Genomic DNA, 64,089 nt, shown 5'->3' with positions numbered 1-64,089 from the left:
ATATCTTTGTGGAATCCTTAAATACAGGTGAGGTGCTGGAGGATTGGAGGGTAACTTATGTTGTCCCCCTGTACAAGAAGGGTAGTAGGAATATTCTGGGTAACCAAAGACGCGTGTGCATGATGTCAGTGGTGGGAAAGTTGCTGGAGAAGGTACTGAGGGATAGGATCTACTTATATTTAGAAAAGAATGGGTTTACAGTGATAGGCAAAATGGTTTTGTGCAGGGGAGATCGTGCCTTACCAACTTAATTGAGCTTTTTGAGGAAGTGAGCAATTTGCTAGATAAAAGAAGGGCTGTACATGTCATATACATGGACTTTAATAAGGCGTTTGATAAGATTCCCCATGGTAGACTAATGGAGAAATTGAAGTCATATGGTGTGCAGGGTATTCTAGCTAGGTGGATAAAGAACTGGTTGAGAAACCGGAGATAGAGAGGACTACTTCAAGGGAGTTTCTCGAAATGGTGAAAGGTGACCAGTGGTGATCCACAGGGGTCAGTGTTGGGGCAACTGTTGTTTGTAATATAAATAAATGATCTGGAAGAGGACACTGTTGGTATGATAAGCAAGATTGCAGATGACACGAAGATTGTTGGAGTAGCAGAAAGCATAAGGGACTGTCAGAGAATGCAGGAGGATATAGAGGGACTGGAGATTTGGGCGGAAAGTGGCAGATGGTTTTCAATGCAGACAAATGTGAGGTAATGCATGTAGGCAAGACTAATTCTAGAGCGAATTATACAATGAACGGAAGAGCCTTGAGAAAAGTTGTTGGGCAGAGAGATCTGGGAGTGCAGGTCCATTGTACCCTGAAGGTTGCTGCACAGGTGGATAGAGTAGTCAAGAAGGCATATGGTTTGCTTGCCTTCATTGGATGGCGTATTGAGTATGCGAGCTGGCAAGTCATGTTAACATTGTACAAGACATTGGTTCAGCCGCATTTTGAATTCTGTATACAGTTCTGGTCGCCACATTATCAAAAGGATATGGACGCCTTTTGGAGGGTGCAAAGAAGGTTTACGAGGATGGAAGGTGCTAGCTATGAAGAAAGGTTGAGTAGATTAGGTTTATTTTCATTAATAAAAAGGAGATTGAGTGGGGACCTGATTGAGGTTTACAAAATCGTGAAGGGTATAGACAGGGTGGATAGAGACAAGCTTTTTCCCAGGGTGAAGGATTCAATAACGAGAGGTCACGCTTTCAAGGTGAGAGGTGGAAAGATTAAGGGGGATACACGCGGCAAGTACTTCACACAGAGGGTGGTGGGCGTTTGGAAGGCGTTGCCAGCAGAGGTGGTAGAGGCAGGCACGGTAGATTCATTTAAGATGCTTGTGACCAGATGTGGTAGATGGAGAGCAGAGGGATACAGATGCTTAGGAATTGACCGACAGGTTTAGACAGTACATTTGGATCGGCTCAGACTTGGAGGCCAAAGGGCCTGTTCCTGGGCTGTAAATTTCCTTTGTTCTTTTTAGTTAACTTATACATTCCTTTTCATGTTGTATTTATTAGAAGGTGAGAGATTGGGAAGTGCTTTTGCCAAAAAAGGACCCGAATGTCCTTGGTCACACATCACGAACAGAATTCATGCAGGGCATCCATTAACCAGGACAGGAAATGAAACGTCAGCCTTCATTACAAAATGAAGCATGTGTAGGAGTTGTGGAGTGTTGTTGAGGCAGTATTTCGGCTATTGTGGACAGACTTTCTGACCTTTATAAATCAATGGTCTCCTTGTCACAGCGGCAGTGCAAAGCTGTTTTATCAGAATGATCTCTGGGGTGATGGTAAAATGAAGAGAGTGTGAAGGAATGGACTTCCATATGAAAAGAGTGTGTTTGTGGCTGTCCATATGATAGTGACCGGTGTTGCCCTCGCTCTAACTCCATCCTTGATAGTGTAGGGCTTGGTATCCTCACCTTGCACGCGGGAGTTGAGGGTGCAATTCTCTGCGGCAGAAAACCATAGAGTTTTGGAGCAGAAAGATGTGAAGCTCCGGTCCTTGGAGTTGTTGTTGGAATTTTCAGCGGAGCTGTGAAGAAGGTTTCCAGCCTTTTCCTCCCCTTTGTCGATGACATTCTCAGCGCTGCTGAAGCTCATGTGAAACGCTGCGGTCCTCTGAGTGTTATGAATTGAATTAGTTTGAATCAATTGTTTCCGCTTCCGATTGTTGAGGTTTGAGGACACAAAACCCAAGACCCATCAAGTGCAGGACAAAGTATTTGACGAGATTCCACCAAGGGACTGCACGAAACAATATATAGGAGAAAGGGGCTGACAACGTGCGAGCTGCATTCATAAAGTTCATCTAGTCCGTAAATGCCACGGACAGCTGTTCCTCATGTCGATATGCAGGACACTGAGTATCTCTGATCCCGGGAGTTGGAACTGGGATTATATGACCGTCTGCAGCACTGGTTACTTCCTTGTCTGAAGTACCTCCTGATGGAACACATGTAAAAGTATATTGCTCATTGAGAAATACATACAAAATAGTAGCCCAGAGCAGTATTTCTGTTGTGTTTCTGGTGCTGCTCTTGACATGCCCTACAACTATGTACTTATTCTGTGCTTCCTGAAGATTAAGTGAGTGCTTCTATGATCGTATTGTGGGCAGTATCTGCGTTTTAACTTCAATAATGCGCCTGTGAAGCCCAGGTCCACCAATGTCTTTTTTGTCTTTCTCTTATCATGTGCAATTACAACACAGTAAATAATCAATTAATATTGCAAGATGACTTTCAGAGGCGTGCGAAATGCCGAGATTTTAGTGATATTTATGCAATGATTAGAGATTGCCTTGATTCAGGAAATAAGGATGTAAAATGTGTTTTGTGTCGAGATAAGGAACAGTGAGAAAAGAAGTCAGCAGCAGGTGTAGTTGACAAGCCCACTCGCAGTAACCAGAGTGAGAAATAAGACGTGCAAGAAAAAGTACTGTGTGTGAGTGCTAAAAGATGGCAGTAATCATGGGTGATCTTAATTTCCCCTCTCCCACTCCCGGTTCTATTGTAAAGAATGTTTGGAGAACAATAATCAATAAAATACGTATGGCCCATAGACCAAGACAAGCCATATCTTGGTCATCGATTACTTTACAGGCGACTTAGTTTCCGTCTTTTCTTGGAAACCATCTGAACCACACTTTTATTGGGTTTGTTTCCATATTAATATTAGTCTGTCTTTTGATTATTCCCAACAAAGTGCATGACCTCACACTCACAACATGAAACTGCAAGTTTTCTCCACTCACTCATACTATCATTATCTTTTTGCAGTTTTGCACGTCCTCATCAAAATAAGCCCGCTCACTGATTGCGTATCGGCAGCAGAACTGGACACATTTCACTCTGCCACTTCCTTCAAGTCATTAAGACAGATAAATCATTGAAGCCCGATGACTGACCATTCTGGATTTCACTAATTATATGTTTTCAACTTGAAAACTGTTCAATAAACCCGATTCGGTGACTTCTTGTGAGTAGACAGTGGGCAGTTAATGCTGATGTATTACCCAACACCATGAACTCTCTCAGTGTGCAATGATCTATTATATGGCTCCTAATTGAGTGTTTGACAGAAATTCGAAAGGACTGTACCGAACAGCTCCCTTGATCAGCTCCGCTAGTCATGTTAGCAAAGAAATCTGGCAAATTGGCAAGTGTGACTTTCCTTTCAATAAATAATGTTGACTCAGTTTGAGTGCAAACATCTCTTCCTCACGTTGTGTTTTTACTCATTTTAAATGGTGTCTCGCATTTTCCAAATGACAGCAAAGACATTAGAGCAGATAGTAGCAATTTAGCCCATCAAGTCAGCTACAGCTTTCAAAGATATCTCGGCTTATTTGTATAATCCTCAACTTTACTTTTCAGCCTTATCTCCGTGGCCCTTGATTGCGGACTGACTAAATAACTGTCTATCTCAGCCTTGAATGTACCCATTCTTGACAGACCTCTGTTGGATGCATTTCCACAGACTTGCTATCCTCCGATAGAGAGAATATTTTCCTCACGTCAGTCTTACATGTTTGACCCCATCCGCTGTGATAAGGCCCACTGGTCCCACATCTTCCCAGGTGTAAATCAGAGCAGAATAAACACCCGAAGGTCGGTCTTAACTCTGCAGAGCCAGCTGTGAGTATTGGAAACATTCTCATATCTTGACATCAGATGACACAAACAGACATGAATTGCACATTAGATTTGCCAAAAGCGAATCTTCTTCAAGATCACATAGAATCATAGAGTCATAGAGATGCACAGCATGGAAACAGACACTTCGATCCAGGCTGTCCATGCTGACCAGATATCCCAACCCAATCTAGTCACACCTGCCCGCACCCGGCCCATTTCCCTCCAAACCCCTTCCATTCATTTGCCCATCAAAATGCCTCTTAAATGTTGCAATTGGACCGGCCTCCACCACATCCTCTTGCAGCGTATTCCATACACGTACCACCCTCTGCGTGAAAGCACTGCTCCATAGGTCTCTTTTATATCTTTCACCTCTAACCCTAAACCTATGCCCTCGAGTTCTGGACTCCCCGACCCCAGGAAAAAGACTTTGTCTGTTAATCCTATCCATGCCCCTCATAATTTTGTAAACCTCGAGAAGGTCACCCCTCAGACTCCGACGCAGCAGGAAAAATAGCCCCAGCCTGATCAGTCTCTCCCTGCAGCTCAGATCCTCCAATCCTGGTAACATCCTTGTAAATCTATTCTGAACTCTTTCAATATTCACAACATCTTTCAGAAAGGAAGGTCAACAAAATTGCAAGGAATATTCCAACATTGGCTGAAACAATGTCCTTTACAGCCGCAACATGACTCCCAACACCTGTACTCAGGACTCTGAGCAATAAAGGAAAGCATACCAAACGCCTTGTTCACTATTCTACCTACCTGCGACTCAACTTTCAAGGATCTACGAACCTGCATTCGAAGGTCTCCTTGTTCAGCAACACTCCCTGGGATCTTACCATTAATGGCATAAGTCCTGCTAAGATTTGCTTTCCCAAAATGCAGCACCTCACATTTATCTCAATTAACTTCCTGCTGCCACTTCTCAGCCCACTGACCCATCTGGTACAGATCCTGTTGTAATCTGAGGTAACCCTCTATAACTCAGCTGGCGATGAAAGCACTGGACCAATACAACAACGTTTTTATTTTCTCGATCCATTGCTATGTTTATTAATCTCTCTGCACATGAAAATGGATCCTTCCCATCCATTTTAATGGATTAAATTCCCTCCAGTGTGGCCCCCTTCGGCCCTACCAGTCCACACTGACCCTCTGAAGATTAACACACCCAGACTCCTTTCCCTGTGAGTAATGTACCAAACACTATGGGCAATTTACCACGGCAAATTCACCTGACGAACACATGTTTGGACTGTGGAAGAAAGCCCACGCAGACAGGGGGAGAATGTGCAAACATCACACAGACAGTGGCCCGACGTTGGAAGCAAACTTGGGACCATGGTGATGCGAGGCAGCAGTGCTAGTTGCTGAGCCACAATTATCTCTCATCAACGCATGTAATTCAACTTGATCTCCCAGCATCCTACTCCGTTCTGAACCAAGAGAGGGGGACAACGAATACTGGGGTCAGGCTGCGGACAGGGCAAGCCAAATCCTCGTATTTCAGGTTGGAAACATTCATTTCATAAGATGAATTAAGCACGGGAGTTAAATCTGTAGTCGTGTCTGAGTGGGAAAGGTGATGGTTTAGATATCCATTGGGAATCCGCACGCAGTTTCGAATTCGTTTTCACTGATTTCCGAAAGGACGATTTCGCGCTCAAACCTGAAAAAAGAACATTCTCAATAAACCATGCCAGTTGTTCGATTTGATTTTGTAACCTCGAGTTCTTATTCAGAACTGTATCACTGTCAAAACCTTGACCGTTTCTCTTCCCACGGATACTGCTGGACACATCGAGTTTCTGCAGTATTCTCTGAATGTACGAAGCAAAAGTGCAACATTACATTCGAATCCGTTAATCACAGTCCTCTATGTACTGACCCTGGTCGGTGGCAAGTTTTCTTCCTATTCGTCAAAGCGCCCATCCCCACCGCTCCCTCCCACATCATTATAAACAGCCGCAGGAAATCTCAGGTTCACCTTCTTCGCTCCAAAGTGAAACTTACCAGCCTCTTGACTCTCTCCTCATAAAGGGAATTCTCATCCCCAGATATTAGGCGCAAGACAGAGGATAGTGAAGAGATTTTGGGAAAATATTGACATTTGAGAGCGGAACAATGTTAAGGAGGCAAAACATGGAAACCAGTCTCCAGCTTTGTGGATCTTCAGAAACTTTTTGGGAAGTGGAATCGGAGGCCAATGAGCAAGGGTGAACTGTCGGACTGAGCAGAAACTGTCAGGACAGCTTCCCCCTCTTTAAGGGGACGGGACATTAACTCTGATGTTCTCGGGACACGAACTGATCTGAGACATTGAAAGATTTCTCGTTTTTGTATATGAGGACTCCAGGACATTGAAAAAGCTCGGGCCAGACAAATACTGAGAGGCTCGAACTCAGACTGTCAGGGTGTGAGAGAGAGTCTTCCCAATGACATGCGTTCGCCTGCAGTGAGTGAGATCAGACTGTTCCTATGTCTCCATAATGAGCGTCCCAGGCTTTATTTTGGAAAAATTACATCTGATAGAGGACAGTTGTCATTCTGGGAAGGGCAGACTGAAGTTGAGATTCAGTAACCGCCTACTTTGGAGGATCGTGCGATGTGCTGGATTGCACGTGACAGCGCATTAGTCTGTTGAATGAAAGATAGCTGATTCAAGAGCCCCCAGGGCGACAGCGATTACTGCCCTTAATGCATCTGTTTGCTTTGCTGCACTGTTTCGATTTCTAATGAGGTTAACAGGTATTCTCCAAATGGAAACAATATCGTGTGAATACCCACAATGACATTTCCCATTGCTGTCAAGATTAATGTCAAGAACTGTGACTTGTGGGAATCTGAAACCAAAAAGAAACTGCTGCAGAAACGAACCAATTTGGAAGTACCTGTGGGAGAAAACACAGCGCTGATGACGTTCTGAAACATTGCCTGTTAATGTCTCTCCAGAAATGCTGCTAGACCTGCTGAGGTTCTCTTGCAAGTTCTGTTTTTATTTTAACTGAATGCTCATTTCATCCATCAGGATGATGCAGCCAGCCTCACCACGCACCGACATTTTACACGTTTGGAAGCTGCGAAATGATGGATTCAAACAAACCCAATAATTATTTGCTCTTCCTCAGCTCCACAAGGAAAGAGACCTGTGAAGTGAATTGCACAGTATCATCCTTTCGTCCTGGATGAGTGGTTAAGGCAATGGAATTGAAATTCATATGGCTTTAATCATGCAGCCTCGAATCCTACTGATGGTGATGGAGAAATGCCAATAATTGTGAAGGGAAATTGCTCCCTGACTTCGACTGGAAGAGTCAGCTTAAAAACAAAAACGGGCAAATTGGGCATGGTGGGAATCTGCAACCCACTGCCTGTCAGGGTGCAGCAAGCAGAAATTTCTAGAGAAATTTGAGACGCATTGAGGTGTACACTTCTACCACCAACTGCGTTTGAAGCTGTGAGCCAACTGTTGGAAAATGAGACGAGAACAGTCAGGGACTTGTGTTCGACTGGTGCAAACCTGTTCAGCTGAAGTGCATTTTCTCTGCTGCAGAAATCTTTGACATGCTGCGGTGAGGTGGTCGGAGAAACTGGCGGATGAGAAGCACGTTAAACTGGTCTCATCCTGACTTCTCTCCTGCTCTCGGGGGATTTGTCTGTCTGTCCACCTGTGTGGATGAAAATGAGGATGATTTCCTCAGGGCGATTACCATACAGTGTGACCACGTCAAAGTTCAGTCCTATGATTGTGTCATTTAAAGCACAGGGAGTATCTCATTGAAATTTACCCTGGAAACATCAGAACATGTAAGATTAAGTGCCTCATGCCGGAAACTGCGACTAGAGTAGATGAATATCCGGTCTCCCGCACTGCAGATAGGCGGAAAGGCCTTTCCCACGCTGAAAGAAATGGAAGAAAGAAGGAAATTGATGGGCAACTAAAATGATCACAAATGAAAAAATAAAAGGGGATTCATTAAGAAAACATACAGCACCATATTTCAATTTCCCTGCAAGTCTAGTGGTAAGGATTCAGTACTCTGACTGCTGTGGCAATGGGAGATTTCCTCTGACCGGTTATCTTGTTGACAGCCTTCCCAAAGCAGGGAATGTTGTATGGTGCTGGCAATTGATGGAGTTTTGTCACAAACAGAATTCAGACTGGCGTAAAACAAATAAGTGTGAATCCTGGAAATCTGAATCAACAACAGGAATTGACAGACAAATTCAGCCGGCCTGACAGCACCCGTGGAGACAAAGAGATTTAATGTTTCATATCGACAGAATCAGGTTACTTGTGCATTTTATTGTTTTAATTCCTGGGTAATTGCCAGTTTCACTTCACGAATCAGCATACATATCAGAATCTCTCATTAGCTGACAAACGTCATCTGTAAAATGAAAAATGTCATATCGGCTGTAATGCTGTTGCTGTTCTCCTGAGTTGGTGAAAGGCTGGCCTTACTGGGCGGCACGGTGACACAGTGGTTAGCACTGCTGCCTCGCAGCGCCAGAGACCCGGGTTCAATTCCCGCCTCAGGCGACTGACTGTGTGGAGTTTACACGTTCTCCCCGTGTCTGCGTGGGTTTGCTCCGGTTTCCTCCCACAGTCCAAAGATGTGCAGGTCAGGTGAATTGGCCATGCTAAATTGCCCGTAGTGTTAGGTAAGGGGTAAATGTAGGGGTATGGGTGGGTTACGCTTCGGCGTGTCGTTGTGGACATGATGGGCCGAAGGGCCTGTTTCCACACTGTAAAGTCATCTCATCTAATCTACTCATTACCTTTATCTTCTCCTTTCTGTCCATGAGCAACAACGTTGAATGGAGAGCTTCTGTTTTCAGTGTCTACCTTCGTATGCTTATGTATTTGTCTCCCTTTATCTCTCTGTACCATCTCACTCTCTTCTACATTTTCCCACTCTCTGTCTGTTAATATCCCTCAATTTCTATTCCTACTCTTGGAAAAGTCTGAAATTCAGTGACAGTATGAGAGTATACCTGTTTTGTGGCTTTCTCCCACTCCCGCCGAACTCGCCTCACCCCCCACCGCCCCGGCCAGAGTGTGTAGAACTGGGCTCACAGTCTCCAGGTAATATCTCTGGCACTGAGGTCTGAGGTCAGGTGACATTTCTTCACTCAAAATATGAGCATTTATAATTGTAATTAGAATTCCTAACCGACCAGAAGAAAAGCAGTTTCTCTCCAATTATAGGATTTCAATGACGTCATTGCAGTTTGCCTAAAATTAATGAATGGTGACAGCAAACAATGAGAGCTGTCATCTCGCAATGGATGCGTTATTACCACAACATTTCCTGGCAAGTCTGCTGTGTCTCCTGCCTCACTTCATTATTTAAAAAAAGACTTGCTGTGACAGCAAGAGACTAAAAGTAGAAGCGATTGAGAAATCATTGTTGAACAGTGTACAGAATCTCGGCGTTGGACTCATGGGTCCACAGCAGACGGCAGGGCTTGGTCTCATCAAATAACAACGGGCTGAGCTCAAACACAAGAAGCATGCTGAGCCCTCACTGTCGCGATATTGGATCAACAACACGGTTTTTACAATAAGTTTATGCAATGTACTTTCAATGTACGGAACATTTCAGAGCATTTGACACCATTCCCGCCTGGTTATTACCAGATGCTTTAACTGACAAAGCCACATACGGTGTTCTTCAAATCCATCGGTGCATTTAATTAACTATTTGATCACAGTAACTCGGACTTACTTGCAGTAATAAAGCTGCTCGATGAGAATATATATCAACCTGCGCTTATGCAGGAAAGAACAGGTCACAGCTGGTCTTCCTTCACGGAAAATGCACCGAAAGGGGCAGTCTCTTCTTGCTTTGCTTTCAAACTATTGCCTTCACCTCTGTAATCTGACAGGATAAAGAGGATGCGTTCATCCTCTCGGGGCCGACAAAACGCGTGAATATGCACAGAGGGAATCTCATACCAAAAGATCAGGGTAATTGTGGTGAATTTACCAGGAGTGGTGTGTGAGTCGGTGTTAACAGTGGGTAGTAAGGGCTAACCCATTAGCACTGACATTGAGCCTTGCACCAACAGCACCTGACTCACTTCTTGCCTCACGTCTCCCAGTCATCATTGACTTTCAGTGTATCCTACTCCCCCTTCGAACCTTCTCACTTGTTCCCGAATACTTTCGGGTTTCCACTTCGAAATTGCAGCCGTTTGAAACGAATTTCTGGAGTATGCACGTCACTCTTTGGGCCCAGCTTCACTGCCCATCCATAATTACTCCAGAGCTTGCGATAGTAATTTACTTTACAGAATCATGGGAGTACTCAGCACAGAGATGCATGCCTGATGTCGCTAGGGAATTCCAAGAATTAAAACAAACGACATTGAAGGAACAGTGAGATGTTTCAGCTGAGAAAGGCGAGATTCTTAGAGGCGATTTGCAATGACAGGTGTCTCGTGTATCTGCCGCAATGATCCTTCCAGTTGGAGGCAATCAATCACTGGATTGATTCTGGCAGGTCCGCGTCTGTGCTCTGTGTGGAAGCAGGAAATAGTTTTCATTCAGATAAACCAAAAGAAGATAAATAAATCTTTATTTCCTGAATGCTAATTGGATCCAGGTCTGTGCAATTCAAACTCAGACTCTGAAGCAGGGATTCCACTGATGCTGACAATAACCCTTGACCTAACATGTCCACACGTTTGTGCCTATTTTCTTTCTCCCCACATTTTGGAGCACCAGACCTTGCCGTGAGTGGTTAAGGAGCTAACTACTCCCTCGCAGAAACACAACTGCGGCCAGAGACCCATATATTTGTCCCGCAGCGGGTATTTGCTTTGCTCCAAACAGACCGGGTTTGCTGTGTGGGACTGAAACTGTGTTCGATCACACACAGACACGGTGTATCAGCTGCCAGCAGATGTGGAGAAGGTTGGGGCGGATTCAGACACATTCTGGGAAATAGACTGGATCCGGAATTCAGGGGAGCTTAGTGTCACAGACAGAAGGCTGGAGAATTGGATTGGATTGGGAAAGATATCAGCCATGATCGAATTTTCGGGAAGACTGGTCCCTGGCCATCCGGAACCTAAGGAAATAGAAACAGAGTTTTTTTTTCAGTTCGAAGTCCTCCGGTCATAACTGGGTGAGGTGAGAGATGGAGGACGTCTGATGTAAGTTTAGAGACTGGGAAAATGTTTGGAGAATAAGTAATAAAAGAGGATCTGAGTATGAAGTTGGAAGTCAGGAGATATTCAATAAAAAGGAAGGGTGCGTAAGGCAGAGGGAGATGGACATGGAGAAAGAAATGTCACTGGTCTTGATGTCTTAACTCTATTTTCCTTTCCAAGCTTCTACCAGACCTGCTGAGATTTTCCAGCAATTTCTTTTGTTTGTACTGAAACAGAAGATGGGAGTGAGTTCCTGGATCAACCAGCTCTCTCTGTTCTGTGGGCGTTTGAATTCCCCGTTCGACCAGATCACATCTCAGCCACACGAAAACCTCACTATCCTGCCCCACCCTACCCCTGTTACTGACAATAAACTGTTCATTACGTAAACCTATGTGCATGCAACAGCATCATTTTCCGTGTGAATTGGGAAAAAGTTTAGGGAGAGTTTCATTCGGTTTCATTCAGAGCATTCTAAATCAGTTACTTTTATTTCAGCACTATTTGATATGGAGCCGTCACTCTCAATCCCCAGAGCATGTGGCCATTTGCATTCCACGTCTCTGGATATTTTGGTTGGTGCATGGTTGGAATGGAACCTCACGTTTTGAGAGGGACAATGTTTATCGTATATTCGGCTCAACTGATAAACTTGTCTCTGGCACCTCCGGTACAGTGGAAACAATTTTCACTCAGAAACCAACACATGATCAAAAACAGTGGTAAAAATATGTCAACAAAATCTGCAACAGCGAGTGAATGCGCTCTTGTGTGGGGTTGCAACATTGCAAATTGAATGGAGAGCTGTGAACCTATTAACAGATAAAAGTGTCGCTACATGAAACTGCATCTGCCAAGACTTCTCCACTCACTCACACTATCGATATCTGTTTGTAAAATTCCACGTCGTTATCACAATATGCTCACAATATATTGTGTATCGCTGCATTTCACTCTGCAACTTCCTCCAAGTCATTCGGTCAGATAAAACATTAAATCCGATGACTGAACAATCTGGATTTCACTAAATATATCTTTCCAACTTGAAAACTGCTCATTAATCTCGATTCGGTGATTTCTCTTAAATAGACAACGGACAGACAATGCTGCTTTATTACCCAACACCAAGAACTCCTTTTCTTGTGCAATGGACTTTTACATAGCCCCTTATTGATTGCTTGCTAAAATTCAAATGAACTTTACTGAGCATCGTCCTTCACCAAGTCTGCAGGTCATGCTACCAAAGAAATCTGTCAGATTGTCATCGTGTGATTTTCCTTTTAAAAATGATGTTGACTCAGTTTGACTGTACTCATCTCTTCTAAACTTTCTGCTTTTCTTAATTTGCAATGGTGGTTCACATTTTCGAAATGACAACAACGACATTAGAGCAGATGGAAGCAATTTAACCCATCAAGTCAGCGACAAGTTTCAATGAGATCACGGCTGATTTGGTTCATCCTCAAATCCCTTTTCGGCCTCATTTCTATGGCCCTAGATTCCCGAAGTGACCAAATGTCTATCTTTCTCAGCCTTGCATGCATGCAGCCTTGACAACCCTCTGTTGCAAAAAAACTTCACAGATTTGCTCCCCTCTGCAAGAGGAAATATCCTCCACACCTAAGTCTTACATAATTGACCCCTTCCGTTGTGAGGAGGTCTTCTGGTGCCACATTATCCCAGGTGTATATCAGAGCAGAAAAAATACCCTCAAGCTCGGTCTGCACTGTCCAGTGCCATCTCTGAGTGTTTGCAGCATTGTCTTTTTTGACTTTTGAATGAACAAATAGACCTGAATCTTCTTCAAAAACACTTCTTTGGCTGTAATTTCGCTGGCAGTATGGTGCGCTAGAAAGTCGAGTGCTTGATCACAAATATATCACTCTCAAAATGTTATCTCTGTTTCTCTGCCAAATTTACCGCTAGATCCGTCGGTTTTCTGCAGTATTCTGTAAATTTATTGTGCACAAGTGCTGCATTTTATTAAATTCCTTCAATCACAGTCCTCTGGACACTGATCCTGTTCAGTGACAATATTTCCTCCTGCTCGTCAATGTACCAATCCCCACCGCTCCCTCCCCTATCAAGATAAACAGCTGCAGAACATCTTCAGTTAACTCTCTTGGCTCCAATGAAAACCTCGGGAATCTCTCCAAATGCCAGGAAATCTCGACCCTGGACATGGTGCAAGGCAGAGGAGGGTTAAAGAGATTTTGGGAAAATATTATCAATTGGCAGGTGGAAAAAATGTTCATGAGGCAAACCATATAACCCAGTCTCCAGCATTGTGAATCCTCAGAAACTCCGTAAGAAGTGAAATCCAAGGAGAATGAAGAAGTGTGAACTGCCCGAATGAGTAGAGACAGTCTAGACAGATTCCCCTTCTTTAAGAGGACAGACCATTAACTTTGATGTTCTCGGGACATGAACTGATCTGAGACATTGAAATAATTCTCGTTCCCCTACATGACAAATACAAACCTCATCTAGACTCCGGGACAACGAAATATCTCGGGACCACACAAGGGACTAGGAGGCTTGAAGGGAGGTGGTCCCAGTTGGAGGAGAGCTGGTGCTCAGTGACATGGGTGTGTCTGTCGTGGATGGGATAAGACTGTTCCCATGCCTCCATAATGAGTGCTCCAGACGTTATTCTGGAAAAATTAAAATGATAAGAGGACACTTCTCGGTCTGGGAAGGACAGACTGAAGTCCGGTCAAGGTTTTAAGTTGGAAGTTTCAGCGCATTAGACCGTTAAATGAAAGGCTAGTGGTTCAAGACCTTCAAAGGCGACAGCGATCGTTGTTGTTAAAGCATCTGTTTTCTCTGCTGCAGGGTTTCTTGTTTCTAATGGGAGCAGGAAAATGTTCCTCAAACGGAAAATTTCCGTGTGAAGAACCACAAAGAACTTTCTGCAATGGTTTAAAGGTTAATGTAATGAACTGTGGCCTCTGGGAATCTGAAACAAAATCAGAAACTGCTGACAAAACTATCTGGTTTGGCAGTACCTGTGGGAGATTATTGAGTTCTGATGAAGTTGTTAAATATTGTCCACGATTCTCTCTGCATGTATGCTGCCAGCCCTGCTGAGGTTTGTCGTGGAAAAAGTATCGAAAATCACCAGGAGACAGTGTTCTTTAAGAAGTGGGTCTGTTATTTGCAAACGAAAACCGTGACACCGAGAAAGCAGATTCTCGAATGCTCTCGAACTTCATTGTCCATGGTTTTTTTATAAATGTTTCCCACGCTTTGTTTGCTTATCAGCATGTCTAAATATATTAATCATAGTACCTCACACTCGCTACACAATAAGCCATTGATGTTAGTTCCCATCATCTCTTTAATTGGTCTTTCTACTTAATGTTATTCTCATGTCATGGTTAGATATTTAATGTCACCCTACGCAACAATGGTAATTCTTTCCAGACCCTACTTCATATTTTCCCGATATCATAATTAGTTATTTATTGTCAATAATCTCAATTAGGCGGACTCTATTAACTATTAATTTGATACTTAATGTCATGTTCCAAATATTTATGTTCCCAATCGAGTCATAATGATACTTAACAGGAAGCCTAACTTTACTAACTGTAATCTAATCTCACCATCGAGAACTTTCAGCGTCAACCTTTCTTTGCTAATTGGTGTGAGAGAATTCCACTATTCTCATCTCATCCTGCATTCTACAGACCCCTTGCAACAGATCGCCAGTGGGGTTCATGCTTTAAGCCTTCCCTTGCTTTCATGCTTTAAAGCATCCCTTACTTTCATGCTCTTTATTTTCCATAACAACATTCCTGACACTGGATTTACTGAGGGTGAAGGGTCAGGAATCAGAGCGGACTGTCCCTGTAGTTCTGCTCCCGACTCTCCACCTCCCGTTCTTTTAGTAACCTCTCAGTCTCCTGGGAATTGCATTGTTGCCAATTTTGTCGGATTCCAGTCCTTTAACCTTGGCTGAGCAGACAGTCGATGGTCTGAGGAAACGTATCATTCCCAAACCTCTCATGTCCGAGGTAATAACAATTAATAACTATGTCTGTGCATCCTCCTCTAATCTGTGAAAATCATTGTTGCGGACTGTAGTAACATTTATTGACCGAAATTGAGGAGGTTTTGAACCAGGTCAAACTCCTATGAGTTAAGAAGATGGTCCAGATCCCTTTTTCTTTTCTCCTGAAGGCAAATGTACGGCAATGCAATTCAATTGGTGAAACTTCCAGGCTTGAACTGAAACATAATTTACTTTCACTATCGTTGTATCACAAACAAAATACAAAGTGTGGACTAACCCAACTCTATTGGAAAACTTAACGAAATGAAACATCATTTAACTACGAAACAGTCAATGTTCGAATATAGTAACATTGCATAAACCACATAAAAATGGTCTTCCTGCTACCGGAATGATATTGTGAAACTTGAATGGAATAGGAAAAGGTATAATGTAATGTTTGTAATTCTTAAGCTTCCAAATGGTTTTGAGGTGAGAATGTATTTTAACCTTGAAGAAATTTGACGCATTTAAATCTCCTTCCTGTCCACGATAGAAGCTGTTGGATCTGTTCCGAATTTCCAGCGGCTTCTGTAATTATTTAAGGTTTCTGACGATAGCAATCTCTCACTTTTCGAACAAAACAAAACGAACCTTATATTGTGAACAATATTCAACTAAGCAATGGGCAGCAGAGAGGAAAGCTTTCGAGCAACGCTGCCCGGATTGTCACGGCAATTAACAGGAACCATGGCCATGAAAACCCGAAAGCAACCTGACAAATCCATTTCGCCACAGAATGCAACGTTGGTGCTCAAGACTTTTCCTTGCAAAACCGCAACGGCCGGGAATCGAATCCAGGTCAACTGCTTGGAAGGCAGCTATGCTCACCACTGCACCACCACCGCTCTAGCAGCTAGTCCGCCCCTTTTGCCAAACACACATAACAAGGCCGTCATAGTCACCAGCTGAACTGGGGCTGAAAGCAAAACAAAACATTGCTTGTAAAACATCAACAGGTCTGAAAACATCAGAATCAGAAGCCTTCAGTCCTTAAGAGCAATCACTGGATCCAAAAGGTTCACTCCCCACAAATGCTGCCGGACCTGCTGAGTTTCCCAGCAATGTTTGTGCTGTCTCTCAGATCTGCAACATTTGCAGTTCTTTGTCAGGTAGAAAACAAACGCTGACCCATTGAAGAGGATATTTGATCAGGTGATAGTCCACTTCATCCACAGAGATAGGTGGGATGGAGTATAGGATCATAAAATTCTTACAGTGTAGAAACAGGCTATTCGGCTCATCATGCATCCCACCAAATCTCACCCTCTACGCTATTCTTGTAACCCCACATTTCTCATGTCTAACCATATAACCAACACTTACCTGGACACTATTGACTATTGAGTGTTGCAAATCCAGTCTAACCTGCGCATCTTTGGACTGTGCGAGGAAACTGGAGCACCCGGAGGAAACTCACGCAGACACCGGGAGAATGTGCAAACTCCACACAGACAGTCTTCCATCAGACAGGGATCTGGGTAATTGGAGAGGTTTCAAGAGGGAAACTGGTTTGTGAATGATGGGCAGAAAGCCTGATCTCGGTGCTGTAAAGGCTCTACAGTAACATGATTCCCTACATCCAGCATTCAACACAGTTTGCATTTTGTTTTAATCAGTCCTGTTATTGACATTATTGAGTGAAATGTACAGACAGCGGTTGTTTGCGCATTCACACAGATCTGTGTTTTGATGGGTCAGGAGCAACATACAAATAACAACTGGCGGAGGGAGAATTGAATTCCCCCTCCGAATCTGCCGAGGACATGCAGGACCTGGAACTTCTCTATCACCGCTCACTCACCACCCGGCGCCTGGAGGAAGAAAGCCTGATCTTCCTCCTCAGGAACCTCCAAGCCCAGGGCATAAATGTGGCCGTTACAATTTGCCTGATTTCCCCCTCCGACCATCTTATCCCAATTCCGTCCTGCCAGCTCGGCACCATCCTCATGGCCTGTCCTACCTGCCAATCTTCCTTCCCACCTATCCGCTCCACCGTCCTCTCCATCCAATCACCTTTACACCCACCTCCATCCATCAATTGCGCTCTCCGCTCCCTTCTCCACCGCCGCACTCCCTCCTATTTATCTGACCAAGATGGACGGTCCCAGCCTCATTCCAGATGACGGTGGTTTGCCCGAAATATCGTCTCTCCTGCTCCTCGGAATCTACCTGACCTGCTGTGCTTTTCCTGTATTACTCTAATCTTGACACTGATCTCCAGCATCTGCAGTCCTCACTTTCAACTTGCATGACTGAATTCCTGCCCCTTACAGTTAGAATTGGGTATCGTGTTTTCATCATGAATTTCATTATGTTTAATTTATTTTATTTTAAAAATCATCACAATATCTTGATACCCTCATGAGCATGTAATGCATTTGGACAGAACAATGCCTCCTTTCTCTGTGAACAAACAGAATTAAAGGAGTCGGTTTGGAGAATGTTTCCTCTCACAGAAACAGGAATCGGGAGTTGTAATTCTCTCTGAAATAAACACAGGCCATTCAGAGGAATCTGGTAAGGTCATGCAACATCTGTCGAGAGAAGGGGAAGGTTAGCTCATGTGTTATGAGAGTAGGGGAATTCAGCAGCGCGGAGGAAGTTAGAAAAGTAATAATTACTGAAAAATTGGCATGGGGGTAACGCTGAAGAAATAATGAGAGGTCGATACAGCCTTTTTAAAATATTCAGTCTGTTCTAGTAGTCAATTCAATCAAAGCTAGACTTAGATTTCATCTCCAGTTTCCTGTGCAATCCACATATCCCGTGACTCCCTGAGAAACCAGCAATTTGTGTCTTCCAATCTGAAATGCACACAGTGAGGGTGCATCAGCAATCGTCCGGGAGGGAGAATATTAAAGACTCAGAGGCCTTAGAGTTAATCGCTCTCTCCTCATCTCATTCCCAAATAACCTGCCCCCTTACCCCGAGGGTGTGTCAATAATAACCAAAAGATCTGTAAATGGTGTAACTTTAACACTGACTTCTCTTCACAGATTCTGTCAGACCTGCTGAGCTTTTCCGCAACTCCTGAGACTGTGTTATCGTGTTTCAGATACCCAGACCCACAGGATCAATTTCTCACCATCTATCCTCTGAAGCCTGTTCAGAATTTGATACATTCAAATGAAATCGTGTTTCAATTTTCTCGAATATGAACACAATTTATTCAATAGCTCAGCATTGGAGCACGTGGGTTCCAAATAGTGACCTTTATTTTGTGATTCATTAATGTGTTTGGCTCATTGCCGCTGGGTTACCACGTATAACTCAGTTATAATTGTTCTGGCGAAGTTGACGATGAGTTAGCTTCTTGAACTGCTGCCATTCATTTGATCCTAATAAACCCATAATGATGTAAGGGAGAGAGTTCCAGGATTTCCAACCAATGGCACTTTTTGGAACTGAGACGTTTTTCCAAGCCAGGGTGGCGAGTGGCTTGGTGTGGAATTGTCAACTGGTGTCCCGTGTATCTGCTGTGCTCAGTGTTCCACGCGATAATGCCGTGGTTCTGGAAGCTGCTCTGTGAGGAATTTTGGGGAATTTCTACAGTGCATCTTGTCAGTGGTATATTCCACTGCTACTGAGTGTGGATGGTGGAGACAGAGAATGTTTGTGACGGTGGTGCTGAGCAAGCTGCACTGCAAGTTAATTCTACCTAATTATGGAGAACATAACTACTGGCCATCATCATCAATCATTTTCACAGCTGGACATCCAGTGATTACACAGATGTGGTGTACAAGTCTGTTGGTTGCTCAAATGACCATGAACTTTTAACTAGATTCACCTTTTCACGGATATTATGCTGAGACACCTCACGCGACTGTTCCACTTTCTCGTCAACATTTCATCTGCAAAAACTGGGAACGAGCTGATGGGACATAGATTGTGCTGCAGATGGTTAGACACAGCGCAGTGTCAGTTACTGCACACTGATTCTGTTTGGCTTAATGCATGTGTTTCTCTGAATGTGTGTGTGCATTATCGTGTGTTCGTGTCTCTGTGATTCTGTGTGTGTCTACCCATCTATCTCTTCCTGACTATCTGTGGTTATGTGAGTGTGTTTGCCTCAGTTGTGTATTAGTGTGTGTCTCCATGTTTATGTATCTCTGGGTCTGTACCTATGTGCAACGGACTCGCTGTTATTTTCGGGATTGTAACAATTGAAATGTGGTTTAAACCCCAATATATCTGTACCTCTGACTATTCCTCTTGGGCGTGAAGTGATACATTGCTTTTTGTTATGTTTGAACGTGTGTGTGTGTTTGTGTGTGTGTGTGTTTTGTGCCTGTCTCTGTGTGTGTGTGACAGACGGAAATATGTACAGATACTCAGACACAATCACATATACAGAGAGATGTGCAGAGACACATTCAGACAGAAGCACACATATCGACTTAAAGAGACACAGGTGCACATACAGTCACACAGATATTCACACAACAGAGCACAGATGTTGATGGAGACAGCAAAAGTGATACTATTAGAATTTTTTGTTCCTAAAACTAAATGAGAAATTAATAGATTTATGGATTGTTTGACTTTACAGGAAATTTGTCCATAATTTCGTCCGGACAGCTGCGCCTTTAACAAGTTTTTGAACGAAATAAGAGAAAGGTGGTTTAATTAGTAGAGTGCGAGGTTAATGTTGAAAGGATGAAAGCAATTTGAATCGATGAACCTATTTTACCATCCCTGCGTTTTCTAGTCTTTTCAAAATGGCCTCTGATGCTTCTGAATTGAGTCGACGTGCTGTCTTGTTCCAGGATGATGAATTAGGAATTGAGAACCTGAAGGATATTTCTACTACAATCAATACCGATCATTGGAAAAGTCCTCTTCCATAGGAAAGGGGACTTTGGGATTGCTGTTCGATCTTCAGCACTTCGAAGACCACCCAACAAAGAACAATGAAATACAAAATTACACAGATTGCAATCCACTGGCCTTCTTTAAAACTTTCAAATTAACAATGCAACATATTTTGATGGTGTCGTTTGTTGTAACCATTTTATTATATACATCACTAGAAAACATAATGAGAATTCAGATATATTGTCCTAAAATACAAATGGTGAAATACGTAAAAACTTTAAGAAATGTGAAGGTTGGATAACATTGCAAGAAGGGAGAAATAATAAATAGACTGCAGTTGCTATAAAAATTGTGCATCATGTATTTTGCAAGTAAACGCGTTTTTGAAATGGCATTTTAGTTTTCTCAGGGCGAATATATATAAAAACATTTTTTTTAAAAAAGGATTAAGTGTAATTGTGGACTAAAATGTGAAAAGAGCGACATTATAAACAGATCGAAAGTGGAGGATAGCTGCAAGGTTTGACAGCAATTAACCTGATAGTGACCCAATAATTGAAATGTGATTGGAGATGAACGGAGTTATACACAGATGCAGCCTTTGTTTGTGACAAGGAGCTCATTGATTATTGGCCACCAGTTCACCACTGACAAAGGCTGTCTGCTACCAGCAACGATGTAATTGGTTCTCAGGCAACTAAACAGCTTGGGACTCTGAACAAGATACAGGGAAGTCTTCAACTGCTCAGGAGCTCTCTCTGTTCGCGGCAGTGATAGGTGCTTTAATCCTGAAGAAACCTGGTTTATTTTTGTTTCAGCTGTTCCTATGAGCTCTGCCTTTGACTGAGTGTGTTAGAGACTGTTTGTAAGAATTAACCAGTCCTTCTGTATGGTGTAACTCAATGACAGCCTCCAAGATGCACTGTACAAATTTACCAAGGCTCTAAACAAAGTACATTCCAAAGACAAGACAACGAAGAAATGGAAGGGCTGGGGAAGAAGATGAATGGGAGGGTTATGACTTGGAGCCAGTGATCAAACCTGGTTAAATAAAGAGTAGAGGACTTTAATTTATAACGTCAGGAAGTATGGGATACGATGAGATTTGGCGATCTGGATTCAGAATTGGCTGGCTGACAGAAGGCAGAGAGTGGTTGTAGATGGAAAATATTCTGCCTGGAGGACAGTGTTGATTGGGGTCCCGCGGGACTCTGTTCTTGGGCCTCTGCTCTTTGTAGTTCTTATAAATGACTTGGATGAGGAGGTTGAAGAGTGGGTTACTAAGTTTGCAGATGGCACTAAGGTTGCAGGTATCGTCGACAGTATAAACGGCTACTTCAGGCTGCAGCGCGACATAGATAGGATGCAGATTTGGACTGAGACAAGGCAGACGGAGTACAACCTGGATAAACGCGAAGTGATGCATTTTGGAAGGAGGAACACGAATGCTGAATATAAGATTAAAGACAGAATCCTTGGCAGTATGGAGGAGCAGAGGGATCTGGGTATGCAAGTATATAGATCCCTCAAAGTTGCCACCCAAGTGGATAGGGTTATTAAGAAAGCATATGGAGTATTGGCTTTCATTAAGGGGGATTGAGGTTAAGAGCTGCGAGGTTTTGCTGCAGCTCTACAAGTCCCTGGTGAAACCACTCTTTGAATATTGTGTCTAGTTTTGGTCGCCCTACTACAGGAAAATGCAGAGGCTTCGGAGAAAGCTCAAAGAAGTTTTACCAGGATGCTGCCTGGACTGGAGGGCTTGCCTTATGAAGAAAGTTGGAATAAGCTCGGACTTTTCTCTATGGAGATAAGGAGGAAGAGAGGAGACCTGATCGAGGTATAGAAAATAATGTGTGGAATAGATACAATCAATAGGAAGAGACTTTCCCCCCAGACAGGATTGACTGGTATGAGAAGTCATAGTTTGAAGATATTAGGAGGAAGGTATAAAGGAGATGTCAGAGGTAGGTTCTTTACGCAGAGAGTTGTGAATGCATGGAATCGGTTGCCAGCTGTGGTCATGGAAGTAGAGTCATTGGGGACATTGGTGCGACTCCTGGACATGCACATGGATAGCAGTGAGTTGAGGGTTGCGTAGGTTAAGTTACTATATTTGACATTAGGGATTAAATCTCGTGGGCCAAAGGGCCTGTTCTGTGCTGTACTTTTCTATGTTATATGTTCTATGAGTGCACACACTGGGTATATCTAAAAGTAATGTGTCAACCTGGTGAAGCTACGACAAATAAATAGTTGCATGCCATAAACCATAAGAAGCAACGGATAGACAAGGCTAATTGATTTCATCACTCAAGGATCAGACATAAACGCTGCAATCCTGCTACCTCCCATCATAAATGATGCGGGACAATATAATAAATCATTTCTTTCACATGAACGTCGAGGCTGAGGGATGCGAAATAGATCCTTTAGAAATTATGACAGGCATGGAAGTAATGGATAATGGAAGTCTTTTACACAGACCACAGGAGACATTGGTTTAAAGTGTTATCGAGCAGACCAGACCCAGACGTATGGTATGCAGATTGGTTTTGCTTGTTTTATGATAGACATACATTCTGAGAAACAGTGAAGAATATTGTGTTGCGTTCTCTCCAGTACAAATCATACCTTACATAAGGACATCAGGTTAATATAATTTCACAGCTTTTGAACAGGTGCAGAAAAGGATCAACTCTGTATATGACAGGTCCATTCATAAGTTTGATAACAGCACGGAAGAAATTGTTCCTGAATCCATTGGTGCGTATTTTCAAACATTTGCATCTTCTGTCCGATGGAAGAGGTTGGGAAAGAGCATTGCGGTGGTGGGAGGGGCCTTTGATTGTGTTGGCTGCATTCCTGAAGAAGTGGGAATTCATGACTGAGTCAATGGAAGGAAATATGATTTGCGTGATGTATTGTGTTCGGTATACGCATCTCTGCAATTTCTTGCAGTACGGCCAGAGCAGTTACCATACAAAGAGTCTGGATAGAATGTTTTCTGCAGTGCAATATTAAAATTGATCAGAGTCATTGCCAAAATGCTAAATTTTATTCCCCGTCTGAGGTGGTAGATGTATTGATGTGTTTTCTTGGCTGTAGAGTTGACATGGATAGACTGATTGATTGTGATATTTATTACTCGGAACTTGAAGCTGTCCATCACCTCCAAATCAGCACCAATGACAGAGACCAGTGTGTGTCCTCCAGTCCAATTCCTGAAGTCAATGGCCAGTTCCCTTGTTTTGCTGACATTGAGGGAAAGTTTGTTGTCTTTACACCACGTCATTAAGTTCTATTTCCTGTAGGAGAAAGTGAAGACTGCAGATGCTGGAGATCAGAGCTGAAAAATGTGTTGCTGGAAAAGCGCAGCAGGTCAGGCAGCATCCAAGGAGCAGGAGAATCGCATAAGCCCTTCTTCATGAATGAGGAGGGTGTGCCAAGCAGGCTAAGATAAAAGGTAGGGAGGAGGGACTTGGGGGAGGGGCGTTGGGAATGCGTAGGTGGAAGGAGGTTAAGGTGAGGGTGATAGGCCGGAGAGAGGGTGGGGGAGGAGAGGTTAAGAAGAAGATTGCAGGTCAAGAAGGCGGCGCTGAGTCCGAGGGTTGGCACTGAAATAAGGTGGGGGGAGGTGAAATGAGGAAGCTGGAGATATCTGCATTCATCTCTTGTGGTTGGAGGGTTCCTAGGCGGAAGATGAGGTGCTCTTCCTCCAGGCGTCTCTTTCCATGGTCTGGCGATGGAGAAGGCCAAGGACCTGCATGTCCTTGGAGGAGTGGGAGTGGGAGTTAAAGTTTTCAGCCACTGGGCGGCTGGGTTGTTTGCTGCGCTGTCCCAGAGGTGTTCTCTGAAATGTTCCGCCAGTAAGTGGCCTGTCTCCCCAATGTAGAGGAGGCCACATTGAGTGCAGTGGATGCTGTAAATGTTGTGTGTGGAGGTGCAGGTGAATTTGTAACGAATATGGGAGGATCCCTTGGGGCCTTGGAGGGAAGTGAGTGGGAGGTATGGGCGCAAGTTTTGCATTTCTTGCGGTTGCAGGGGAAGGTGCTGGGAGTGGAGGTTGAGTTGGTGGGGGTTGTCAAACTGACAAGGGAGTCGCGGAGGGAGTGGTCTTTCCAGAACGCTGGTAGGGGATGGGAGGGAAACATATTCTTGGTGGTTGGGTCTGTTTGGAGGTGGCAGAAATGACGAAGGATGATACGATATCTGGAGGTTGGTGGGGTGGTAGGCGAGGACCAGTGGTGTTCTGTCCTCGTGACGATTGGATGGACGGGGTTCAAGGGCAGCAGAGCGGGAAATGGAGGAAATGCGGTGGAGAGCATCGTCAACCACGTCTGAGGGGAGATTGCGGTCTTTGAAGATGGAGGCCATCTGGGTTGTTCGGTATTAGAATTGGTCCACCTGGGAGAAGATGCGGTGGAGGTGAAGGAATTTAGAATATGGGATGGCGTTTTTACAGGGGTATTGGTGGGAAGAGGTGTAATCTAGGTCGGTTTTGAGACCTACCCACTATCGTGGTTTCATTAGTAAATCTGTAAATGGAGTTAGAGCTGGATTTGGGGGTATACTCATAAGGGGGTAAGAAATATTGAAGGGGGCTGAGAACACAGCCTTGAAGGGCAGCAGTATTGCGTATTGTTGAAGAGGAGGAGTTTCCAACTATCCTCATTCATTGTGATATGCAGGTCAGAAAGTTAAAGATCCAGTTGTCGATGTGAGGAAAGTCCTAGGACTTAGAAATGTCGATGAGACTTGTTGGCATTATGGTGTTCAAGGCAGAGCTAAAGCCAATATACAGAAGTCTGATGTAGGTGTCCATTTTATCCACATGTTCCAGAGATGAGTGAAGTGCCAGAGAGATGGTGTCTGCATGGATCTATTACGGTCGTGGCGAACTACTGGGGACCTGAACAATCTTGGAGTTAATGTTTGCCATTCCTAACCTCTTAAACCACTTCATAGATGAGATCGGCCATGATTGTATTAAAAATCGGAGCAGGTTCGAGGAGCCGAATTCCAGACTCATGCTCCTATTTCTTGTGTTCATTTGTTCTTTATAGCTCAGAGGGAAACATGTTAACGAATGGTCCTGGCAGACAATGAAGATCCACACACATAAATCCCATTTCTCGGCTATAAGCCCATCGTCCTGAAGGTTTCAGCAATGCATGGGATTATTGAAATACCACACAGGTAATATGAATGCTTATGATTCAAACATTCATCCTAGTAATGAGAATGTGTGATACTTTACGTTCTTCTGGGTGAATGGTAGCCGACTGTAAAATGATCCTCTGCAGGAACTGCAAAGAGGAGGGTATCAGAGTAAGGAGCACAAGCAGTCCAACAGCTGCAAATGTTGTTAGGAAGATGGCCACCTGCACAAGAACTACCCAAGACAGAGGAGGGGGGGGGGCCTGGGAGTGAGGATGCCAATCCAATATTACCAGAAGTGTTAACGTGAGTTGTTCAATCAATGAATTAATTAAAATTTGATGAAGAAATGTATCTGACTCTCTCTGTCACTGTCTGTACCTCTTTTCTTTAAGTGATAAAATACCGCCCTCTGCTGGCCTCCCAGTGTCACTGTACAAGCAGCAGATATTTTTCTCTGAAACACTTTACTCCTGTCCCTGCACATTCTATTATTTCTGACAGTTTCACAATGCCCTGAATGACGCAAAGGCGCAAGCGGCTGCGCAGTGACGTCACAAAAAGTATGGCCACAAACAGCGGGGAAAGTCTGACAACGAGGAAGTGAGAGGAGGCAATAGGTGACTCGTGCTCGGGCCGTGAGCTGAGGGAGAGTGATCCCCTCTGGCCACCACGAGAGGAACCAGCAACCACTTTATGAACGAAAGCAACTAGATATTTTTGGAGAACTAGGTCGTTTATTCTCATTTCATCATTCCGTAACAAGGCAGCAACAACCCCCTGAAATACTTCAATACTATCGTACAGGAAATGTATCAATGTTAGGAACCACAGAACGATGAAAAGGTTTAACATTGTTGCTTGGATAGAATTTCAGCAGTGGCCCTGTTTTCTGCCTCCCTCCATTTTCAAATCGAAAAGTTACATTTGTTGCTTCCGAGTTTAAATGAACCTTCTCTGAATTTAATTAATGGAGAAAACAAAAGAAGTGGAAAGCAATAGTGATAGGGGGATTGCATTATTAGGGCATCAGGCAGACATCTGTGACAGTGCAGATGCGACACGAGGTAGCACGCTGCCTCCCTGAGTCTGGGATGTCACTGAGTGGCTGAAGGACAGTCTGAAAAGGATACTAGCAAATATAAGATGTGGCAACGGATGGAGCCTTGAAAACAGTATATTGGAAGCTGTGAGATCAATAGACAACACAGGGTTAAATACAGAGTAAAGTTCTCTCGATGATGCCTAACCAAACATTTTGAAGATATGTATAATCTGAGAAGTGATAGAAATTTAACTCACTCTCAACTATCACCACAGAAACACACACACTCACAAACACACACACACACACACACACAAATACACACAAACACACACACACACACACACACACACACACACACACACACACACACACACACACACACACACACACACACACACACACACACACACACACACACACACACACACACACACACACACACACACAGTAATTCTCGATTGTTATCCAAGAGGGTTCGCATTTTCAACGAAAATAGATGTATTCCAGAAATTACTCACAGAGTTCTTGACTTGATTTTTTCTGTTCAGTTTGGATTCCCAATTATATTCCTGATTCGTAACATCCACATGGACAATTTTCCGCAACCCATGTGCTATGTCCTGCTCACAAAAACTGCATTTGATTCCAATACCCTATGTTGTTTGATACAGGAACCTTTCTATGTCTGGGGGATTGAATCTTGAGTCCGACCCAGGTGTGTGAATGTCCTGTTTATCTGACATCCAGGATTGTTTAATGAAGCTTTGATGTTTGGAAATAACGATGTTTTTTTTTACAGTCCCTTAGTAGAACTGTATTTATTTTCAGTCAAGTACTCTTTTAATCTGGATCTTATTAATTGATTCATCATTATAGTCCACAATCATGGACACAAATCGGGAGAGTTAAAGTGATGGCGACAGCAAATATTTGGACAGTTTGGAAATTATGACCAGGATTTGGGCCTAGGGAGGTGAAGACGTTTTACTGTGATCGTACAGGAGGTATGGACACCATGAAGCATCTCCAAAATGATAACGGATGAATGTGGCAATTCACAGATATTCTGGGCGAGGAGATCGAAACAGGCAGACACAAGGAATAAGGAACAGAGAGTGACAGAAGCATTTTGAGATTTCCAAAAGGCATCTGCTCAAGTCAGTCTTGATCTAAAAACTGAGTATATTATTGCTAAAACTAGTTTACAAGTAAATTGTGAAGTGGAAGTAAGCTGCTGTCAAACAGATCGATGTAGCGATGGTAAGTGAATGGACAAAGCCCTGTCCATTACAATGTAAAGTGGAGAGTGTCAGTGAGAATCGACAAAGACTTTAGTTTAAATGGGGAGATATTATAGAACTCTGACGTAGACAGGGATCTGTGTGTCCTGGGATATTAAAACACATTGAGTTAATCTGCAGGGGCAGCAAGGTATGAGCAAGGCAAAGGGACGAAGTTTTCGTTTGTTCATCGGACGTGAGCATCACTGGCTGGGCTCAGCATTTATCACTCATTCCCATCAGCCCTTGAGAAGATGGTAGTGAACTGCCTTATTGAACGGATGCACTCCATAAAACTTTAATTTTGAGAAACTGCAGCTTTTTGTATACCCAGTCCCAATTTTAAACTTAACTGTTTGGGTGGCACAGTGACTCAGTGGTTAGCATTGCTGCCTCAGAGTTCCAGGGACTCGTGTTTGATTCCAGTATCGGTCGACTGTCTGTGGAGTTTGTAAGTTCTCCCCGTGTTTGCGTGCGGTTCTTTCGGATGGTCGTGTTTGCTTCGACATGTAATATTGGCCATGCTAAATTGCCCATAGTGATCAGACATGTCAAGGAAATGTACAGTGATCGGGCAGGGGAATTTCCACCGCAGGGATTATATATTCATTTACTCTAGACTGGGTTAGAGACTGGAATTCCATGTGTTGTCAGCAAGCTGATGTACAGCAGAACAAAGTCTCCAAGCTAATTGAGGGGAGCAATTCGTAGAGCAGGGAGAGAATAGGGAAAAAACAAATTGCTGATAAAAGCTCAGCAGTTTTGGCAACATCTGAACAGAGAAACCAGAGTTACCACGCCCTATCCGGTCACCGTTTATCGGAGCCAGACCTGAAACTTGAACGCTGATTTCTCTTCACAAATGCTACCAGACCTGCTGAGGTTTTTCAGTAACTTTTGGTTTTGTTTCTGATTGACAGCATCTGCAGTCTTTCAGATTGTATTTCGGTAGTGAATGGAGTTAAGTTCAGAGTAAAGCTGTGTCTGCACTTCAGCTTTTCTAACTCCCAGACCATGTTCACCGTGGAATTAGATAATGACGAAGTCAACCCCTATCCCCACACTGTCCCTATCAAATGCACGTAGCATAGTTATATCACTGGCTTATAGGCAGAGTACATTTCCCTGTACACTTTCTCCACTAAACCTCCCAGGGTCCGAGAAAAATAGGGTTACATACAATGTACAGATATGTCCACAAACACTCCCGTGTCAGGGGAAGCTCTGTGTTAGATTACAGAGTAAACCTGCCTCTACAGTGTCTATCACAAACTCTTACATAGCTCATACGCACAGACACACTGTCATGCAGTCACACATGTTCAGTCACACGCACAGTAGAGCGTTGCAAACTCCCGATCTCAGAATCTCACACTCGAACACAACCTCTCACTCAGCCAATCTCAGCCACCAACTCTCAGTCAATCAGTCGCAGACACCTCAAAGCCACACTCGCTCATTCACGTACACAGTTTCTCTTTCACAAATATATACTAATGATACACAATCCTAGAGGCTTGTTTAAATGTAAATCAATTTCTTTATTTTCACAGAACACAAAATTTGAAGACAAATTACGTCAGGCTCGTCCTTGATAAATGCCAGTTATCTAGATAAAATACATCTTACTCCACGCTAAATCTCTGACAGATTCTGAACAAGACCACGCACCTACAATTCAGTAGCTGACCTGTCATATACCTATCGTATTTTCCTCTTGAAGTTTGGCAAGTTAGACAGACTTTTAAAAATCTCAGGGCACGTACTTTAAAAGGATTCTGGAATCTGCATCTTAATCAGTGGAAACTTTGTAACAGAGTTCTCCATATCCTGCTTTTACAGTTTAATTCATAAATTAATATTTCTACAATATAGGAATGTATGAATGGAAAAAAAGCTTTTCACACATTTGCCCCTCACCTGTGCTGACAGAATTCAGACTCAAACTGAAGCTTCTCTGCTCCTGCATCCAGTTTACCATTGTACCATTTGGTTTAGATTATCCCTCCTCTAACATCGAAATTCCATCGATTGACATCCCAGTTTGTTTTATCTGCAGGAGGCCGAGAGATGAAAATGTATAAAGTGTCCGATGTGTTTTAATCTGCCAAAGCAGGACAAATGATTTCAAAAGTGTCAGTAGCCATTATAGGTTTGTTTCAGGTCGCCATTTCATGTCAGCACAGCGCTGACAGCGACTTTATAAACAGGGAAAGGGAAGAACGGGTTGGGGACTTGGGAGTCCATTTGCAAATGAATGCAGCGTAGATTCACAGAACTAGAGTTGGACGGCACGGGTTCAATGGCCAGGGAAATGACACAAGCCCAGGACTGTATCGCTGGAATTTTGAATAGTCTAAAATGATGAAAGTTTGAGAGTCAATGACAGGAACTGCAGGATTAGATAGGGAGAAAATGTCGGTGCTGCTTCTGGAGTCTATAAATAGGTTCAGTGTCAAGTAATCTAACAATAGACTGGAACCCTTTGAAAACTCAGGGCAGGTTTAGCATGAGGTTAGGTTTTGTTTAAATCACCCGACACTGTCCCCAGCAGTCTCTCACAGAAAAGCATTGGCACAGGGTTAAGTACAGATTAAAGCCCAATTACACTGTTCCCATCAACCACTCCCAGGATAGGAACAGCACTGAGTTAGAGAAAGAATAAAGCTCCCTTTACATTTTCCACATCAAACTCTCCCAGGACAGGGACAATACTGTGCCAGATAGTAAACAACACATCGTTCATATAAACAGAAAATGATTGCATTCCATCTGCTGCTTCCTTGCCTTGTGTGAGTCACAGAGTGAGCTCCGAAACATCTCCAGGACAATCGGATCCTGTACCTGTGTCTGTGGCTCTCTATCTGTGTCTGTAAGTCTCTCTCGGTTTCTGAAATTAGCTCTCATTCCCTCGACAATGCTGAATAAATTTCAAAACCGTTCAATTATCTTTAAAACATTTTAGGGTACACTTAAGATATTTTTGCAGGGTTTATAAATATCCATCCTCACGTTACTTGCAGATATCCAGTGTAATTCCTCTACATTTATATGGTCCGTAATTCACAAAGCAAATTAACATCCAGGGTCTGTGAACAATCCGGAAGTTCCATGAAGTGTCTGTCTTTATTCTATGCGATTGGCCCTTAACAGTAAGGAAGCGTTCCTATGATTTTTTTCTTTGAGACGCTATCAGGAATCCTGAGGACCACTGAGATTCTCAGATTGACTGTTCATCGTCACTGCAAAGAAAAACATAAATTTTCAAGATGCAGGAGAATCTCAACGAAAACAACTACTGATGTGCTTCCCCAATGTAACCACTGATACTTTTTCGGATGAGATTTTGAGGAGGACATTTAGCTGAATGAAACCAGGAGCAGGACGAAGCCATTCAGCCCCTACAGCCTGCTCTCCATTCAATGTGATCATGCCTGATTCCCAATCTCAACGCTATATTCCCACTTGCTCTCCAGAGGTCGTGGTGGAGAATGGTACAATTACAACAATTGGTTCACGTTTGTCGGAGGAATCGAACAGAAACTGAATGATCCCGTTGAAAATGTTGAGATGTTATTAAACATTATCATTCTGGGGGATATATGGTATCAGAAATTTAACTGACAACGGGGTCAATAATGTGGAGTACAATTGATAAAGAAGAGTGCAGTGCAGGTCCTTCAGCCCTCGATGATGCACTGATCGGTTAATCTACTTTAATATCAAACTAATCTACTTTAATCTACTTTAATATCACCCTTTAAAAGCGTGAAGGAGAGGAACCCGAGGCACTACACGGGTAGTGCCTCCCACCCGCCCTCCTCCTCTAACCTAATAATAACACCTGTTGTGGCAAGCAGGTAAGTGCTGAATTTTGCTTGTATTATTTAGACACAGTTTTTGTTTAAACAGTTAGCTTTAGAGGGATGGCAGTGAAGGCAGTGCAATGTTCCTCCTGCAACATGTATGAGGTGAGGGATGCCATCGACGTCCCTGCCGATTACACTTGCAGGAAGTGCACCCATCTCCAGCTCCTCCAAGACCGTGTTAGGGAACTGGAGCTGGAGTTGGATGAACTTCGGATCATTCGGGAGGCAGAGGGGGTCATAGATCAGAGTTATAGGGAAGTAGTAACTCCAAAGATGGCAGATAGATGGGTGACAGTGAGGGGGACTGGGAGGAAGCAGCCAGTGCAGGGACCTCCTGCGGCCATTCCCCTCAAGAACAAGTATACCGTTTTGGATACTTGTGGGGGGGATGACTTACCAGGGGTAAGTAACGGGGCTCAGGTCTCTGGCACGGAGCCTGTCCCCGTTACTCAGAAGGGAAGGGTGAAGAAGAGCAGAGCAGTAGTAATTGGGGACTCGATAGTTCGTGGCACAGATAGGCGGTTTTGTGGGAACGAGAGAGACTCACGTTTGGTATGTTGCCTCCCAGGTGCAAGGGTACGTGATGTCTCTGATCGTGTTTTCCGGGTCCTGGAGGGGGAGGGGGAGCAACCCGAAGTCGTGGTCCACATTGGCACCAACGACATAGGTAGGAGGAGTGCTGAGGATGTTAGACAGGCTTTCAGGGAGCTAGGTTGGAAGCTTGGAGTTAGAACAAACAGAGTTGTTGTCTCTGGTTTGTTACCCGTGCCACGTGATAGAGATTTGAGGAATAGGGAGAGAGAACAATTAAATGTGTGGCTTCAGGGATGGTGCAGGAGGGAGGGGTTCCAGTTTTTGGATAACTGGGGTTCTTTCTGGGGACGGTGGGACCTCTATAAACAGGATGGTCTACACCTGAACCTGAGGGGAACCAGTATCCTTGGGGGGAGGTTTGCTAGTGCTCTTGGGGGGGGTTTAAACTAACTCGGCAGGGGCATGGGAACCCAGATTGTAGCTTCAGGGTGCAGGGCCTGGAGTGTAGGGAGGTGAGGAACATGGCATCAATTTCCAAGGAGGGTGCCTGTAAACAGGGAAGTGGATTGAAGTGTGTATACTTCAATGCAAGAAGTATACGAAATAAGGTAGGTGAACTTGCAGCGTTGGTTGGTACCTGGGACTTCGATGTTGTGGCTATTACGGAGACATGGCTAGAACAGGGACAGGATTGGCTGTTGCAGGTTCCGGGATTTAAATGTTTTAGTAGGGTCAGAGGTGGGGGTAAAAGAGGGGGAGGTGTGGCATTGCTTGTCAAAGATAGTATTACAGCGGTGGAAAGGACGATGGATGAGGACTTGCCATCTGAGGTAGTTTGGGCTGAGGTTAGGAATAGGAAAGGTGAGGTCACCCTGTTAGGAGTCTTTTACAGGCCTCCTAATAGTCCTAGAATCATTGAAGAAAGGATTGGGAAGGTGATTCAGGAGATGAGTGACAGTAATAGGGTGGTTGTTATGGGGGACTTTAACTTTCCTGATATTGATTGGGAAAGCTATAGCTCAAGTTCGTTAGATGGGTCAGTGTTTGTTCAATGTGTGCAGGAGAGTTTCCTGACACAATATGTAGACAGGCCAACAAGAGGTGAGGCCATACTGGATTTGGTTCTGGGTAACGAACCAGGCCAGGTGTTAGAATTAGAGGTAGGTGAGCACTTTGGGGATAGTGACCATAATTCGGTGATTTTTACACTCGTGATGGAGAGGGATAAGTGTGTACTACAGGGCAAGAATTATAGCTGGGGTAAGGGAAATTATGATGCGGTGAGGCATGACTTAGGATGTGTGGCTTGGAAAAGTAGACTCCAAGGCAAGAGTGTAAATGATATGTGGAACTTGTTCAAGGGGCAACTATTGAGTGTCCTTGATAATTATGTACCTGTCAGGCAGGAAGGAAAGGGTCGTGCGAGGGAGCCGTGGTTTAATAAGGAATTGGAATCCCTTGTTAAATGGAAGAGGGCGGCCTATCTCAAGATGAGACGTGAAGGTTCAATTGGGGCGATTGAGAGTTATAGGGTAGCCAGGAAGGACCTGAAGAGAGAGCTAAAAGCAGCAAGGAGGGGACATGAAAGGTCCTTAGTAGATAGGATTAGGGAAAACCCTAAGGCTTTCTATAGGTATGTTAGGAATAAAAGAATGACTAGGGTAGGAATAGGTCCAGTCAAGGATAGTAGGGGGAAGTTGCGTGTGGAGGCGGAAGAGATTGGGGAGACACTGAATGAATACTTTTCTTCAGTATTCACTCAGGAACAGGGCATTGTTGTCGATGAGAATACTGAGGCACAAATAAGTAGAATGGATGGCTTTGAGGTATGTAGAGAACAGGTGTTGGAAATCCTGGAAAAGGTGAAAATAGATAAGTCCCCTGGGCCTGATGGCATTTATCCTAGGATTCTCTGGGAAGCAAGGGAGGAGATTGCAGAGCCATTGGCCTTGATTTTTATGTCCTCTTTGTCTACAGGAGTAGTCCCAGAAGACTGGAGGATAGCAAATGTGGTTCCCTTGTTCAAAAAGGGGAGTAGGGATAGCCCTAGTAACTATAGGCCGGTGAGTCTCACTTCTGTTGTGGGCAAAGTCTTAGAGAGAATTGTAAGGGATAGGATTTATGCACATCTCGATAGGAATAATGTGATCAAGGATAGTCAGCATGGTTTTGTGAAGGGCAAGTCGTGCCTCACAAACCTTATTGAATTCTTTGAAAAGGTGACGAAGGAGGTTGATGAGGGGAAAGCGGTAGATGTGGTATATATGGATTTTAGTAAGGCGTTTGATAAGGTTCCCCATGGTAGGCTACTGCAGAAAATACGGAGATATGGCATTGAGGGTGAGTTAGAGGTTTGGATTAGGAATTGGCTGGATGGAAGAAGACAGAGGGTAGTAGTTGATGGCAAAGTTTCTTCATGGAGTGCCGTCACTAGCGGTGTTCCGCAAGGATCTGTTTTGGGACCATTGTTGTTTGTCATTTTTATAAATGACCTGGAAGAGGGGTTAGAAGGTTGGGTGAGCAAGTTTGCGGATGATACGAAAGTCGGAGGAGTTGTTGACAGTGAGGAAGCATGTGGCAGGTTACAGCAGGATATAGAGAAGCTGCAGAGCTGGGCAGAAAGGTGGCAGATGGAATTCAATGTAGCTAAGTGCGAGGTGATTCACTTTGGGAAGAATAACAAAAAGATGGGGTACTGGGCTAATGGTCGGATACTTGGTAGTGTGGATGAGCAGAGGGATCTTGGTGTCCATGTACACAGATCTCTGAAAGTTGCCACCCAGGTAAATAGTGCGGTGAGGAAGGCATATGGCGTACTGGCTTTTATTGGTAGAGGAATTGAGTTCCGGAGTCCTGAGGTCATGATGCAGTTGTATAAGACTCTGGTACGGCCGCATCTGGAATATTGTGTGCAGTTTTGGTCGCCATACTATAGGAAGGATGTGGAGGCATTGGAACGGGTGCAGAGGAGGTTTACCAGGATGTTGCCTGGTATGGAAGGAAAACCGTATGAGGAAAGACTGAGGCACTTGGGGCTGTTTTCACTAGAGAAAAGAAGGTTTAGGGGTGACTTGATTGAGGTGTACAAGATGATTAGGGGGTTAGATAGGGTCGACAGTATGAACCTTTTCCCGCGTATTGAGTCGGGTATTACAAGGGGGCATAGCTTTAAATTAAGGGGGGGTAGATATAGGACTGATGTTAGGGGTAGGTTCTTCACTCAGCGAGTCGTTAGTTCATGGAATGCCCTGCCAGTAACAGTGGTGGACTCTCCCTCTTTATGGGCATTTAAGAGGGCATTGGATAGGTATATGGAGGATAGTGGGTTAGTGTAGTTTAGGTGGGCTTGGATCGGCGCAACATCGAGGGCCCAAGGGCCTGTACTGCGCTGTATTCTTCTATGTTCTATGTTCTATGTTCTAATCTGCATAAACTATCTTCCATGTGCCTATCCAAGAGTCGCGTAAACATCCATAATGCATCTGATTGAACTACCACAGCCACAGAGTCTGATCGGTGCATAGAAAGAATTTACCTCTCATCTCCCCGAAACCTTCCTCCAATCACCTTTAAATTATGGCCCCTTATGAAGATATTTCTGTACTGGGAAGAAGTCTCTGGCTGTTCAATCTATCTGTGGCTCTTATCATCATATACATCCTTATCAATTCACCCCGCATCCTTCTTCACTCTAATGAGAAAAGCCCTCGGCCCCTCAATCTTACTTCATAAGAATTGCCCTCCAGCCCAGGAAGCATGGTGGTAAATCTTCTCTGCAGCGTCTCTAAAACCTCTGCCATCAGGATCAATCTAGTCAGATTGCAGATTTAAAAAAATCTGTAACTGATTCTGAATAAGCTTCACGTGGAATTTGCTTAAGAAATCTCAATCCATCAGGTCGCTGGAGGGATCCCCATCTCAGAGTGTGATTTTGATTAAATACAGGAAATGTCTCTCCCCCACGGTCATTACGTGACTGTTTTGCTCTTTATGACAAACAGAAAGCTCTCGCCTATCTCGTGTCTATTTCACTGGAATTCTGTGCTTCATATTAATTGGCCACTAACAATAAGGAAGTCTGGCTCTGATTAGTTCATTGTGAGGATATAAGGAATCCTATGGACCACTTTCATTCTCAGAACGAAGAGAAATAACTTCTGCATGTGCCCTCCTAAATTCTGCTACTCTTCTCTTCCCTGTTTCCTGCATTTTCAATTTGTGTCATCTGCAAGTTCTGAAGACATATCCTGTTTTCTGGAGGTTGACAGTGAGTACATTTCGATGTCCACAACAAAGACTCCCAAGCCAAGCGTCAGCATGCTGACACCTCTTGATGTCAGTGACCAAGTCCTCATTGACAAAGTGGAAGTTTGAGATTCAGAAACTTAATAACTGTGATACTCTGTTCTGTCCATTGACTCTCCACCCCTCAGTGAAATTCAAATAATGACCTAGTTCCCTGTTAAAAGGGTCGGTTGGAGCCCCCTCCATTAGAACTCAAGCAGGGCCCTCCACGCAAAACCAAGCGTTGTGTCAACAAAAAACATCTCTTCTATACATCTGTTACTTTTGCAGATAATTTTAGCCTGTGTTGTCTCATTTTTGAGCCTTATAATTAGGGAGAAATATCTCCCAGGGTCTCATGATTTTTGAAAGTCCCATCAGATTCCAAATCTGAAAAGTTTCATTCTTTCCAATCCATCCCCATGATTGAAGCTGCGGACCCAGGGAGAAATATTCCAGTAATCTGTAGTGGTTAAGGAAGTGAGCTCACTCTCTACCACCTTCACGGGAGGAGTAAGTGACAGCACAGACAGTGAAGGCCACATTCTTTAGGAAGGCCTCCCCATCAGAGTTTTCAGGTCCCCAGTTGATTACCACATAGTCTATGTCCAGGTTTATGCAGGGGCCTGACATGCACAGCCAGCCTGTGCTTCTGCAATAAATACCTGACCAATGGAATGATTCCTTTCTGAATGAGTTAATGCAGAGAAATATTGATGCTTTTCATTGTAATTCTCTGGTTGTACAATCGACGAGAACCTGCTGTAAATGATACTCTCCATTAGGTGTTCGGCAGTATGTCAGGTATTCATACAGTAGATATTCGACCCATTTGAATGGCTGGATTTAACCCAGTGGAAGAGCTCCTGTCCTAAACACACGCAGGTTCAATTCCCAAGCAAAGTCACTGGGCACAGTTGTTACATCGGTTCCCTTGGAACTAGCTGTCCAAGCTCTGTGTGTAATTGTCAGTGTCCCTCTGTGCAGCCAATAGTGAGGCCCACAGTGACTCCTTCCTGGTCGTGCCTTTCTCATTGGGGAACACTGAGACATGGAGATTCTACAGAAACTGCGCTGTGGGGCCTGCCCCCTGAATCTCATCACACTGCGGCTGGGTCTCTGACCTCACAATGAGAGATAACCCTCTCTCAACTCGAGCTGGAGATTCAACAACAACCAATAGTATTGCTTCCTGGAGCACGGCCGCTGAAACGTGAAGGAAAGGAAATCAGAGAAAGTTGCTCAGATAGAGAGAGTACTGGGGAGAGAAACTGAAGTTCTCACGTGTCCAAAATCAGGTTGGAGTGCAGTGACTACAGCGACTCTAGCTGTCTTTTCCCATTTGAACTGAACTGGTTGTACTGGAATCTGAAATATGAAAATTAAATCGAGGAAAATACTTCGTGTCCATAAGGGGGAAAGTGGACTTTACATTTCAACATCAATAAGTGTTAAGTGTAAATTTTAATGAATCCTAATCATACTTTACTTATTATATTGCAAGTTAACAAATACTCACAATCTGCTGTAGACTCTTACTTTGTCTGAGTTCCATCTGCTTTCGTCAGAAATTAAAAATGCAGAAATTAAAAGGATTTAGTGACAAAGAAAAAAGAGGGGAACCGGAGGGAATGAAAATAAAATGGAAGTGCAGGAATGATGAGATAACAAAATGATAAGGGTGCAAAACAGAACCCATGCATCCCAACCTTCTTGCCCAAAGTTGCTTGGAAGCAGAAAGAAATAGATCGGGAATGGAGTTTGTGGTGGAATTGAGCAAAAGTGCCAAAGTATTACTGGAAGCTATGTAATACTGGGACCAGGATTGGAATCAGGAGGTGTAGCCACGTGGGCATGGTCGGAAAAGTCCTGAATGCAACATTGTCAGAACTGGTCAATTAACGGTCGGTCAGCAGGGGGCGTCGTTCAATCAATGTGGGCAGAGGATGTTCCGGTTCATAGAATGCAGCAATCAATTTTAAGTCTGTTACCTATACGAACAAACAACAGCTCTGGAAAGACATTGGCTACTAACAAACATTTACCATCAATTAGATTCAGGTTGCTCTCTGATTCACTAAAGTTCCTGCAGGTTGTTTGGGCACAGGAACAGTCCCCGTTCTATCAAGGCTGGAGAAGATCAATAAGTCAATGTGGGCAAGTTCAGGTAGAGATTGTTCAGATGGTGAGTACGTGTGGGGAACCTGGTTAAGTTGACAAAAAGGGATCAGCGAGCGGACATTTTCTGGAAGGGTTACATGGTTAAACTGAAGAACTTACATGTGGCCAGAGGTGAAACTGAAATTGAAAGCAAAACACATCATATCCAGCCATTGCCAAATTCATGGCAGCAGACTGTCCTTCCAAAAGGTCAGGGAAAGGAGGATCCAGTGTGCCCTGCCAGGGTAGATCAGCTGCTGACTGCAGTAACTGGATTATGGGGAGTTGTAGGGTTTCGGGGGAGTGGGGGTTGGGGGCCTCACAGTCACTTCCCGTGACCAACAGCAGCTCCTCATTCCCACTGAAAATTACACCAGAAACCACGCAGAAAGCTCCCAGGTTGTCGGTACCTCTCGTCTTCAGGCAATTAGACGAGAGGCAGAATGATCAAAACCAACGGAGAAAACAGACAGCAGCTTGACGTCACTTCAGCTGTCAGTGCAGAGGTTCAACAACATCATAGCACCCGCATTTGCTAAGAAGGTCACCTTGATGTCCTTAGATTTCACAAGTATCTACTTTGTTATTAAATATCACCGTGGTGTGTCGCTATTTTCAATTAATTCTGGTGGGATGCATGACAAGTCAATACCGTCAGTTGCGCACCCCACTGGGAGCAGGGAGTCCGGGAACTGTCTACAGAAAGGGGCCATTGACAACAGGGCAAGTAGGGGTCGAGGAGAGCGCAGATAGGTGAATTGGAGCATGACCAAGAGCATCAGGAGCTTACCTAGTCAGAGGGTTCAGTGCTGTGTGAAATTACTGCCCGCAGCATGGAATAATGGACGTCCAGGTTCTCTAATGTGAGATCCTCAGAGGAACAGTGGATACTGGCATTCAATTTACATAAGGTCTGCCGGCTCACGAGGGCGACTGGGCAAGAGTCTGAAATAATTGCAGCATCAGTCGCAGTGGCAGGGCCAATACTGGAGTTAATGGGTTAGGAGAGTGGGTCTGTTATGGGTATTCTCAAAAACCGTAGAGTGCAGAGGGTCTTGCAACTCAGGTAATTTTCTGAGTCGGAAGCCGCAGACGGTTGGACAGACCCAGTATCCAACACAAAAGAAATGACCAGCTCCCCAGCACCTCCACATCCATCATCGGAATTTCAGATGGGGCGTTTGAGAGACATATTGAGACAGCCTGTGAAAACTCACTCTGACGATAACCCTAGTTAGTTTCTGGAGCACGGGGGAAGGGATCAGCCACAGTATAGGCAGCCTGTTGAAGCTGCCTCTGTTGTGTGGTCAACTGCTGTCGTGCCTAAGGGGAGAGGGAGAGGGTAGATGTCCCTGGGCGACATTGCCTGGACCAGCCCTGTGTCACTCAGTGTTCCAATTTCACACTGTTCCAGCACTGCCTTCTTTAAATTGCCCTAGTTTGCTGTACTGGCCTAGTGATGTCCTTGTGGTTGTCGGTTTGCGCGAGCCAGTCGAACGCCCCCGTCGGTTTTGGTGTAGTGAACATCCCATTACCGTCCAAGTTATTAAGTACAATTAAAATGTCCGTCCTGCTCGTCGTTTGATTGTGCAACGTGAAAACGTGAGCATATGTAAGGTCTGCACGGCAAGCTTTTCGTTCTCTGCGAAGGGAAGGCCCGACGAGGATTCACAGACCTCCCTAAAGCGGCCAAAGACATCGAGCAAATGCTTGGCTGCGCTGCAGACACTGGATAACAGCCCAAATTCGGCATGCCGTCTTGCACTGGCCTTTATTGCATCCTTCACGGTGCTCTCCAGCCACTTTTTCCCAGTCTGAAGCGGTGTCTCCGTGGGATGTCACTAACAGGGCTAATGGTCACCCAGTGGGTCATATGCACAAGCTGTAATACGGTCTGCACGTCTTGGGACCGACAGTTGAAAATACAGGAAATTTCGAGGACCCAAATGTAGAACGGGATCTGTCACTTCAACGGGTCTGGGGCATCTTGTAGCATGGCCCGAACCTCTGCGTGGATCCAGGTCTTATACAGGGGAGTGCACCCAATCATGATGGGGGGGAAACTGACAGTTGGTGGCCTAGTAATTTCGGCAAGCACTCAGGCTTCTTGTGAGTCTGGAGTTATCGTTTGTGTTGGGCAGCAGTGGTGATTCATACTGCCCGGCGGCTAATGTGTCCCATCGCGGGCTTGCTGTGTAATGCATGGTTAAAAAAATGCAGCCACTTCATTCAGGCCCAACGGGTCTGGCTTTGAAGCCAGTATTGGAAATTTCGGGTACTGTGGGACATCGGGCGGTGTGGCTGTATCTGGAATTATTTTGATCACAGTGTCGTTTGTTATTGCAGCAGTCTTCCACCTTCGCAGCCTGATACTGCTGGGTAACCTGCCGAAACTTTGCAAGACACTGCAGCATGTATACAGTGTCCCAGGAGGGGTCAACGTGCCCTCCCGTATTGGCCGTGGTCCAATAATCAAGCTTATCAGATTTAAAGGAACTCCCATATGGCCAATTTCCTTGTGGACATGTGTAAAGGTCTCCTGTGAAGTGGGTAAAGTTACCACCATCCCCTGTCTCTTTCAGCACAGTGTCTGCCAGTGAAACAGGTATAACAAGAGAATCTCCTATCTTTACTTTGATTTTCACGTATTAACAGGGCGGCGTGGTTAGCACTGCTACCTCACAGCGCCAGGGTCCCAGGTTCGATTTCAGCCTTGGGCGACTGTCTGTCTGCAGTTTGCACATTCTCTCCATGTCTGCCTGGGACTCCTCCGTGTGCTCCGGTTTCCTCGCACAATCACAAAGATGTGCAAGTCAGGTGAAATGGCCGTGCTAAATTGCCCATAGTGTCAGGTGCATTGGCGGGAGGGAAATGGGTCTGCATGGCTTACTCTTCCGAGGGTCGGTGTGGACTGGTTGGGTCGACGGGCCTGTTTCTACACTATAGGGAATCTAAACTTACATGCCTCCTCAATATCGTCTTGTACAACATCGATCCTGGGCCGTTCTCACCACATGGTTGGGGTTGCCCAGCTATCACATCCCAGCAGTGGGTGGAATTCCCTGCCGCCATGGCGTACTGGAAGTCCTGCGCTGACTGCTAAGCATTGCACTTCAGTTTTCGAGGAAAGACAAAGGGACTACTCACAGAACACACAACCAGTGAGTGATTGACAGGTCAAGCAATAAAGGATTATCGCGTACCGCACTGTAAATAAACACTTGTCTGATGGATAAACACACTTAGACGAGACACCTGAAACTGACAGGACATGCAGTCAGCAACCGCAAAACAAGCAGACACATCCAAAGCAAATGCTCAGAAACCATAAGACAGAAAAATAAGTGAGCTGGTGGAGCCCCGGTCAATTTCCTTCGAGCTGAGGAATCTCTTAGGATTGATGCGAAAAAATTAATCAGCAATCTCTCATTCTATTTTGCCGGTCTTCCCTTGCCCATCCCGCTCTCCCCTGGCTGGATCCGGGTTACGGCACAGGCTCTGGACTTGATTGATACAATCTGGACTCAATCAAGCATCCAGCAGCATTAATCAGTTCAAGAATGGGATCAGGGGGTTCCAGCTCTCTTCGTGGGTATGTGAGAATGTCCCTTTCCTTGGCAGTCAGTGATACAATTGTTGCTCTCCAGAGATGGGCAAGGTATTCTGGTGCATCCCTGGCTGACCTGAGCTTCATGTGGCTTTGATATCACTGGGGTACAAGATTACCCTTCGGGCTTTGTTTCAGTTGTGTTTATCGTGTCGAGGAAGCTTATTGGTAGATTGTCTTGGGAAGTGTATTCCCTGGTTTGTGAATAACTGTGATCATGTATGGTTTCCCTTGTCAGCCTGTTTGGTCAATGCTGAGGCATTTTGGGTGTTCCTTGTATGGCTTGGACAGGCTTGATTTTCTGTGTCCTTATTGACCATGCTGTGTGTAGGCAGGTTTGCATGTCATTTCCCATTCTGTTGAAAAATAAACTTTCTGATCTGCAAAGGTTGTAAATTCAAAATCTTAATTCAATATCAACCTGTTCACATGGGGACAAGCCACTCAGCTGTTCCATGACGGGAAGGTATTCACTCGGGGATCAATCCTAATGGCACCCAAACAACTTCAACAAAGGGAGAGAAGATTTGTCTTCTCTGTTTGGTAAGCGATTATCTTCACAACACCGCCTAATGTCATCCAATCGACATGAAACTGGAGAGACACCATTCGTCTGTTCTGTCCTTGAGAAGGAATTTATTAAATCAGCAAAGGTTCAAATAAACATGAATGGGCACACTGTAGAGATGCCTGCACTGAGTGTGGAAAGAGATTCACCTGGTCATCTCTATTCAGTGAGCACGAGTATATTCACACCAGCGAGAAATATTTACTTGCTCCTTGCCTGGGAAGTGATTAATTCGGGTCTCCAATCTCAGCAGATATGGAGTTGTTCCCACAAATGAGAGAACACTTTAATGTTCTGACTTTGAAAAGAGCTTAAGGAGTAGCAATGATGTGACGGAACATCCGAAAACACATGAGAATCCCTACAGTGCAGCAACAGGCCCTTCGACCCAACAAGTCCACACAAACCCTCCAAAAAACACTCACATCCATTACCCTCCCTTATATTTACCCCAACTATTAACCTACGGTATTGGTAATAGATCATTGCCAACTTACCTAACCGGCGCACCATTTTGTCTTGTGGGATGAAATTTGAGGACTTGGAGGAAACTCACGCAGACACGTGAAGAACGTGCAAACGCCACACACACAGGCCTCCGAGGCTGGAATCGAAGCCAGCCCCTCATGCTCTGAGGCAGCAGTGCTAAACACTGAGCCACCGTGCGTGGAGAGGCAGTTAATTTGCACTGTGGGTTGCAAGGGATTCAATTACTCATTCGCACGTGTGACAGCCCAGTCAGGTGGAATCTGTTTCGCTCAGTTGGCTGCTTTGTTGGCTTATAAAGCAGTGTGATGCTCGCAGCGTGGTTCGAATTCCTATCACTGGTTTGAGGTTAATTTAAAAGTTGTCCTTCTCGAAATCTTCTCTGACCTGGTTAAATCACCAACAGCCCCTTCTTTCTCAAATGAAGGCAGTAGCCTCTACGGTCTGGAAAGATGGTAACAGTGCAAACAATCCAGTGAGGTCGCATGTGAATGCGATATGGAATTATTGCATCGAGAATTGAACTGTGTTCATTCTGTCAGCCGGGGTTTACTTCATTGGATGTGTTTAATCTCTTCAATTGATCTGGTGTTGAATTGTTCAGTTTTCAATCACATCAAATTCAAAGATTCTTTTCCCCGGATTTCCGTACAATTAGAGGAGACTGGTAGATATCCATTGACTGCCCTGTTCTTGATCCTCTTCTTCATTGTTAAGTGTGGATTTGTACTAAAAGATATATCGATGCATTCAGCATTTCTGAATGCTCTTCACATCGAAATGAAGACCTCGTGAAGTGTATTCACTTTTATCAAAGAAACAACAATCCTACAGTGAGAGCATAAGATTGTGTTCTCATCAGCGTGAACATGTTTATGGGACCTCAAATACTGGAAACTTATAAAGCATTTCCCATACTGCGTCATTAAAACAAATTATTGTCACAGTGAACCCGTTGGTGTATCAGGAGGATGGACGGCTTAAGTGCATCCTTTCCCCAATTCAGAACATATGAATGGCCTCTCGCCAATATGAATTCACTCGTCTTTCAGTAAGTTTGAGAAACGTCAGAGCAGGTGAATGGTCTCTTTCCAGTTGAACTCTCTTGTATTTCAGCAGATTGCCGGAATCAATTAATTACTTCAAATCACAGCGGACGAATGGTCTCATACGAATGGTATGAACTCACTGGTGTCTCAGCAGACTGAATGACTGACTGAATGCTTTCCCATTCTTAGAACAGGCGAACGGCCTCTGTCCACTGGGTTCGCAGATGTAAAGTGAGATCAAGTGACGGCCTGAACCCATTCCCTCTGTGAGAACACTTGAATAGTTTCTCATCAACTTGAACACATTGATTGTACAGCAGTTCGTGAGAACTTTTAAAGCCTTTTCCATACTCTGGACAATTAAATGGTTTCTTCTCCGTGCGAACCAACTGGTGAGTCAGCAAGTTAGAAAACTGAGCAAATCCCTTTTCACACTCAGAACAGTTGAATGGCTTTTCCCCGGTGTGGTTGCACTGATGAATTTTCAGTACAGACAAGTAACTGAATCGTCAGCACATTACCGCAGTTCCTCTCCAGCGCCCCTCCAATTATGTCTCGATAGTTCAGATAGTGAATGCTTTCACTCCACTGTGAATGTTACATTCTGCTTTCATTTTCAAAGTCCGGTGAGGATCAGGCTACATGGAACAAAGCAGCTCCATCAAATTCTGATGTGATGCATCGTTTCAGTTTCCCAACAGCAAATCCTCATCTTTGATACCCCTCAAATAAAACCAGATATATCTCAGTAAGAGAGAACGACTCAAAACTCCAAAGCGTATGATTTTCATTCTTCGTCGGGTTTAGGTATTCCAGAACAGGTCAGCATTTACTGTTCATTCCTGATTTGACTGGACAAGGTGGTGATGAGTTGCTTTCTTGAACCATCGTTTCCGTGTGCTGTTGGTAGACCCAAAATAAAGGGGAGTGAAATCCACAGTTTTGACCCAGTGATTCTGGAGGAACGCCAATATATGTCCAGAGCAGGATGGTCTGTGGGTTGTAGGTCTTTCCTCCCTATCTACTACACTTTTCCTATTAGATGGAAGTAGTTGTGATTTTGTAATGTACTTTTTAAGGAGCCTTGGTGAACATTTGCAGTGCATCTTGTGGATGGTGCAGACTGCATGTCTGAGTGTTTGGTTGTGATGGGAATGGATGTTTGTCGATGTTTTATTAGTTGTGTGTTGCGGCTCAATTCAGTTGCTCTGTTCTGGACGGTGTTGAGCTTTTCAGTTTTGTTGCAACTGCACTAAGGCATCCTCAACAAGGTTGTGATTTAAATGTCTCTTGCAACTCAGATGCTGACTAATCTGCTGTGCTTCTCCTGTGCATTGTTTTTTTAACACTGCAATCATCCAGGCGAACAGGAACTATCCCATCATGTCTCATTCTGTATTGTAAAGGAGTAAACAGTTGGTCGGGAAAGAACAAAAGAAAGAGAAGAACATTTGGTCAATGAGGTGAATAACGCTCTCGCTCGGAGAGTGAACAGCTGTTAGTGGAGACTGCCGGTGACAAATCATAGGTGGCGTGTCATCGCAGGCTATGTGTCAGACAGGCTTTCGGGAGTCACGAAAATCTCTGACTATGACCTGCTCTTGTGGCCACAATGCTTTTGGCTGCTAAAGTTAGCTTCTCAAAGACATTGTGACTTTCACTGAACCAAAGAAGGACTTTGGACACATCTTTCAAATGTCCGTCATGGAGCAACGTTCCATTCTCATCCCATGTTTTTCAGAACATGGTCTGGAATCTTAAGCGCTGTGGTACTCCAAGTCATCAACGAAGTATTTTCCTAAATCCATCACCTCCAGCGAAATACTATTACCAAACATATATTCCCCTCCCCGCCCTTGTCCACCTTCGCCAGGAACCATTCACTCCGCGGGACCGTGGTGCACTACAGAGGTTAAACAAAGTTCTATGATGTTGGGGAATGGGTCTGGGTGGGTTGCGCTTCGGTGGTCGGTGAGGACTTGTTGGGCCGAAGGGCCTGTTTCGACACTGTAAGTAATCTGATCTAATTCCTCATATTCTGTCTGCCTCCCTTTTTAAACAGTGATGTCATATTTGTGTTTTCCAATCAGCTGGGACTACCCCAGAGAACAAAGAATTTTGGAAAAATACCACCAGCACACTTCTTTTTAACACGCCATCGTGTTAATTAGCTCCAACAATCCAACACTCGCTCTTTTGTTATAATGACTGTTCCCAGGTCGTCACCAACCGTCATCACTTTGTCAATTACTGGCATGTTATTGATATCCTCCACCGTGAAGACCGACGCAAATGCCTGTTCAATGTCATGGCTATTTCTGCATATCTCATAAGTAAATGCCCCTTATTATCCACGAAAGTGTCAACGTTTACTTTTGCCACTCTTTTTCATTTTATATTTTAATAGAAACTTCTGCTATCGATCTTTATATTCTGTGCTAATTTTAATGCCATGCTCTTTCTCACATTTTCTCTGCATTAAATTCCATTTGCCAACCTTCAGACCAGCTCTGCATCTTACCTGTGTCCCTATGTAACCTACAATATCTTTCAGCACTATGCACAACTGTAACGAACTTAGTGTCGTCCGCAAATTTACGAACCCATCCTTCTGCCCCCCCATCCAGGTTGTTAATAAAAATGAGAAAAAGCAGTGAGCCCAAAACAGATCGTTGCATTACACCAAAAGCAACTGAATTCCAGGATGACGTTTTCCCATCAAATAACACCCTCTGTCTTCTTTAAGCTGGCTAATTTCTAGTCCAAAGCACGAAATCCTCCTCAAGCCCATACCTCAGTATTTTGTGCAGTCATCTACCATGGCAAAATTTATCAAACGGCTAACTGAAATCCAAACGTGCATTACATGAACGACATTATCCACATCTATCTGTTTAGTCACCTGGCGAGTTTTAACAAGTTTGTAGATCTATGGTGTATACCTATCCCTTTAAAAAGCTCAAGTAAACATAATTGAATTTTGGTAACTATCACCAAAGTGCTCACCTACCGCCAAATCTATCACCTTGCCTTGTTCATTACCCGGTACCAAATCTAATTTGGCCTCTTCCCTTGTTGGCCTGTTCCATTACACAGTAGTTAAGGAATCTATGGCAGACACACAATACTCTCCTCATCAAGGCTACCCTGACTGAGCTGCTTCGACCGATCGACATGTTGATTAAAATCCGCATGATAATTGCCATACCATTTTTTCAGGTGTTATTTATGTCTTTGTTTCCTGCCCTCCCTAATGTGATCTTAAAATTTGGAGCCGGTAGACTCCGACAATCAATGACATTTTATTCTTCGAACTTCTAATTTCCTCCAAATGGATTTAAACTCATTCTCCACAGAGCGTTTATCATCTGTCAGCATCGGTCTGAGGTTGTCCTTGAATGTTTGAGTTACACCACCTTCCTTATCACCATTTCTGTCCTTCCGAATTGTCTCATGCCCGTGAATATTTACCTACCAGTCTTGACTATGCTGTCTCTGCAATGTCTACTAAATTGTATTCGTTCGTGATAATTTATGCCGTTATATCCCCAACCTTCTTCCGAAAAGTACGAGCATTCAGGTATAGTGCCTTTATGGTCGCTTTCTTACCCATTTATTAACAACATCTCTAATAATATCTTCTACGCTATCCTTTCTTCTTGCTTCTTGCTTCTCCTCACTTGTCCATTTCTTAACTCCCTGCTTAGTACACAAGTGCTCAAATACACCTTCTAGGTGAAGCCACACTTTGCCTCCACTTTGCACAATCCAGTCGAATAGATTCACTGCTCATATTGTGGTCGCCACTACCTTGGGAAATGAAGTCTGGATTGAATGACCGTTTTGCAGAATACAAAGTTCCAGAGCCAAATATGTCCCTGAGCTTCCAGTTGACTGCTCCTTTAGCACAGAACCATGCTTCCTAGCCAACGTCTCTATCTCAGGCTGACTGCAGTGTTCCACCACAGCTCAGCGCATGCTGAAAAAGTAACAGACCATTTTCTGCTTGAGAACCCGGCGACCATCCATACCAATTTCAATCATTTTAGAGGCCTGAAGTTTCCCATGTCCTGGCCCCCGACACACCCACCAGGCCCAGTTATAGCACAACAGCCATTACACAATATTTATGGTTAGTCATAAACAGTCTCCGTGTACAGTTGTCAATGCTCCAAACAAATCACTATCAATTCCTATGTACAGCTGTTAGTCTCTCTCTTTCGGCTCTATCCCGACATCTCGTTCCCTCCTAATTACTGCGCCCCCACATATCTTCTGCATATAGACCAAACTTTTCCTGGAAACCATCAATGCTAAGGACGGTGTCACTGGACTGAAAATGTTAACTCCGATTTCTCTTTCCAGCATCTTTTGGTCTTGCCCCTGAGGAAGCTTGATACTGTGCTTGTGTAATGACCCCCTGCACATAAGACACAACTGTGTTAATCCTGAAAAGTTCTCTTGTTGATCAATCCCATTACAATGTGAGGCATTGGCATCGATTTCGTAGGTCAATAAATATAGAAATCATGTGCTTGGATTTGTGCCGCAGTTCTGTTCTGGATATGGTAAACAACAGAGAGCAAAATCTCGGTCATGTCAGATGGGAACAGATAGGAATCTCCACAAGCGGTGGAATTAAGTGAATGTTTTTCAGTTAGAGAAAATTCACACCATTTCTCACTGTAATAGACTGTGGCTATCAAAGCAAAATATTTTATGACCACAAAGGCTTAATACAGCATTTTCGAGTTAAAATATCTGAATGATTTCCTTCCAGTGTGACAGTACAGTTGTGTAAGCAAATGGGATAACTGAGTGAATCACTTTACTTGTTCAGTAAGCGAACATTCCTCTTGTGCTGAGGTATAGGGACAGAATGCAGGGCGTGGGATGGAAAAGTTCTGAAGAAGTTTGACAGAGGGACTGATGAAGTGTTCGTGGTTCTGAGCGGCTTGAAGTGGGCATATTCCCAATTCAAGACGGACTTCTATCTTATGTTCCTCTCTGTCTCAATGGAGGAAATATTATACTTTACTCTTTGGGTTTGTAGTGGACTAGACAAACGCAGTTCCACTTTTCAGCAAGATTGGGAGAGATAAACCAGAGAATCACACAGCAGTGAGTCTCACATCAATTAAAGGGAACCTTTTGGAGCAAACCCTGAAGGAGACACTTAACTGCCACTTGTCCAGTCAAGGTTTCATCAGGAAGAGTCATCACGGCTTTGTTACAGAATGTCATGCCTAACAGATTGGATTAAATATATTTTATTGGCAAGTGATCGGGTTTTTTTAACGAGGGCTGTAAAGTTGATGTTGTTTGTGTGGATTTCAACATCGCCTTTAACACGACACCACACTGGAGACTGGTAAGAGGATAAAAGTGAAAAGGGATTTAAGGTCCCCTGGCAAGTTGGATCCAAACTTAATTTGGTGGTGGTAGGAGTCACAGGATGGTGATAGAAGGCTGTTTGTGTGACTGGAACTGGCATTCAATGGTGTAACACAAGGATGAATGCTGGGTCCCATGTCGTTTGTGGGTGTGTGTAAAGAATATAGAACAAAGTCGAGGGAAATGAGAAGCAGAGTTGTCGATGATGCGAATATTAGCAAAATGGTTAATAGTGAGGAAGAAGGTCTTAGGATAGAGGAGCTCAGAGATGAATTTGTCAAATGTCAAATTCAGATAGGGGATGTTGAATTTAACCATGAAAAACATGAGGTGATGCACATTGGGAGTAACACGTCAACTGATTACTCAATGAATGGCAGGACACGAGGAAACCCAGAGGAACAGAGAGACTTTGCATGTTGGGCCACATGTCCATGAAGGCAGCAGAACATCGTGACAATCACAACTTTATCAGTCAAGGCAAAATTTATAAAAGCAGATAAAATGGTGTCACAATTAGACAAGATTGTGAAGAAAGTACTTGGCACACTTTTTGTCATAAATCAGAAATTCGATTATCCAAGTTGGAATGTCATGTTGTGGCGATAAAGAGCATTGGTGAGATCACATTTAGAATACTGCTTGCAGTGATGGTCAACTTCTACAGGAAGGATTTTGTGAAAATTGAAACTGTGCACAAATGAGTTACAAGAATGTTGTGGGGACCTGAGGGCTTTAGTTAAGCGTGGAGATGGGGTAGGCAGGGGCTTTTTCGCTGGAATGTTCCAGGCAGCACGTAACGTTCTCACGGTTTAAAAAATCATGAGGGGCATGGATAGGCAACTGGACTAAATCGTTTGCGCAGGATGGTGAAGTTCAAAACTGGAGGGCACAGGTTTAAGGTGACAGGCACTGAGACACACTAAATAAGGTATAGAGAGTGAGAGAATGATGGCTGATTTCCAACAGGCATTGCTTCAGCTCAGTGTTCGGTTTTAAAAATAAGCATTTTTTTCGTGAAAGTAGTTTGGTAGTTAAGTCGTGAATGGAACATTAGGGATACTAAAATTGAGTGATGAACCAATGAATAAGTGAGTGGGTACAAAATTGTCCAATGCATAATGAAATGGAGAATGCCATATTTATAAGGAACAATCAATAAAGATCTTTTAAATAAAATGCGATGTTGCAGGACTCTGAAATGCACACCGAACTGGCTGTGCTGGGTTTATGAGTCACATTGACTTTTCTGCAGGAGCATCAACTGATTCGGAAGGCAAAATGATATTTTTCATCTGTTCAGCAGAGGCGAAGCAAATATATATTCCTCCGTTCCTATCAGCACTTGACAAGGTGAGCATGCATTGCCTGATCGAAACATTCCAGTTCATGAAACTCTTTTTTTTTGAGAAACAGACCGTAGCAGTTATTGAACTGCAGCTTTCTCTTTTCCTTTACCAATTTTAATATCCAAACATTCAGTTGAACTGACAGGATGCTGAATTCTACAACAATTATTTTTTTTCTCTCAGATATTCAGCCTCTGCAGTTTTCTTTTCTTTAGCGATCTGAATGACTTGATATTTATGGGGAAATGAATGTTGCAGTTTGTCTCGCATGCGACAGAAGAATCACCTGAGTGGTGACAGGTGCATCTTAATTTTCCTATGCAGTTGAGCTGAGGCGGTGTCGAGTTAAAAGTGTGGATCTGGAAAAGTAAACCTGGTAAGGCAGCATCCATGGAGTAGGAAAGTCGATGTTTTGAGCATAAGTTCTTCGTCAGGAATGTTGGAAACATTGACACTCCTGGTCCTCCGATGTTGCCTAACCGCTGTGCTATCTTGCGGCATCCTTCCTGACTGTAATCTCTCGCATCTGCAATCCTCGCCTTCTCCTCAGGCGGGGTCCTGTTAGATACTGTTCCTAAGATGTAACAACATGTTCATAATGATAGTTTGGATATGCAGTTAGAAGCTCATCACTGATGAAATTCATTCTCCCCCTCTCAATCTGCCAAGCACATGCAGGTCCTGCGCCTCCTTCATTGACATTCCCTGAACACCTGTCGCCTGAAAGAAGAAGGCCTCATCTGCGCGCCCTTCAACCAATCGGCAGGCGGAACGTTGCGGCCGCCCTCCAGTCCCCGCCCACCGGTGCTGACGTACCGCCGGCCCCGCCCCTTTCCGAACGACCCCCCGCGACCCGCGGCGCCGCCGCTCAGTCCGCGCCTGGACGCCGGAGGGTGCCCAGGTATCAGAAACAGGATTCCTGAAGAAGGGCTCATGCCCGAAACGTCGATTCTCCTGTTCCCTAGATGCTGCCTGACCTGCTGCGCTTTTCCAGCAACACATTTCCATCTGTGTTTTCTATCACCACACTGTCGGCTCTGAGTTCTCGCATCTGCAGTTCTCACTGTCTCCACGGGGCAGTATTGTGTAAAAGTCACATTAGTGGAAAAGTGCAGTTTCTGTGGCTTTCTAAGTTGTTAATTTCAGTTGCTCAATCGGCTCTCGCTGGAGTACTGTGTGTCTTTCTGCAATTATCATTACAGCAGGGATGTGATAGCATTGGAAACGTTGCAGAACAGATTTACCAGGATATCGTCTGTTCGAAGATTTTCACTTATGAAGACAGTTTGGACGGACTGGGCTCTCACAAAGATGTTCTCTTTTTTAAAAAGAAACGGAGCTGTACTTTTTCTCAAGGATAATGTCTCTTGATATCTTTTTATCAAAGGCATTTTAAAACAGTTCGGGCTCCGAATCGGATGAAGTGTTACAGAGATGAAAGTGTTCACTGTGAGGCCTTTCGTTTCTCCGTAAACAGCTGAGGCTTAAGGCCAAAGATTTAATGTTTTAGAAATGAACTGTATAATGGAAAAGGAGTGGTCATTCTGGAAAGCTGAATTCCGGTTTTGAGATCCTGCAGCAATGGTGCACTAACTAATAACCTCTCTCCTTCTGCCCTTCTAATTTTTAACTGTAAGCTTCTGTTTCATTTTTACTGTTTTTAAGGTACTTTTTTTTAAGGATTGCTGTGTATTTTCAGAACAGCATAAGTAAGTCTACTTTGGATAGACTAAGTTCTGTGGGTATTCTATATTCTGTCTTTTGTTTTTCAATCCGTCATTTTGTGAATAATTTTTGAAACTAGCTTACTCGGGTAATTTTCACTGTACGCTTAACGAAAAAATATAGCGTTACGGTCTGGGTTGTCTGCTTAATAACGTTTTGAATGGATTAGCCTCGTCCATAATAAATTGGGAATTAGTTGATGGATTAAAAGAGCAACTGATAGGTGCTTGCGTCTTTATTTCGGGTGTTGATTTGGATTGGGGTAGGCAATGCTTGGGAAAGCAATGTCTCATTTAGGTTCAAAGAGTTGTCTTGCTATGGACGATGTAAAGTTGGTAGTTTTACAAAAAGTAATTCAGGCCGGGTTTCTGGAATTAGCAGACATACTGGGGTTGTATTTGCCTCTTTCTGTGAGGAAAGGAGAGATCATTCCCGCAGTAGCTCACCATTTAACTAAGCTGTAAAATCCATGAAATTTTTGGAGCAGGTGAAAATTTATTTGAACATGAAGCAGCTTGAGTTAGACTCGAGAGATAAGGAAAGGACACCAGATTTGAACAGTTTGAGATACGATTTGAAGCAGAAAGAGGGAAGAAGAGAGAGCAGCAGAGCAGAGAGAAAGGGAGACACAGTTTGAACTTCAGAAATTGGCAATTATTAAAGGAATTCACCTTAAAAGGCTGGAGAGAAAGGCTGAAGATAAGCTTACTCTGGAAGAGCATATTGTTAAAACGACAAGGTTAGCAGCTGAAATGGCTGATTGTTATGACATGGTCCATAAAACAGGGATGGGTTTCCAGAATCATTTTAAGTCTGAAGGATAGAAATTGGGGCAAAGAGAAATCCATACGTGGAAAGGGAAAGTTAAATCTCTGTGAAATTCATTAGGATAACTTATCACAGAGGAAATAGGAAACTCTTGAAGGGAACAAGATCTGAGGTTTTCATTGCAATAAAGTAGGCCACATGAAATAAGTGTTGGAGAACTAGGGAAAGCACTGGAAATTCAGATGCAGGGAAACGAAACAAGCCTGGATGTTTTGTTGGCGTGGCAATAGAAAGCACAGTGGAGGGTGGAAAGCTGCATCAGAGTGCACAAGCCGATCAGAGGTTGTTAAGGGGGAAGTGCCACATCTGCTTTAATAATAAACCTGCAAAGGTAAAGTTTATTTACCTTGTCCAGGAGTAGCAGATAGAGAGGGAACAATATTGAGAGACACAGGATCGTGCCTGTCTGTGATTCAGAAGGAGGGAGAAACATATACTCCTGACGAACTATGCATACGGGAATTCATGGTGGGACGAAAAGTTGCTCAGTTATGTACAGTGAGGCGAGAGTGGGCAGAAAGAGTGGGGAATTTCTGCTGGGAGGTCTGGACAAACTCTCAGCTCCAAGAATACAATTTGTGCTTGCAAATGATACAGCTCAATCACCGGTAAGCGTGCTGCCTACTCCAGTTGAAAAGCCAGTCGAGATGCAGGCAAGTGCAGCAATGCGGGACGTTTATCAAGGAATTTTCCCAGATTGTGTCTTAACGCGATCACAAAGTCACAAGCTGAAGCAGGACAAATCAAAAGGCACGGATATGGAAGCTGAAATATGATTACATTTTTTTTTGTCTGGTAGGTGGGACACAGCAGGGGACAAACGTTAAAAATGCAAGTATATTCAGCTCTACTATGCTACTGAGTTACAGCAGAGAGATGAATAATTAAAGCAGTTGTATCAGAAGACATGTACTTGGAAGGAGAGTGAATGCATCCCCGTGTGATATTATTTAGCAAATGATATGTTAAGGAGGAAGTGGAGAGCAACACATACTCAAGCAAGTGAGAAATGGGCAGAATTTATTTTTCCAGTAGGGTACAGAAAAGTGGGGCTGCGAGTGCCGCATGTGCCACAAATTGGAGGGTACGTAGGCGTGATGAAAACGGAGGCTAAAATACAAAGACATTTTTACGGCCTGGATTGTAGGGGAATGCATTTGAATTTTGCCAGACGTGTCATACATTTCAACTAATAGGAAAACCATGGGAAATAATAAAGCCTGCACTTTTAATATCTATCCCAGCGTTCGACGAATCTTTCTTAAGTGTCTTCATTCATTGTGAAGTTTTCCTACATCCAATAAAAGATGGGAATAAGCATTAATTAACAGAAAAAGGATGTATTGAGGAGATTTCCAAATGTTGTTCAATCATGCAATATGACAGCTAAAAGGAGAGTGGACGAATAACGGTTTTTTAAAAAAAACTAGATTAAGACTACCATCAGAGATACAATTAGCTCAAGGGTCAAACTTCACGTCCAAACTTTTCATAGAGTGTTTAGATAGCTTGGAAATAAAACGATTCAAATCTACTGTGTACAATCCGGAATCACAGGGTGCATTGGAAAGGTGACGTCAATTATTAAAGACTACATTGAAATTTTATGGTTTGGAGTAGCCAGATTATTTCCATAAGGGAGTTGCGTCAGTGCTGTTTGCGATCTGAGATGTACCAAAAGAATCCACCAAACTAAGTCCATCTGAAACCAGTTTTGGGCATAAAGTAAGAGGACCATTAAAATTTATTCAGGAAAAATTAATAAGTCCGATTACAGAGACCAGGCATTTGGATGATGTGTCAAATTTTAGAGTTGAACTAAATAATGTTGGGAAGTTGTCGAGACAGTATTTAAAAGTATCGCAGCAAATGGTGAAGCAGGAAGTGTATGAGAAATCAAAGAATCACAATTTTGCCGCTGGGACTAATGCAATTATTTAAAATTCATTAATCTGTGAAACTTTAAAGCAAGGTTTAAAAGACCTTATCAAATTGAGAGGAAATTGAGTGAGGTTAGCTACTTGATAGGGACTCCAGTCATGAAGGAATCTCACAGAATGTGATGGGAATATGCTCTAACTGTATTTTGGCAGAGAACGAACGCAAGAGGAGAATGTGTTATTGACTACGACACACTGGGAAGAACCAATGTCAGGGAATTCTGCATTGGACGTTCCTGAAATAAAATTGGACAATGCAAAAGTTGTCCAAAAAGTTATTCAGTTATCTTCCAGAAGAAAATCGAAAGAGTTATTACTCTTGCATGGGGAGATCTGCTGAAATATACTGGGAATTAATAATCTAATTGTAGATGATGTAAATATAGGAGATGCTGTTCTGACTCTGTAACATCCTTGCAGGCATAACCCTTTAAAGTTGTACAAGTTCATAAGGAGATATCACGTATGCACCAATATGGCATAACCGAAGTGAGTTTCAATGAATAGAGTTCACCCATCATCATGGTGCCAAAGCCAGAAAAGACCCAACAGTTATGTGTGGACTACCACAAAATCAATGCTGTTAGAAAGACTGATGCGTATACATATCTGCAGTTGGAGGACTGTGTGGAAAAGATTGGAGGAGCATTTCTTGCATTTCTTAGTTGGACTTCCTCAAAGATTACTGGTAGGGAACTTTGACAGAAAGATCAAAGGCAAATTTGTAACGCCAACTGGCCTGCAGATATTTAAAGTAATGCCGTTTGTACGAAAAACACTTCAGCCACATTTCAGAGGTTAACTGACAGGGTAATTGCCGAATACGCAACAGATTGGTGTATATTGTGCCTGGTGACTTTCAAACTCTCGTGGATTGAATATTTACAGAATTTATCGGGCTTTTTTGATCGAATTCGGAAGTCAAACTGGTTTGTAAACCTAGCTGAAAGTGAATCTGCCAAAGCCAAAGTCACCTTCCTGGGAAACGTCGTTGAACACGGACAAATAGCCCCATGGGATGCGAAATCGAAAGTTACAGGGGACTTTTACACATTGTTGACGAAAAGAGTAGTACTACGGTTCCCCGCATTGAGTGTCCTTTACTGAAAGTTTGTGCTGAATGTTTGCAGTGGGACTATTCCATTCACCGAACGGTTAAAAACAGGCAAGAAATTTAAGTGAACACAAGACTTTCAAAATGTTGTTTTTCTCAGAGCAGAGCTGATTGTGAGGAGACATGATTGATGTGTACGAAATAATAAGGAGCAAGGAATTAGAGATTGAAGGAAACATTTGCTCTTGATCGATCACCAGGGTTGGTAGATTTCAGAAAAGATGCAGAAAGCTTTGAATAGACTGTTAGGAAAACTTTATCAGTCAGCGGGTAGGAGACTCGAGAACTCACACTCTATAAAGATCAGTTGGACAGTTAACCCTTCATTCTTCTCTGATTCCACTGGCCAAAGAGTTTCGAAAAATGCTCAAAGCAGAGCATCACCGCGAGCAACAGTTATTCGATCGGTGGCTTTATGAAATGGAAAGGTGCCCAAAAGTCACCCGCGCGACTATTCGGCTTCCCTCCTGTGATGACGCTGGGACATTGACTCTCATGTTCTCGGGGGCATTTAATGAAGGCATTCTCGTTCCTGCAGATGAGGAGCTCACACCTTATTTCGGCTTTTGAAAAATCAATTTTTAAGCGGGATTAAAATCTGCGCTACTGGCGAGCCAGGTAGGATTCGAACCTACAGTCTCCTGATTCGTAGTCAGGCGCGTTATCCATTGCGCCAATGGCCCAATGCACAGCCTTAGCAGCCGTGATGTTAATACGGAACGGTTAATAGCAGTCACGTTCTCCAGTTGAACAAGCAATAAAGATAATCACTGTCACTGCTTCAGTCTAATCTTCATCACCTTTCAAAGCAACGAATTTTCCAAAAAAAAATACATATGTCCTCATGAAGCTTCCATTCACACTCTGTCTGCTTAGTCATTTAATGGAATGTGATGTGATGAATTTCGAATCCACTTCTTCAGCATAACTCACGTGAATGTGAGCCGAATCACCACATTGTATATACCAGTTAATTTTCAGAGGTTTCGAGTACAGTAGCGACTTTTGCGAATATGCAGGAAAGTGAATACTGTGAACCGAGCAAAAAAATCCCTTCATGGAAATTAATCCAGTGCAAAGTCAAACATATGAGGATGGCAGATGACGTAAACATTCCTCTGCATCACTCTGCACAGATGCTTCTCCAAGAATTGACTCTTTGCAGAATTCTTCTTTGTAATTTTGACTGTCCCGGTTGTAGATATTCTTTCAATCCACAACAAGTATCCTGCTGAAAACTACTGACTTAAGAATAAAATAGTTGAGTATCTATTCGACCAGCTGATGTCCCAAAGTTCCGTGTTCCATGTGAATACAAGTTCTTGCAGGTGAAATTGGAGCTCCGAGCCTGATGTCCCACTGCTTCTTGATGCGTGGGAATTGAAGCCGGTCTCCTTAAGGCGGGAGCTTTTAGCCTCGATATTTCACGCGCCTCTATATCATCAGAGAATGGCATTACGCTCACCGATTGCATTTTCGCAGCCACATGCTCGCGCTGAACGCCATTACCATTTCCAATTAGTTTTGGGTGCATTGCAAATCAATTTCTCTGATTCCACGCCCTTGAACTGGGATTATATGACATGCCATTATATGATTACGTCAATAAGTGAGGAAATTGGTGAAGTAACCGATGTTAAAATACAGTGTTATTGAGAAATACATTTCAGCAATGCCCTGCAGTATCCCATGACCCTTTGAAGTTTTGTAGATATCTCGCAAACATAACATCCTACAATCTCAGTGTTGCAATCTCTACAGTCTCTCCGGACATAGAAGCGATATATATGCAACCGAATCTGAGTTCCCACATCTCAGTCACTGTTTGACAAGTATTCCTTTGTGCGTGTGTTTCTGTTCTTGGCATAACCTCTGCCCCGATCCTTATTGCTTTTTGCATCGTGCTTTTCCATGTGGCGCCAGGATCATGAAATGGTTCTTCCTTGGCATTGTCAACACAGTAAGTTCTGCTCGAATCACTGTCACAGCAATCGGCATTTTACCCGTTTTACCCCATGTAATATGTGCTTAGCAAACGTTGAGAAAATCAATCTATGTTTTACATAAAAATACTCGACGTGGTGATAAGTTTCCTTCTTCAAACACCCGCTATCTCACATCTTTGCGTTTCACATATCATAACCACCCTTTATCGAAGAAATCTCTCCCTCCCACAAGAACTAATTCGCCTAAACGTCCACCCTCCCATTTCACTGAGGTATTGCGCAATATAATACTCACATTTACACTGTTCATTCTGTACTACTGCGGTCACTGTTTTGGGTGAAAGTGTTCAAACCCATGGTCGGCATCTTCAAGCAATTCAATCCATTTAGCTGCAGCTGTTCTGTAATTATTCCTCATGGAGCAGCTTTTACTGACACGGACAAGAGATTACTGGAACATCGGGCTCAGGGTAAGTGTACAGCGCAGGATTGAGCAAATGATGTTTTATTGGAAACGACAAGTTTCTGTGGCTTTCTCCAGTCAATTATTTCATTTGCTCATTCGGTTCCCCCGAAATATTGCGTGCAGTTCTGCAATTCACATTACAGGAGTCATGTGATCACACTGGAAACCATGCAGAAATTTACCAAGTTGAAAGGTTTAGGTTATGAAGACAGATTGTTTTGACTGGGGTTGTTTTCTTAAGGCAGAGGAAACTGTGAGGATACATGTTTCATATGCACTAAGTAATGAGCGGCATGGACAATGCAGACTAAAAGAAACGTTTCCTCTTGACCGATCAACAGGGGCGTAGACTGAAGTTAAGAAGTGGAAAGGATTGAGGATATATGCAGAAAAATCTCATCAGCAAGCGGATGGTTGAATCTGGATTCACTGTCTGAACCCACATAACCTTCAGAAATACACGGATCTGAACTTGAGTTGTTAATGCATATAAGGCCAAGTGATGAAAGTGAATAAAGATAGTCAAGCGATTGCATCTGACGAAAGCATGTACAACGACCTTGAGGGCTGTCATTCTACACATACGTGGTATTCGTGTAGCTGTCCATGGTGGGCTAGCAGGTCCATTTTTTTCGCTTCCTTCGCTGTGACCCGGCTTTGATTCTCAGTCCGGGAGTTGGGTTTGTTTTGATCCTGACAGTGACATCAGCAAAAGCAGACCCCCTGCAAGTGGAGTGTTTTTAGTACCTCGGATCAATTAATGACGTCGAGAAATGAGAGACGATGTCCCAGACTCTTAAATAAAGGGGACGGTGCCTCGGCAGTCTCTGCTCATTCAGACAGATCACTCGCCATTCTCCTCTGATTCCGCTTCCTAAAGGTTTTCCCAAAATTGTCAAAGCTGAGACTTGGCTCTGTGTCTCGTTTCCTTCACAATCGGAGGTGCCACAGTGAACCTCAGAAAGTTGAAAGGTGTAGAGGGCAACCTGATTGAAGAATTCAGCTTTCCCCCCCCCCCCCCCCCAGTGATGACTCTGGGATATTGACTCTGACGGTCGCAGGGTTATTTAATGAAGGGACTCCTGTCCCTGCAGTTCAAGGTGCAAACCTCATTTCGGCTTCAGAACAGTCAGTTTTAAATGCAATAAAGTCAGCGCAGCCCGCAAGCCAGGTTGGAATCGAAGCTCCACAGAGTAGATCTGTAGTTAGATATGTTATCCATTGTGCCACTGACCCGTTGTATGTGCTACATTGTGCGGTAAATTAACTTGTATGTGAAGTTGAAGCCTGCCAGTCTTGCTCTTGAACCAAGTCGAAACCTTAACTACAATCTCTGGACCGTAACCAAGCGCATTATCCATTGTGACACTGTGCTCCCGCGTGCTTGAGGTTGGCATTCTGCAGAGTTGTGATCTCAACATGGACATGACGAATCGTACTCATGTTCACAAGTTGAATAACCAGGAAAGATAACCACCGTTACTGCTTCACTCCAATGATCCACTCTTTGTGCAGCTGGAGGTTTTGTAACGAAAAGACATTCATCCTCATGAAACTTCCATTCACTTTGTGTCTACTCAGCCATTCAATGGGATCTCCGCTCATCTGATGAATTTCAAATTCACTGCACTGATTTTGCTCCATCACTTTTGATCAACTAATGCCTAATCACAACATCGTATTCAAGCTGATTTTCGAAGTCTGAACGTATTTTAACGGCCTGTGCGAGTTTACAAGAAATTCAATAAAATGAAATGACCAAAAAAATTCCCTTTCTGCCCAGAGCAGAGTTAGCCATATGAGATAGCTCAGAGAGAGAAAACATTACCTCCATTTCTCTCAGTGCAGATGTCAATAGTAGCTGCTCCAGATACAGTTGGAACTTCCAGCTTGATATCCCAGTGCTCCCTGCTTCGTGTCAATGGAAGCTGCTGCAGTTCAGGTTGGAGCTCCCAGCCTGATGCGACGTATACCACGTCAATAGAAACTGCTCCACGCAATGTTGGAACTCCCAGTCCCCGGCATTTCAATTCACTCTGTACTTTCAGTGAAATACTTCACACTCAATGATTTCATTTCTGAACTCATATCCGTTGCCTCATCCTCATCCGCATTTCCAGTTTGATCTTCGCTGCTGCACCACACAGTTTCTCGTATTCCAGTCATGAAACCTGGCACTATATGATATTCCACAGCAATGGTCACTTCCTTGTATGACGAAATTGCTAAAGTAACCGATGGTAAACTACATTTCTTTTGCAGAAATACATTCCAGCAATTCCCTGCGCTATTCCCTGATGCTTTCATTTTCTGGAGAACTTTTTCAATCTTCACCTTCAACAAACTAAGTGATGAAATATCCATCGGCTCTAGAGATACCGAAGTTTACCATTCAGCTCACCATGAGTTTGCATGTCTCAGTCACTGTTTGTCAAGTATTACTACTGTTCATGTGGTCCTGTTCCTAACATATCCTCTGCCACTATCTTTACTGCTTTTTGCATCATGCTATTCCATGTGGTGCCGGTATCATGCAGTGGTTAGCGCTTTGCGTAGTGGCAGCAGAAAGATCATCTGCAATTTGACTTCCAGTATTGTCACTTGTTACCGTTTTATGCAGAGTAAGACATGCTTAACAAAAGCAGGAGCGAATCAATCTTTTTTGACATGAAAATATTCGTCGAGTTGATGATTTTGCTCCTTCAAACCCTCGCCCTTTCACATCTCTGCTGTCTCTGTATCAGGATTCAAACCCACCAATTCTCGGAGATTTCTCCCCATCCCACGATCAGTAACCCTGCTTTAGGTTCCTCCTCCAATTTCCCTGAGGCATTTGGCTATCAAGCACTCGCATTGACATTGTTCAGTCTGTGCAGCTGCAGTCAATGTTGTTGGGCGAACGTGACCAAATCCCACAATTAGGACCTTAAAACCAATCGATCCATTTACATACTGCTGTTGTGAGATCAGTGCTCATGTAGCAATTTTTACTGACATGTTCCGGAGATCACTGGAACATCAGGCTCAGGAAAATTACACAATGCATATTTGTTTTTTTTTTGGAAACGATCAGTTTTTCTGTTCTAATTTCAATAGAGAAGAGGAGATTGTGAGGAAACATGATTGAAATGTGCAAAACAATGAGAGATAAAAGCATGTTCAGCTGAAAGAAATGTTTCCTCTCGGACAAACGCCAAGTGGTGTCGATTAAATGTACGAGGCACAAAGTTTTCAGTAGATAAGCAGTAAAAACTTTATCCACCAGTAGTGGTGGTGGATAAATCTGCAACTCATTGTGATGAAATCAACACAACCTTCAGAGATATTCAATCTGTATTCGTGATGCTAAGTCATACAAGGCAAAGAGATGGAAAATGGAATGAGGATAGTGAAGCGGTTGTTTCTGCAAAGAACGCGTCCAACACATTTGAGGGCTGTCAGACTACGTGCCTCCGACCGTTGTACTCGTCCCTGGTCGTGTCGTGGTTCTGAATTGGCACTTTTACCAATGCAGACCGCGTTCAATTCCCAGTAAGGGCTGTTTTGTTCAGCATCAACAGCGTAGGTTTCTGTGATAGGATTCCTTACAATGCTTCGAATCAATCAATGTCTCCACGAACATCACAGTCAATGTTCCAGCCTCTTAAAGAAGGAGAAGGTGCCTCGGCACTCCATGAACCAACATGAGACTGAGATATTTATTTTGTTTCCTTGCCATTACTATGAGCCGCAGTGATTGGGTCGATGGCTCTGTGAAATTGAAAAGTGCCGATTCGCAGTGTGTGGGACTATTTGGTCTTCCTCACTTGTGCGACATTGACTGTGATGTTCTCCGGGATGTGTACTGAAAGAGATTATCGTTTATCATATCAGGAGCTCAAGATTCATCTCGGCTTCAGAACAATGAGGAAGATTAGGTTGTGAGATTAATAAATACCTGTGTTAACCTCGAGCTAGAGCGGAGTGAAATCTACAATGTTCTGATCTTGAGTCAGGCACGTTAGACTTGGCGCCACTAGCCCCATATGTTCTTCACGCTTTCATGCTTCAGAGTTTTGATGTTAACAAGGACAGGAGAAATAGCAGTCATATTCAAAAATTTAACCAGGAAAGAAAATCACCACCACTGCTTCAGTCCAATCCTCCCCACGTTGTGTTTCAGCGCGATTCATAATGAAAACATATCTGTCATGATGAAACTTCCATTCAGCCTCTTGTCTGTTCAGTCATTGAATGGGATCATCGTTGATCCTGTAAATTTCAACATTAGTTTCCAGCTTTTCCTCCATAAATCAAGATAAACTCGAGCATAATGTCAACATCAAATAGAGTCATAGAGTCAGAGAGATGTACAGCATGGAAACAGACCCTTTGATCCTACTCGTCCATGCTGACCAGATATCCAAACCTAATCAAGTCACACCTGCTATCACCCCGTCCATATCCCTCCAAAACCTTTCTATTCGTATATCCATCCAAATGCCTCTTAAATGTTGCAATTGTACCAGCCTCCACCACTTCCTCTGGCAGCACATTCCATACACTTATTACTCTCTGTGTGAAAACGTTGCCCAGTGGGTCTCATGTATATCTTTCCCCTTTCACCGTAAAACTATGTCCTCTAATTTTGGACCCACAGACCCCAGGGAAAAGACTTTCTATTTACCATATCTTTGACCCTTATAATTTTGAAAGCCTCTAATAAGTCATGCCTCAGCCTCCGATGCGCCAGGTAAAACAGTCCCAGCCAATTAAGCCACTCCCTCTTTAGCAAATCATCCAACATTGACAGAATCCTCATTTCTTTCTGAACCCTTTCAAATTTCGTAACTTCTTTCCGATACGAAGGAGACCAGATATGCACGCAATATTCCAACAGTGGCCTGCCGAATGTCTTGTACAGCCGCAACATGACCTCCCAACTCATGTACTCAATACTCTGAATAATAAAGGAAAGCATACCAAACGCCTTCTTCACTATCCTATCTACCTGCGACTCCACTTTCAAGTTAAATTTCAAACATCAGGATTCTATGAACCTGCACTCCAAGGTCTGTATGTTCAGAAACGCTCCCTCGGACATTGCCATTAAGTCTTGAA

The 64,089-nt window shown here is 43.7% G+C and overlaps 2 non-coding genes across 2 annotated transcripts; both read right to left on the bottom strand.

Annotated features, from left to right (window-relative positions):
* Positions 1-16,140: 16,140 nt before the first annotated feature.
* Positions 16,141-16,212, bottom strand: trnag-ucc (transfer RNA glycine (anticodon UCC)). The gene has a single exon. It is a non-coding gene; the product is annotated as a tRNA-Gly (tRNA).
* A 40,975-nt stretch (positions 16,213-57,187) lies between these two features.
* Positions 57,188-57,260, bottom strand: trnar-acg (transfer RNA arginine (anticodon ACG)). Its single transcript has one exon. It is a non-coding gene; the product is annotated as a tRNA-Arg (tRNA).
* Positions 57,261-64,089: the final 6,829 nt, after the last annotated feature.

The sequence above is a fragment of the Chiloscyllium plagiosum genome, unplaced genomic scaffold (genome assembly GCF_037043375.1).
Source record: "Chiloscyllium plagiosum isolate Xiang-an unplaced genomic scaffold, Cpla_swu_hap1 HiC_scaffold_42, whole genome shotgun sequence".
Lineage (NCBI taxonomy): Eukaryota > Metazoa > Chordata > Chondrichthyes > Orectolobiformes > Hemiscylliidae > Chiloscyllium > Chiloscyllium plagiosum.
Note: the sequence above shows the minus strand (reverse complement) of the source record. Positions and strands in the feature narration are given on the sequence as shown.